Below are 52,503 nucleotides of genomic sequence, written 5' to 3'. Positions count from 1 at the left end.
TATTCAAACTACTCCGAACGATACGTTTTCACCCGACTGCTTACCACCCGCAGTCCAATGGACTAGTTGAACGTTTAACCGGCATCTCAAGGCCTCCCTTAAGGTGCATGAATCGCCCGAGAAGTGGGTTCTACATTTGCCTCTTGTCTTACTTGGCATCAGAGCCGCACTCAAGAGCGACCTAGGTTGCTCCTGTGCTGAGCTAGTCTACGGCACTCACCTACGCCTTCCGTGCGATTTCTTTGTCGCCACCACCAAGACACCTATGCCATCACCTGCCGACTACGTTGCCCAACTGCAAGCTTTCTTCAGCCAGATACGCCCCGTGCCTACACGTTCACAAGAAGCAAGGTCTCCCTACGTTTCTCCCGCACTCACCTCTGCCACGACGTTTTCGTGCGTAACTGTGCCGTGCGGAAGCCTTTGCAGCCACACTACTCCGGGCCATATTGTGTTCTCGAGCGTCGTCCAACGACTTTTGTCGTGAATGTCAACGACCACTCAGACACAATTGCCCTGGAACGTCTCCAACCCGCCTACATTGAAGCACCCGCGCCATCGGCCCCACCAATGCGCGACGCAACCCCGCGGCATCCTTCGCCGCCGCCTCCGTACGTGACTACCAAGACCAACGCCAGGACACGCGGTGTCACGTGTACTTTCCATCGTTCGTCGAATTTTCCTCCTCTCTGGGGGGGGGGGGGTTTCATAGCCACCGGCCTGCAGTTCCCAGAGGTCGGTCGGAAGCGAAGCATTCATCGGAATGGCCTAGATCCGAGGAAGCATTGAATGGGGCTCAAGAATGGCGTTCGTCAGGGGATGTTGTTGCAGGGTCGTCCATTGTTAGGGGGCCTTCAATCCAGCGTAACTCCAACATTTCTTCAACTTTATGAAAATAAAACAAAACAAAAAAGTTGGTGGAAAATATATGATGCCTTAGGCGGATATTTGTTAAGGAAATATTTACCTGGAGTCGCTGTCGCTACTGATTACGCGACGCGCTATGCCATCAATCGGGCACTTCCCACGAGCTGCGCAACCGACGTCGCAGATTTCCTACTCCGGGATATCATTTTAGTACATGGCGCCCCGCGACAGCTCCTTACTGACCGCGGCCGCACTTTCCTCTCCCAAGTCCTCGCCGATATCCTACGCTCACGTTCTAACAAGCACAAACTGACTACCTCCTATCATCCCCAGACCAACGGCCTTACTGAGCGACTTAATCGGACCATTACTGACATGCTATCGATATACGTTTCAACCGACCACATGGACTGGCACGTGGCTTTCCCTTATGTCACGTTCTGCTATAATTCATCACGCCAGGATACTGCTGGGTATTCATTCCCCCTTTTACTTACTCTTCAGTCGTGACCCTGTATTACCATTGGACACTTCACTCCCCTCGATACAGGATTCGAGGACCGAGTATGCCAGCGACGCCATCGCCCACGTTGACCATGCGCGCCAGCTTGCCCGTACTTGTCTGTTGGCATCGCAGGAATCTCAACGGCACGCTTACAATCGCCGCCATCGTGACACACATTTTTCGCCAGGCTCTCTCGTGCTACTTTGGTACCCTTGCCGCCGAATGGGGTTCTCCGAGAAACTCCTTCCGTGCTACAAAGGCCCTTACTGTATTCTACGTCAAGTGACCATTGTCACTTACGAGATAATCACCATGGCCTCCGCCATGTTACCCGGTTCCACATAACCTGACGTCGTACACGTCTCTCGGCTTAAGCCTTTCTGGGCCCTTACCGACGACCCCGTCTGAAGCACCGGGACGGCGCTTTTTCTGCCGGGGGTCGTGTTACGGTGGAAAAGAGGACAAGGTTGTCGACGGTGAAGTTTATACACGCATCGTGTAAATAGATCGTGTAAATAATTTTATACCCGTGACAATACTAATGGAGGCTTGGTTGTCTTGGCGCGCTTGACGACGCACAGGGTTGACGCAACCATGTGCTTCTGAAGGGTCGGCACAAGCAACTGTATACCCTGAACACGTATTTGTCTACGCAAGATTTATTTTTTTTTACTATCGGTTTCTGCTTCTGGTCTAACCGTGCGGCATAATCGCAGTACTCTGCCTAATTTCACGACAAAGATGTCTCTAATAAGGAGCGCGCAGAATCAGAAAAGCATTCCGACGCAGCAAGAAGAGGGAAAAAAAAAAAAAGGAAAACCGGTCTGCTTGTTTTCTTTCAGCCCAGAGAGCGCGCGTGCCACGTGCGCCGCTATAGCTCAGTGGTAGAGCACTGGTCTCGTAAACCAGGGGTCGTGAGTTCAAACCTCACTGGCGGCAGAGATTATTATTATTATTTTTTTAAATTTCAGCGCAGCCTGCGTGACTAGGGCATTTGTGTGTCTGCGAACAACCCGCGATCTAGCTCGCTGGCGCCCCCTCGGCGCAACCGATGGAACGAGCTCGTGCCACTGCTCTCGCGTTCGTCGTCTCACTGGACCTGAGTGTGAATTTTTTTTTTCTTTTTTTAAATAAAAGTTTTATACTACTACTACTACTTATTACAGAGCTGGCTCCATTGCCGCTCATCATTCCAGCGTAGAATTTCTCTTCTGTCGTCGTGATGGAGAGGCGGCGTTAAATTTCTTTTGTCATTTTTTTTTCGTTTACGGGGGTATGAACCATTGCTTAAAAGGGCATGAGCCATTCATTGTCTTACGTGACGGACGCATTTAATAGAGAGTTTTAGAATAGGGGCCCCAATAGTTTGGGGCCCCAAAGAGCGTTGCGGGTGTTCGCGTTGGGGCACGCAGGAGAGAAGAGCTTTACAATAAGGCTTTGAGCGTGTTGCGCTGACAGCGCGACTACGGCGTCAAAGAAAAGCTATTAGAAATAATTAAATAAAATATGCCATAAGATAGTAATTTTGACTTTCGTTTATTCGCGTTTAACTACAATTTAGAGGTTATTCTGTAAGCAGCAAACAATTAGTTGGGCTTACTTTTGAGTAACCAACTTTACGTGCCTTCACCAGCCAAGCTAAGCCGTGTCAGGCCTACGATCGAGCCATACTACAGTCAACGTTTTTAAATATCTACAGTGAACTAGAAGGCTTTAGCCATACAATCGAATTCGGAATCAGCGGCGTCTAATGAACCAATCTTCATAACAGACGCTAGTTAAGAGAAAGCGATAACCGCAGTCACTTCTCTTAGCTTGCTAACTTCACGCGTTACCACCAATCGAACCCGGTTTGGTGCTAGGTTAGAGCCGTCGCTTCGATGGTGCATGCCGCCATGTTTGCTGACGCAAAGCTTTTGGGGCCGCTATTTGCGCTCCCGCTAAATCGGTGAAATAGCGTTCCCAACGCAAAACCCAAACGCAGTTTGCGTCTCGCGAATGCGCAGTGGCTTCGACGCTATTTCTTTGGGGCCCCCAAACGTTTGGAGTCCCTATTCCAAAACTCTCTGATAACTGAGGTGATACGAGAATGTGTGTGCATACCCATCGTCACGATGATCACCCATCAGGGCAATAAATATGTTCGTACCTTCGTTCAAAATTCTGTGTCACCTCTGCGTCGTGTGCTAAACAGCTTCGCTGGTCATCCACCTTTACAGAGTGGAATGGCTGATGTTTTGTTTTTCCAGTAAGCATAGAATTTGCCGCGTTATGAAAGCGGATACTGAGGTGAGCAAGAAAACAGAAGCGTCCTGTTTGTTATAGCTATAGGGTTCAGCGTTTTCGCTTCAAACAAACAAACTACAAAAAACTAAAAAAAAGTACGGCGACTTCTTTTTTGCGAATTCGCTTTTAACCAAACGAATTTGGCAGTTTCGCCCTATGGCACAGCATTGAAAGTGAGAGCAAGCTGTTCAGCGGTGTGCTGAAGGCGTTTCAGAAAGCTGGCATGTCGGGGAGAACCACCAGTGGCCTTGCAAACGTCGAATCTCGATGGTGCACGAGATGAGACCGAAGGAAAAACCATCTAGCACCAAAATAGAGGATTAGCTATATTTATCTTGACCCTATAGGGATGGTCGGTTGTTTTTTTCATTCGAATAACGATTTATCATTCATCATTTTAGCCTCTAATCGATTAATCCGTTTAGATACAGGGTTTTTCATTGATTAATTGATTAATCGAAATTTTTGCCGGGCAGCTTAAAAAGGTTGAAACACAGTTACCTTCTTTTGTGGGACCCTATCTTAATGTTTGAGAGGTGGAACCAAGTTAGAAATAAGAGTGTATAAAGTTTGAGAAGGAATAATCTTTAATTTGTTGCAGACTAAATAGAGTTGGCAGTAGTAGCCTTTGAAAAGATAAACAATAGATGTTATAAAATGGCGCTTAGAGCAGAATTAAACAAGATACATGGCACTGGTGAATCCCTGTACAGTACAGTTAAACGAGAAATAAGAAGAACGGCAAAAGTGACAGGTGAAGTCCGACTAAAATATGCAATAAATTGCAATATGCACAGGGGAAAAGAAAATTACTGCTTCACTTCGCTTCACTTCGCTTCACTTTATTCACCTTAAAGACCCCCTGGGGGGTATTACATAAGGTGTGGGTAGGATTTAGGTAGGATTTAGGTAGGATTTATGACTGCTTTAGGATATTAAGCCACATGCTCTTTTCTACAGAGCGGAGGAATGTCAACTGACTGCCATGTTTGGGTGAAACCGTCAGCTTCATTGAATGGTCACACAACCAGCATGTGAGAATAGACACTCGGAAGCTACAGATTTGCTGGAATCGACATGCACTCCATCGCTATGTCAAATACATGCTCTAAACCGGCGAGAATGCTGTGCCACGTCTTTAGTGGACTGGGAGTGACACGACGATCAACGACTGGGATGCTATAGTATGCCTTGAATTGCTTCGGGCGGCGTGGTGGCGTGTGGACGAAGAGAGAGGAAGCGCTCGGCCCGGCATGACTCGGGTCTCGCAAAAACAGTCGACAGCTGCTCTACCAAAGCCGCAAAATCAGTGCTCGTGATCCGCCATTCTAGTGCGATTTCAAAATTTTCGCGCCACTCCTGTCAAACTCTAGAAAACAATTAATCGAACATGCCTAATCAATGAAGTCGATGAAATGAAAGGTGGACATAGATGAAGACTATTCATCTTGCGGGATACTTTTAATCGATTAATCCCCTAATCATTCATCAATATTACCAACCCTATTTTACCCTTACTGGTCCGTTCCGCTCAGACCTGTGTATGCGCCGCGGTGTAGTATATGCATAACGTAAACGTAAAACTATTCCAGTCTGTTTTTATTTCAAATTGGCCATTAGCTCAACGTGATAGGTCAAAATGGGTCGAGCTCTGCCCATGTGGGTGCGGCGCCCGCCTATGTGGGCTGGACCCGAACCATTCTGACCTATCGGGGAGGGCTAAAGGCCGATTTTGAATAAAAACAGATAAAAACCAAGCACATGGACGAATACGTCCAGTTGTAGGAATGAAGGAAAAAGGGTTTATTGGCTTAGTTACACGGCTTCAGTTACGGAAGCCTACTCCATGCAGGAACAAGTTAAACGTCCGAGTCACATAAGGACTCTCGGCCCCACTGCACGAAAAGTATCTGCTTTTAATACCGCCGTCTTCCCTAGGCGAGTTGACTGAGGAACCTGAGGACTGTATCGCAGCCAATCACAACCGTCGAATTGGTCGCGATACCACGCTCATGATATCGCATCGTTCCGTGGCACTCCCACCTCCGATGCACTCCTGCCGTAGCAGCAATCCTACCATAGCAGCACTCCCACCACCGATTGTATGGAATATGTGACAGGATAGCAACCTGCGAATTCAAGGTCGCCGTTGTTCTTCGATAGCATTTGATGTTGGTCCCCTCATCATTAGTCTAGGCTGTCAGGTAGTGGTGGGGGTAGTGACCTTTTGTGGACCCGTCAACAGTCGGTGTCCACGCTGCGCTGACGTCTGGATAGGCGCTGAGGGATGGGTGCGGGTTTGCCTCGTGGCAAACGTCTAACTGCGAATCCAAGGTTCCCGTCGTTCTTCGGTAGCACTTGATGTGTGCCGGCCCTTTTGATCATTGGTTCAAGCCGTCAGGTAGTGGAAGTGGCCTTTTGTGGAGCTGTTAGCCGTCGGTGTCAACGCTGCGTTGACTTCTTGGTAGGCGCTGATGGATGGGTGGAGGTTGTCTTGTGGCAAAACGTCTAATTAACGCCTCTGGCTGTGCTGAGACGTAACAAGACATATACAGGCGCCAAAAACTGTCCTTAAGGCCTACGTATAGGCTCAATTAATAACTTCCGCTGTGCATCTGAGAGTAATTTATAATTTTCTATGGAACCCAGCCCGCTGAACCTTGGTTTTGCGAAATTTGTTTTATTTTTTCAATAAAACGGAATGGAGGCGAGTTGTGTAGGTTACAAAATTTATGTGAAATCTAATGTGACTTGACACCGAGGGAGAAATTGTGAAAGATGTGACAAAGAAGCACCATCTCAAAATTTTCGGGTTTCATCTTGTGTGCCCTTTTCTTTCCCCCTCACTCAGTATATTACTTTGTATATGCAGAAAAGGAACACGCTCAATGTTCACCAAAGTTAGCGACACATACTTGTACTTCGTCGATCAGAACCTTTGACAGTTCTTTCAATAGCGAAAGCCCAGGATTGCTGTCCGAGACAGAATGAAGTTTCGAACTTACTCTGTGCAGCAGGTCCATTGCGGATGGTAGTGAACCTTTCCTGAACGTCCAAAATGAGCCCCAAATTCGAGGTCAGAGTTGAGCCCGAGTATTCAAGTATCTCGATGATGTCGGCTCAAAATGTGAAGTGAGCGTGCGCAAGTACGCAAGTAACCTTCACGAGTATCGTCGCGTAGAGCAGCTTGAGTCCTTCTCACAGCGATGCTCTCGTCTGCTGCAAAAGTGTTAATAACAGCCTTTGCACAAGCAAAGTGTTTGTTTAATAATCGGATCCTTTCGTTCCGGTTCCTCAGCGGGTGATAGCGTTATGAACAAGATGAGGCTATGTAGGGCGAAACACGGAAAATACATTTTTAGCCCCTGAAAATCCAACATAGGCACCAACATCGAAACAGGCATATATAGGCACGATAAAGGTGCCACTAAAATGTTTTTAGACCTATAGATTGTGCTTATGTAATAACTAGGCACGATAAGGACCTAAGAAAAACACAAATGGGCATATTGCCTAACTTTCTGGTCTCTATAGTTATCTCCTTGATACTAGCGACGGATGCTGACCACGTAAGTAACCGCAGATCACTGTAGGTGAGGCGGCTGTTAACAAGTGCACCATATGTGCTGTTTAAAATCGCACTCTTTATGCTAAATAGGCATTTACGCTTTATTCTTTGCGTATAACGATCTAAAACAATCGTTCACGCTAACAAGTGGTGCTGCTTTCGCGGCAACGAGTGCAACGGCAGAAACGTGGTGAGCCGTGGGGTCCCAGATTTCATAGCGGTGCACATGAGTGCTGTATTCTGGGGTGCTCCCTCCTGAGGCCTCCGTCTGCCGGTGTTTATATTCTTTTCGCATGATAAACGAATTCATAGGACCAAATCACACAGAAAACGTGAATTCGATCTTTCCAGTATAGAAAGAAGTGCGAAAGAAAGAAGGGCACGCAGAGAGAAGGAAGGGGGGGGCCCTTCTGGAACGTACTGTACGCCCCCCACCCCCGCCAAGAAAAAAGAAGAAAGAAAAGAAAGAAAAAACTGAAAAAGATAATAAAGAAAAACCGGCCTGCGTGTTTTCCTTCAGCCCGGAGAGCACGTGTCACGTGCGCCGCTATAGCTCAGTGGTAGAGCACTGGTCTCGTAAACCAGGGGTCGTGAGTTCAAACCTCACTGGCGGCAGGAATTTTTTTTTCCGACATTTTTATTTTAACGTGTATTCCAACATCGGTTTACAAATAAACTTTCTAAAAAAATTCGTAAACGCAAAATGTGTCGCACGATGAAAGCGAATAGTGAAAAAAAAAAAAAAAAAGGGAGGGTCCTGCTTACGTCCCGCGCGTCTTGTTCGCGGGTTATCTTGGATGTGACATTTACGTGGTGCTCTTCTGCGCTTGCCGTATTATCACTGTTATCGTGGTATCGCGCCGTTCCAAGGCGCTCTCGAAATGTTGCATTGTCTTTTGGAATCATGCACATTGCTCTACGCACCTGCTGCTCCGGTGCAAGGCGGTCCCGTTAGACATTAGCCTGTCGCAAACAAATATCAAGATCGCCACTCTTCGAACAAGCACAGAGCTCGTGGTCACTCGCCTGCAGTGAGGAATTATGGCTTGGATCCAACGAAGGCCCGCCACCGTAGCTCCTATATTACGTAAAACACAAGAGCGGCGTGCTTTGAACCGTCTCGTCACAGGGTAAGGCGGGCAGCCCACGCACTTCATAAACACGCTCACTTTTGTAAAAGCCCTAATTTTCTCATTTGAAAGATAACCGGCCGCCGTTTACTTAAATACGTTTCAATGTATTTCGTAGTCGACAGTTGCGCATCGTCCTTCCAATTCTGCAAAAATCCGGACATTTCGTGGCAGAATATTTTTAAAAAATGTTTTACGGAATTATTAAAAATCACCTGTGGCAGATGGCATAATTCCTTCCCTTGGGCTAGATTATTCGAAGAGGCGGACATTACTATAGCGCGATAAATCAAAACACATATTCAAGTAAATAAAAAAGTAACTAATTAACTTCCTAATTAATTGCTTTACGGCAAACCTTGCAATTTATTAAGCGTAGCCGGTGAGTTTGCGAGACGTATCCACTGGAAATGGACTTACAGGATGACATCAGCATCGACATATTATTTCCCAAAGTGTGGGGCGGAATACATTGGCGTTCCAGTTACTTTTGTGCTTCAGTGCATAAAAGAGCGTTTTGTTTAAAAAAAAAGTGAGTGGAACGACAGCGCATTTTTTACGGCGAGTTCAATGGCGCGTACCACCAAAGTGGTGTCATTCTGGAAATTCATTCCAAGTGAATACACCTTGCAAGCTCACCGGCCACAATTCGTAAATTGCAATATGCGCCTTATTATAACTTATTCAGGAAGTATTTAGCAAATGTTTGTTAATAATTGGATGTGTGTTTTGGTTTCTCGTACAAGTAGTGTCCGCTTCTCTGAATAATCCAGCTCAAGGACTAGAATTATGTTATCTCCAGCAGGCGATTTTTTAATATTCCATAATTGAAAATGATCACGCCTTATATGATGTAAAGAAGGCTTTGATAAACATCGCGCTAGACGCGCTTTCCCTTCTTCCTTCATTTCACAAAGAAATAAAGAAAATTAAACAAACAAGCAAGCAAACAAACAAACAAACAAACAAATGGCACTGGGACACAAAAACAAACCACTGCAGCTGCTCTTCTTTTGTGCGTATCACAAGTCAGGCTTCCAAAGTTTTTTTCCCCCCGGCAGCTACAACGGAACTGAGGTAAGATGCTCAAAGCTGCACAGCCGTTGATTGAGAAACAGCAATGTAGCACGAAAAGTGGTTGCAGGAAAGTGCGACGAATAAATGTGTAACAGGAGCGTGGATAATTTTTAACTCGCCCTTTAGAACGCAGATTTCAACCTGTCTGTTTTTATGTTAGGAGAGATTGAAAGTTGCTGCTCCCTACTCAAGCTTCTGCTTCGCGTTAGATATATATGCACGTATCAACAAGGCCATCAGGTCCGTTTTTGTTCGTTTCACCGGAAAGAAAATTGCAAGATGGATATATTTTTCTTACTCTCACGTGACCTCTAGCTAATAGTTTACAATGTGCAACCTTTTGATGAGCCGATATTTAGGGCTTGAAAGTGCATTAGTAATTTTAATGTGGTAACTCCGAACTTAAAAGCGATAATCTTTAATTATGAAGAAAAGCGCCTAAGGCAAGTTTCGTCCAACAAAACACTTGTCTTTTTTGAAGGCGAATCAGCCATTAGTGTCATCAAAATTACAAGCACGAGTTTGCTTCCTATCCCTAGGCAACATTTTACCAGAGAAGTACACTCTAAACATTTTGACACCCTTACGGGTGTAAAAAGTTGTTTGATTTGTCCCGCGGCCAACACCCTCGCCTTTATGGGGCAATATCGAATCGTTTATGGGGACAAATGAAGTTTAATTTGTTTGGCGACATTTTGGGCTCAGTAAATACAATGATAGCGGCGACAGAGGACCCATAAACTGCGCGATGTAAGCATTATTAGCTAATCGCTGGCAAACTCTCGTGTCGCTTATTTCCATGCGCACCAGGTGGTCTGAACTAATACACTATTAAATTGCGGCTTCTCTCACTGCAGGTGTAGTTTGAGCTCGCTGTCACGTAAAATACATTTTGTTATAGCCTTAAGGGTAAAGGTGGCAGCCTTGAGAAAAATCAGCACCCTAAAGGAGTAGAATATTTTAGGGTGTAACAAGCACAATCGTGAGGGTTTCTCCTAATGCTGCTGAGTAGAAGAAAAGCGATTGTTTGCTAATAGTTGGACCTACTGTTAAAGCGCAGCTGCACTAAAGGAAAAACATGCGCGGCACGCCGCCGGCGATAAGACGCAGATGCGGTACTGCGGCTAGTGCGGCTGCACCAACGGGTGTTAGCCGCTAAGGCAGACGCGTGACAGCACGAAGATATTTCCAGTATTTCTTTGTAGTTGGTTGTTAACGCGAGACTAGTCAGGCAATGACGACTTCGTGGCAAGCGCAACCCAGGGCAACATCACAGCGTGTGTGGCACTGAACAATTTCATAAAACTCCCCCTCCTCCTTTCCTACTTGAAGATCCACATAATCCCTCGCTCCGCCTATACGTAGACGGTAAAAAACAAGCACAAACCAGGACCAACGCGAGCGCGAAGAGAGCCGTTTGGCGGCTCCGAATGACACCGGCTGCCTCGTGCGCATGTCACTGAAGCGGTCGCTCTCATTGGTTTCCTCTGCCCGCGGCGTGCCGCGAAAAACAGCTCTCGCGCGACACGAGGATGCTGCTTGCCGCAGCGGCCGCGCCTTTTTCCTCGAGTGTGGACGTGCCTTTCACTCAGTGGATTGTCAATGCTGCCAAGATGAAAGAGCGCAGCAGGCAGTACTATATCAAAAGCACACATTGCGTTATCTTTGCAAACATGCACTGTGTTTCGACTGCTGCCTGTTGTTGCGTTTCGCCTGCGACACGTGGTTTTGCCGGCGCGACTGCGGCGGGGCGGCAGACATTTTGGCCCGATCGTCGTCGCCGCAACACTCATCGCCAGGTGTTTCCAGGCGCGACTGCGGCGATGCGACCGCCTAGGGATCATCCTCGCATTCCAGTCATTGTGCCCGAAACAGGCGATGCCAAAGCAGGGATCTCATTCCAGTCATTGTGCCCGAAACAGGCGATGCCAAAGCAGGGATCTCGTTCCAGTCATTGTGCCCGAAACAGGCGATGCCAAAGCAGGGACCATCCTCTCATTACAGTCATTGTGTCCGACCGGCAGCGCCACGACAGGGTGCTACGAGATCGTGCTCGACATGGTGCTACGGCATCGCTACGACAGTGTGCGTCACCATTAGCCCATTGTACATTCACGTGCTCGTCTTTTGAGGGGTTCCTTCTTGCCCTCAACTGCGAGAGTATAAAAACAGCTGCCCCCGGACGCCAAAAGGAGGGCTCCGTTTTCTGCTGTTGAGTGAAGTGCTCTCCCGTCTCTCTACTTCGGTCAACCTGACCGCCAACTCTTTGCGATGTTAAAATAAACAAGTTGTTTCGTTGTTACCAGTCGACTCATGCTTTGCCGGGACCTTCGGATGCTTCCAGTTGTACCCCAGGCCGCCAGGCCAACGCTACCCTTGGGGCTTGCGACCCAGGTACAACCACGGGCGTCAGCGCCGAGTTCCCAACAGATCGTACCAGCAGTCCGATCCCAAACATCTGGTGGCAGCGGTGGGATCGCCTCCGACTTCAAACAACTGTCTGCCAGCGGTGAGATCGCGACAACGGAGGCCAGCAGCGAAGAGATGCAGTTGACTGTATGCTGAGCAGCTCAACGACGATCCGGGAGCAGTGCAACGAGCCCTGTGTGACGACTGGTTGCCTGCAGCGGAACGACTGCGCGGAATTCCTGCCTGCGAGGTTTGGTGAGTGCGGGACTTTCTTCTTCTGAGCTTTGCCAGGCTTTTGTTAGTGTTAGAAACAGAGCTGGTAATTGTGGTTGTCGTTGCTGCCGGGTTAGTTTGCGGCAAGACAATAGTAAGCAGTAGAGAAAGCAGCATTCAGAGCAGCCATGGATTTGAAGTCGTTGCGCAAACCGAAATTGTTGGAGCTTGCAAGAGAGTTGGGTCTGGATGTCTCAGACAAACTCAGAAAACCAGAACTGCTAAAGGCTATTCTTGAGTTAGAAGCTGAGGATGACGAGCTGTCGGAATGCCTTGAGACTATTGAAGAGAGGGAGACTGCAAAAAGAGAAGAGCGTGAACGTAAAGAACAAAAAGAAAAAGAAGAGCGTGAACGTAAAGAACAGAAAGAGCGAGAGCAACAAGAGCGTGACCGTCAACACGCTTTGGAAATGAAGCGTCTTGAGGTAGAGATGGAACGCGCTCGTAATGGAAGTGAGGCACACGGTGCAGGAGAACGCGTATTGTTCAAAATGACTGACCTGATGCGGCCGTTTAAGCTTGGAGAGGACATTGGTTTGTTCCTGGTTAACTTTGAGCGAACGTGCGAGAAGCAGGGGTTCTCTCGGGAAACGTGGCTACAGCGCTTGCTCACTTTGTTACCCGGCGAGGCGGCCGACGTAGTCGCTCGCTTGGATAGAGAGGAGGCAGAGGATTTCGACAAAGTAAAATCGAGTCTGCTAAAAAAGTACCGGCTGTCTGCGGAGGCGTTCCGTCGGAAGTTTCGGGAAAATGAGAAAGGCAGAAGTGAGTCATATACAGAGTTTGCGTATAGGCTTATGTCGAACATGCAGGAGTGGCTCAAAGAAGAGAAAGCGTTTGGTGACCACGATAAAGTTCTGCAGTGTTTCGGGCTAGAACAGTTTTATAGTCGGTTACCGGAGAACGTGCGATACTGGGTCTTGGATAGGCCAGACGTTTGTACGGTGGCTAAAGCCGCTGAGCTAGCCGAGGAGTTTGTGACGCGTCGGGCTCGCGGAGCTAAGGACGGTCAAAAGGGTGAATTTGGCTCGAAGTTTGAGAGGCCGAAATTCACGCCCATGAGGTTAAAGGGGGACACGCGTAGTGAGGATGCGAGTGAAAGCAGTCCGACCAAACGTAAAGAGACGGCGGCAGCCAAACGCAGAAAGCGGTTCGAGATGAGGCGAGCGCTCTTGTGTTATACGTGCCAGAAGCCGGGTCACTTTTCGGCGCAGTGTCCGGAAACAACACCAAAAGTTGTGTTTTTTTCAATAGGCAGCACTGACGAGAACATGAAGCTTCTCGAGCCTTACATGCGAGACCTCCTCGTGAACGGGAAAGAGTGCCGAGTGCTTCGCGATTCCGCAGCTACGATGGATGTAGTTCACCCATCTTACGTAGAACCCCATATGTTCACGGGCGAGTGCGCGTGGATCAAGCAAGCCGTGGAAGCTCATAGCGTGTCTCTGCCAGTAGCAAAGGTGCTTATTGAAGGACCTTTCGGAGCGCTTGAGACAGAGGCGGCAGTGTCATCTATGCTGCCACCCCAGTACCCGTACCTATTTTCAAACAGGTCCGATCACCTCCTGCGCGAGAAGGGGCTTTTGTTTGGTGAAGCTAGTGTTCAGGCCTTAACCAGATCGAAGGTTCGGGAGCTCGCTGCAAAGGCGGTAGTTGCGGGGCCGACGTTATCAAACAACGAAAAAGGGTCAGAGGCGCAGCAAGCTGATATGCCGAGCACGCCCGAACTGAATAAACTAGAGTCTGTAACGTTAAAGGCGCCAGATACTGGAGAGGAAACGCCCGACGCGGGAAAGTTAGAAGAGCTATCTACTGATTTGCTCATCGCGCCTACGTCAGACGGACTTGATAGGTTGCTAAAAGTCAGCCGGACGGCTTTGATAGCCGAGCAAAAAAAGGATGGCAGCCTGGAAAACGTGCGCTGCAATGTCAAAGAAGGTATCGCCAGGAAAACTGCGCGTTTTGTGGAAAGGGGTGGAGTCCTGTACCGGAAGTATCTAGACCGCCGAGGAGTGGAGTTCGATCAGCTGGTCGTGCCTCAATGCTATCGTCAGGATCTGTTGCGCTTGTCACACGGGGGTTCGTGGTCCGGACACCTAGGAGTTAAGAAAACTAAGGACCGTCTCTTGCAAGAGTACTATTGGCCAGGGTGTTTTCGGGACGCAGACCATTTCGTGAGGACATGTGACACTTGTCAGCGGGTGGGCAAACCAGGGGACAAATCGAGGGCGCCGTTGAAATTGGTACCTATCATTACGGAGCCTTTTAGACGGCTCGTTATTGATACAGTGGGACCTCTGCCGGTAACAGCCACGGGGTACAGACACATTTTGACTGTGATCTGCCCAGCGACAAAGTTCCCTGAAGCAGTGCCGCTTAAAGAACTCAGCTCAGTTGAGATAGTTAATGCACTACTGTCCATATTTGCGCGAGTTGGTTTTCCTGCAGAAATTCAATCAGATCAGGGCACAGTGTTTACTAGCGCTTTGACGACAACTTTTCTCGAAAGGTGTGGGGTAAAGCTGTTACACAGCTCAGTGTACCACCCACAGTCGAATTCCGTTGAGAAGCTCCACTCCGTCATGAAGCGCGTGTTGAGAGCCTTGTGTTTTGAACATCAAACTGACTGGGAGCTGTGTCTGCCTGGGGTGATGTTTGCTTTAAGGACCGCGCCGCATGCGGCTACGGGGTTTTCGCCAGCTGAACTGGTGTACGGTCGCTCGCTTCGATCTCCGCTTCGCATGCTTCGAGAATCATGGGAAGGTAGGGGCGACGACCCAGTCGTGGTGGAGTACGTGCTTAAGCTCCTCGAACGCTTAAGAAGGGCACAGGAGTTGTCAGGTGAAGCAATGACAAAGGCCCAGCAGAGGGCCAAGGTTTATTATGATCGGACAGCCAGGGCCCGTCGTTTTGAGGTGGGCGATGAGGTCATGATATTGCGCACATCGCTAAACAACAAACTAGACGTACAGTGGGAGGGCCCAGCACGAATTGTTCAGAAACTGTCGGACGTTAACTACGTGGTAAGTCTGCCAGGAAAGCGGAAAGCACAGCAAGTTTACCACTGTAATCTGCTCAAACCTTATAGACAAAGGGAAGCAGTGGTGTGCATGATGGTAAACGTTCCTGAAGAGCTTCCGGTCGAGCTTCCGGGACTAGGCTCAGTGACGAACAGGGAAGACACCGGTCAAGTCATTAGTGACCTTATCAGTAAAGCACCGCTGTCGCCCGAGCAGAAAACCGAACTACACCAGCTATTACAAGAGTTTCAAGGTCTGTTCTCTGAGAGGCCTGGTAGGACTTCGGTACTTACTCATGATATAGAACTTACCTCCCCAGAGCCAGTACGATCCAAGGCGTATCGGGTGTCACCCCGCCAGCGCGATATTATGGAGGCTGAGGTAAAGAAAATGCTACAGCTCGGTGTTATTGAGGCATGTGAGAGTGATTATACCTCCCCTTTGATTTTAGTTGAGGTACCGGGCAAGGAACCTCGTCCTTGCGTCGACTACCGCAGGCTTAATTCCATCACTAAGGATCAAATTTATCCGATCCCTAACATCGAGGAGCGCCTTGAGAAAGTTAGTAGCGCTCAGTTTATTTCCACCCTAGATCTTGTCAGGGGTTATTGGCAGGTTCCACTTACAGAAGAGGCTAGTAGGTATGCGGCGTTCATTTCACCAATGGGAACATTCCGTCCTAAAGTGTTGAGTTTTGGTTTGAAGAACGCGCCATACTGTTTTTCAAGTCTCATGTATAAAGTGTTGCGGGGACAGCAAGAATTCGCTTTACCGTATCTAGACGACGTAGCGATATTCTCCGCATCCTGGTCTGAGCATATGGCACACTTGCGGGCAGTGCTAACCCGCCTTCGCGAAGCGGGCTTGACAGTCAAGGCTCCTAAGTGCCAGATAGCACAGGCCGAGGTTGTCTACCTCGGTCACGTGATTGGTCAGGGTCGTCGCCGCCCTTCTGAAATAAAAGTGGCCGCTGTGCGAGACTTTCCGCAACCGCGCACCAAGACCGATATTCGGTCGTTCTTGGGTGTCGCCGGCTACTATCAGAGGTACATCCCTAGGTACTCTGATATCGCGGCTCCCCTGACGGATGCTCTAAGAAAAACAGAGCCTCAAACAGTCGTCTGGGACGAGACAAAGGAAAGAGCTTTTAGCGCCCTAAAGAGTGCCCTAACAAACCAGCCTGTGCTACGATCGCCAGACTATACAAAAGGGTTCATTGTTCAGTGCGATGCTAGTGAGCGAGGCATGGGCGTTGTACTGTGCCAACGGGAAAATGGAGAAGTAGAACACCCCGTCCTGTATGCTAGTCGTAAGCTGACCAGTCGTGAGCAGGCGTATAGCGCCACCGAGAAAGAGTGTGCATGTCTCGTGTGGGCCGTTCAGAAATTGTCATGCTATCTAGCCGGCTCGAGGTTTATCATTGAGACGGATCACTGCCCTCTCCAATGGCTGCAGACCATCTCTCCCAAAAATGGCCGCCTCCTGCGCTGGAGCCTCGCTTTACAACAATATTCCTTTGAGGTGCGTTACAAAAAGGGGAGTCTCAACGGTAACGCCGATGGCTTAAGTCGAAGCCCCTAACGTAGGAATCAGCCTCAAAATTGTTTGTTACTGATGTTTTTCTTCCTGAGGCAGGATTTTTTTTTAACATATTGCTTTTGTTTAGTGTTTCAAAGTGATGATATGCTTTCTAGTGCAATTTTTCAATTTGTGGACGCGTTCTGAGTGATGCTAGACTACTGTAAGGAACTAGGCAGTGGTATAAAAAGGGGAAAGAGCCTGGCAGGGCTTAGTGAGGGTTGTGCCGTGCTTGCTGACTGAGCGGTTGAGTTTCAGCGTAGTTCTAACGCTTGCCGGGAACGAGAACAAAAATGTGAACTCTCCCGAAGTCACTTTGCAGTGTCCCGTGCGAACCTGAACAAGAGAACGAGGCCTTCTCTGTGCGCTGCGCTCAAGAAACGTCGAGGGACGCCCGACTTCGGTTATGAGCATCATCGAGCGACATCCCTCCGGACAGCGGATGCAGTCCCCTGTCCATCGGGATCTCCTTCCCCCGGCGGGGCGGTCTGTTGCGTTTCGCCTGCGACACGTGGTTTTGCCGGCGCGACTGCGGCGGGGCGGCAGACATTTTGGCCCGATCGTCGTCGCCGCAACACTCATCGCCAGGTGTTTCCAGGCGCGACTGCGGCGATGCGACCGCCTAGGGATCATCCTCGCATTCCAGTCATTGTGCCCGAAACAGGCGATGCCAAAGCAGGGATCTCATTCCAGTCATTGTGCCCGAAACAGGCGATGCCAAAGCAGGGATCTCGTTCCAGTCATTGTGCCCGAAACAGGCGATGCCAAAGCAGGGACCATCCTCTCATTACAGTCATTGTGTCCGACCGGCAGCGCCACGACAGGGTGCTACGAGATCGTGCTCGACATGGTGCTACGGCATCGCTACGACAGTGTGCGTCACCATTAGCCCATTGTACATTCACGTGCTCGTCTTTTGAGGGGTTCCTTCTTGCCCTCAACTGCGAGAGTATAAAAACAGCTGCCCCCGGACGCCAAAAGGAGGGCTCCGTTTTCTGCTGTTGAGTGAAGTGCTCTCCCGTCTCTCTACTTCGGTCAACCTGACCGCCAACTCTTTGCGATGTTAAAATAAACAAGTTGTTTCGTTGTTACCAGTCGACTCATGCTTTGCCGGGACCTTCGGATGCTTCCAGTTGTACCCCAGGCCGCCAGGCCAACGCTACCCTTGGGGCTTGCGACCCAGGTACAACCACGGGCGTCAGCGCCGAGTTCCCAACAGATCGTACCAGCAGTCCGATCCCAAACACTGTTCACTGAGAGATCTCGTTCGAAAAGGTGCGTATACAACCAGCTCTTGTCACTGCGTGCCGTGCGCCTGCCTAAAAGAAGTTCTCGGAATGCGGACACTGCTAAAAAGTCTCGCAGGGGCGGAATCTTATAACGCTTCGGAAAACGAACCGTTCACTTCGCCGCTTACGTCACTAAATGTGGCGTTCCCAAGCCGGAGATGGAGGAAGGGGAGGACGCCACCAATATACGAGAGGGTGCTACCTCTGAAGTGTACGTCATCACATGACGAGCTAATCGAGGAATTGCAGAATGTTCCTGCTTGCTAATTAAATATAAAACATAAATTCAATATTCTACGGCAAGTTCTAAAGTATAAACGTGTGGTGCCGGGCGTTTACGCAATGCTTGAAGTAATAATGTCATTCTTTTTCATTCTATGCCGACAGACGGTATCGCAAGCGTAAATGAGTTGGCAGAGCGCCGCGCTATGTCGTCTGCTACCAGGAGCTTGCACGATGCACGAGACAGGAATGCACTCCGAGCACTTCCTTCGTAGCGAGTGCGGCCAAACCGTGAACTGGTTCTTAGGTCCACCTTTACTAGCCGACTATATAAATTTTCCTTCTTTTTTCGCACTTCGTCATCGGCTTGGACATGATTCGCTCGCTGCCGCTATCCTTGCATGCGATCTGCCCCATGGCGTGTCGCGTGATACAAGCAATGGAACTTGAAATCGAACATTACGATATACGGGCCTTGCATTGCCTGCACGAAGTAACATCGAAGAGCATGGTGCTGACGGCGCGCTGTGCCGTTAAATTGAGGAACAAAGTGCAGCACTCCCGAACTAGAGAAAAAGGGGCAGACAAATAAGAGATCACAATGTCTTCCCGTCCTGACTGTATAGTTTTATCAGCCGAACGAAGGGAGGGCTGGACCAGCCTAGGCTGAACCTTTCTGATTGCTGAATGGCGATCTGCGAGCTATTCACGCTGGCGATAGCACTGGGAATTTGATATCACCAAGCAAATATCTCCTTGGTATTGGCTTTGAAGGGGAGGTCACGGGAAAGCTGACCGAGCCCTTCTACCGACCAACACAGCAATTGGGAGAGCAACTTCGTGGACAGTGTCGGCAGCAGAGATCTAGGCCATTCCGATGAGTGCTTCGCTTCCAACCGACCTCTGGGAACTGCAGGCCGGTGACTATGAACCGCAGCGCGCAAATCCTTCCTCTGCGTGGAATGACCACTGGTACACTTGCACCTGAGTCTCCTCCAGTTCGTAGCGTTGCGAAAGGTCTTCTTAGAAAGCCAGCATGGGGCGGTGCAAATCACTATCCATCATTTCTTCGAACGCGTATCGCACTTCCAGCCGTGGTCGACACCGAAAGAGCAACGCCAAGCAAACGACGAAGGCGAGTAATAGCCTCCGAAGCTACCAACGCACGCGCGAGCGACGCCCACGTGTCTCCGGGGTCTCGCCACCGGCGCGCGCGGCCAGGATCGCAAGCTAACAGCCAAGCCACAGCAATGGAAACCAAAGCGGACTACCGCTTCGCCGGCTCCACTCTTAGCCAAAGACGGGTTCGCTTTGGAAATGATTGACCGATGCGTGACGTGATCATAATTTTCGGTGCCGCCCCGCTGTTTCTGACGGCCTCTGACGCAAGCAAAATTTTGACCAATCAGATGATGCCAAGTGAACCGTTCCCCTTCCGAACCGTTATAAGATTCGGCCCCAGCGTTCATCTTGCGTCCGTGGTCTACGCAGTGAGCTTTTCAACTTCAGACGCATGCATGGGTGAACAAGTATTTCAGTTCACCGCAATATGCGGGCGCTTTTTGCATCCCATCCGTATACTTCCACGTGGCGGCTTTGTCAGAACTTGCGATGTTGTGTACAGTAGCAGACCTATACGTAATGTGACCAGATTCCTCAGATGCCAGAGTGGGACACGGGGGGGGGGGGGGGGTGCCGGAGATAGAACCAATTTTCAGCACTTATTCCAAGTTTCGTTTATGTAAAGGGAAGATATTTTTCAAGCTCTTAAGCTAATGTCCACTTGAATTTCTGCATTATTCCGAAAATATGAACGACTACGACGAACGACAAGGAAGGACGTTGCGTTTCGTCCTTGTCGTCGTTTGCCAGCTTGTTTCACTCCGGCTGCGAGACCTTGAGTTCCTCCATGGTGCCTCGCTCAGCCAAAAATCAACCTCACAATACCTGGCATCACGAAAAAAGCTGACCTATCGTCACCAGCCCTTAAACAGCTCACGCTACTATTTTTGTACGAGAACTATAGTTCTCGTACCAATTTACAAATGACAGCCGCGGTGTTCGCAAGGCGGATCCACGTGGAACGAATTTTCAATATGACACCAGTTTCAAGATATAAATTCCCGAACTTTGCGGAGAAATGCATTGGCGTTCCAGTTAATTTGCTAGCAAAACGTCGTTTCACGCACTGAAGCACACAAGTAACTGGAACGCCAATGCATTTCCCCGCAAAGTTCGGGAATGTATATCTCGAAACTGGTGTCGTCCTGAGAATTCGTTCCCAGTGGATCCGCCTTGCGAAGTCCACTGCTAGAATTTGTAAATTGCAATATGGGTCATAAGATAATTATCTAGAAATTTAATTAGTCAATTCTCGTTAATCAGACAATTTTGGAATTTAAATTTTTTGTGCAAGTAGTGTCCGCCGCTTCGAGTAGACCGGCTCATAAACTAGAATTGAGCTATCTGCCACAGGCAACCTTTAAAAAAATTTGAAAGTGTTCGCTGAAGCACCCTGTATTGCGTCGACCTATTCGCGTCGCTCCGTCGCTGGTCCGCGTGGTCACGTATACTGTACGCCTTTCAATTCCGTGATGACGCTGCGGCCTCTGCAGCCCTGCGAGCCGGCGCGCGACACGGCGTCAACGTAACCCTCAAGGCGCACCTCCACTGTGCGCCGAGTGACGAAATCTTTAATGCCCCAGCAAACGCCCTTTTCTGCGCATAGAATGAAACGGCAGCATCCAAATGACACAAGTAACTACACAATAAACGCAAGTACAAATTGCTGTTGCGACTCAGAGACCGAGAGCAAGCAGGTAATACACCAACCTGCTGCAGTTTCTTAGTGGCTATAGGGTGTTGGGCTGCTAAGCACGAGGTCGCGGGATCGTATCCCGGCCACGGTGGACACACTTCAATGGGGGCGAATTGCGGAAACACCTGTGTACTTAGATTTAGGTGCACGTTAAAGAATCCCAGGTGGTTCAAACTTTCGGAGTCCCTCACTACGGCGTGCCTCATAATGAAATCGCGGTTTTGGCACGTAAAACCCCATAATTTAAGCATGAGGACATACAAAGGAAACCCGCGCGGTTTCCTTAGAAGGTAAGCTTCGCGCAGTTGAAGAAGATTACTCATGTGCTGTCGAACAGTTTTCTCCTATAAGCTATAAAATGGGTCAGCTAGTTCCTTTTCGCATCGTGCTCTCCGCGTCTGAAATGTTCAAGAAGCGGGAGAAAAGAAGGAGCATGAGCTTACAGCTCAGAACTTCATTGTCTTAGCTTGCCTCGGAACATTATAGACGGCTATCGAGAAACAGGGGAGGACATAGTGAGGCGAGTCATACCTGTCACTATAGCATACTTGAAATTAGTGCGGAAAACTACAGCAGGAGGACACAGGACGAGCGCCACGTCCTCCCAGCACTCGGCTTGTCTTAATGTCCTTTCGTGTTGCCATCGTTTTCCCCACTGATTTCAAGTATGCAGCCATTCCAAGTAGCCGAACTCTCTACCTTGCTGTCGCTAGCGCATGGCTTTTCTTTGGAATTTGAACTTTCACCTTGTGTTGTTTGGAAAGTTAGCAGATTTTAAAGAAAGGTCGCACCGCCGAGCGTTGTGCAACCCGTTCTTTGTAGAGCGAGGAAGCGCCGATTGTGTGGCATGGTGTGAAAGCAGCGCCACACGATTCACAAAAAGGAAAATGTCTTCGTCTTTTGTCTTGCGCGTGTGGTTCTACCTCATGTGCAAGACACTGCTATTACACTAGTGCTTCTTATTACGTGTCAATCACTTATAAGCCAATACCTTCGGCAGAAAGTGACTGGTGACTGTGTAGTCACTCGTCACTTACACGGCCACGAATCCTTGTCACCTGCAGCTTCGATGTAGTTTTCAATGTGCATGTCTTTGTAAGTTTGCTGATCGGTGCGCGCGTATCCAGAGTTGCCGGTAAGCCGTGTTGGGCTGGAGGTCCGAAGTCGACTTGGATGAGTTCGGTCAGTTCTCTGCGCCCTCGAGTGCATAGCGGCCCTAAGGATACAGCGCGAGTCACGTGCTGCAGATGGCTGACCAATCGCACATTATTGGCCTTTCGATGAAGGCGACACATCCATATTGACTAACGCGAATGTTCCTTTGCTTATGTCACGCGCTACGGCAACGGTCTTCGTGTGCCATGTCTTCACAGTGCGACGGCGCAGGGTCACGTCAGTGGGACAGTTATTTGTCGACATGAGGTTGCCTCTACTTATAGTCGAATATATTCACTATGGATTCGTTGCTTGTGTGTTCTCGTCGATATACCTGTAGACTCGCAATTTTGAAGGGCAGGCTTCAGAGCAGGTGGACGGAGCTTGCCCTGGCTGAACGATGGCAGCGTTTCTCTCCTCATAATGGTGACCTCCCCCCCCCCCCCTCCCACACACACGCACCACACCATTTCCCTTGTCTCGCACTTCGCTGGGTGCACATGCTCGGTACGCGCGCCTCTTGCTAGCTGTATATCTGTCGCCCTGGCAACTATCTCTCGTGCCGAAGCGTATCCTTCTTTGTTATCTCTTCAGTCCTTCGATCGGCATATTGGGCATCTTGCTCTCTCGAAGCTTGCGGCACGGATTTGTTCCCCGCCAATAACACTGCTCTTTTGTGAAGAGCTTACCAGCAAATTAGGCTCCTGTGTCGTCCTAAAAAAAAGGTAATCCTTCTTGTTTGCTTTCTTCTTCCGTATGGGTTAACATATTTCCATCTAGACAGGTGCGGTCCAGGCAGTCCGATTTCCTTGCATTCGAAGCACTAGGCAATGAATTAAGCTGTTTGCGAAGATGTGCTCTTGCTTTGCCCCTCCACATGTGAAGCCTGTCAAGTGTGCGTTTGCTTCACAATCACCGAAGGCAAGAATGAAGACATGCTTCCCGTGCAGGCAATGGTTAACTAAAGTAGATATCGAGGCTATGGAGTCTCGGCGCGCTGTGACGCTGTGAACAGTTGGCTGTGCGCTGCGTACTAGCAGCTTCAACGTTCGCCAGATAAGCTCTACGAAAAGAAAAGTATGTCGTAGGCAGGTAGGCGATACTGTTGTGATATGTCGGGGCGTCACGGGCCAGGAAAATATGGAAACGTTACCGCCGCTGAGCTAGACTGAGATTTATGCTCTTGATTCAAGCGTGAGAACAGCTTGAAGTCAAGTATGAGTTTGACTTCGTTCACATGTGGTCACTTTGCAGCGGTTTTGTTCATGGCGCTAGCTGCGCTGCGTGCTACAGAATTCTGCACAAGACACGGAGACTCCATTCTCTTCATATCACTGCTTGATACGAGAATTATTCTTGCAAAAGTGAATGTCACAACCGTGGTCCCATCGATATGGACAAGCATGTTCGGTAACAATAGACCCGAATAAAATTATATATACAGCCAACCATCGTATAGAAACAATAACGGTGCATGAGGCGCTTGAACTGAAAGAACGGATGCTTGAATCTGTCGCGCCGAGGCGGTTAGTGCGGGCGTTTCTAGAAGGTATTTTGGTGGAGCGCTGCACAGACATTTACTGATTCATCTCTTGCATTCTTCACTTCGGTGCATGACGTCGGTGCATGACGTCGTAAATTGATAGAAAAGCTTTTCACTAATCTAAATTTGGCTGCACTATGACAGCTGTGCAGCCTATGCACTATGACAGCTGTGAGGTTGTGAGCTAGACCACTTTAAGTGTACATCGACCAAATTAATTGTACTTGCTATAACGAGCATGATGTATAAATATTGAAGGAAACAGAAAATAAGAACAGCGGTGCACGTTAAACTGACCGGCACTAGGCGGGACGATTGCACTTGTCTTAACGTCATTGCTATTTTCTCGCAGCAGCAAAATGCTTCTTCAGACTGAAGCAGTTCTGAAACGAACTGCTTAGACAGGTGGATAAAAGCTTTAAATTTTGTAATTTGTTATTTGCTCGTGCTCAGAAGTCATCGTGTCTATTCAATAATCCATGACTTGTTCGTCATGCTTCTCTTTAACCATTAAAGCGTGTATTCTTAATGATCACCCTACAAGATTTGCAGGAGACAGTCACTACATCAATTTGAAGGTAGTCGCAGTAGCGGTAAAATGGGTTTATTTTCAGCATTTTTATTCTGAAACACGCTATTATTTCCCATAATAGCCAGGCAGGCCATTATGGATTGGAAATTGCAATCCTGAGTTAAGCCAGACAGGCTAAACTCAGGATTGGAATTTTTTCTTTCATCGTTCTTAAGTTCGCAAGCGCATTTTTACTTACTTATTATGCTATCGTATACTATTTATTGCAATGATCGGTTGACAATAACTTCCGTGCCTTCCACATTGGAGTTCTGTTATTTGTTATGCCAATGTGTCTCGTCCTTTTGTGGCTTGTAAGACATTCTGGACTGCACTAACGCGTACAGCGCATGTTGTAATATACTAGATCACATATGTTTCTTCTATATACAACGTTTGGGTTCTTGCTTCTGTTACGTATGTCTTGCCTCTGTCACTGTTGTTTTGTCCGTGTGTCCTTAATTTTATTATGTGCAGCTTTGTATTGTCACGTCCGCTAGACAGGAACATTTGAGCCTCTGTATTCTGTACATCTGAAATCTTATTTGTGTGCTTTTCATTGGTGCTTTAAAGTTGTTAACTAGCCAAAAACGTGGAACATGTCTTATGCTTCATACTTATGCCGTACATGTTAAGATACTGTAGTTCACCTTTTGGTGCTTTTTTTCATTTATGTCTTGCTTATTTACCTACCGCGCAATTAATTGCAGCGTTCAGACCAGTTTCAACCCCCCCTCCCCCCCCCGCTAATTGTTATTTACGTGATCCACAGGGGATTCCATATCTCACTAATAATATTACGATTAAAATAAAATACTCAAAGAAAAAAGGCCTTATATTCTTGCTACAGAAATGAGAAAATCTTATGAAATGGACATTATCAGGTTAGGTAATTTTTTAAATTACTGGTACGGTACGCTCGCCCGTGCAAAATAATTTTACTGCTGCGGAAGCTTTTTTATTATTTATTTATTTATTTTTTTATTTATTTATTTATTTACATATACAGCAGCCCAATATAGGGCTATAGCAGGAGTGGGAACATTATACATTACTATACATTACACATTAAACACACATAAACACAAAAAGATGAATGATCAAAAAGAAACGCTTTACATGTTAGCGAAGTGCGCACCAGTGGTAGCTATGAAATATTTAAGTGATAGTGAACGAATGTTACCGGGTAGAGAATTCCGAAGCTCTATTTTACGTGGGAAAAGAAAACTGTACTTGAATGTGTTAGCATGGGCATAACTAGGTGTTATGTTTAAGGCGTGGGAGCTACGGGTACAACTTGCGTTAGTAAATGTGATACAGTTACAATCAGAAAGACCAGAGGTGAAGTTATTAGTTGTATATAAAAGTTTTAAGGCTTCAGTGTGGTAACGTGAAAGTCATGGCTCAATGTTCAAAGATTTTTGAGCCTGTGTTGGTGAGAAAGTGCGGCTGTTATTTTGGCAAGAGAAATTGATAGATTTTCGTTGAACATTATTGAGCGAGCTTATTTCACATTGTTTGTAGGGGAACCAAACGACATATACATATTCTAGAACAGGGCGAATTAACGTTTTATATAATAGCAGTTTAGTATCGCGGGGGGTTTTAGCTAAAGTGCGGCGCAAATAACCCCCTTTTTTAGGAACTTCCCGTTTACATATTCAATGTGTTTCGACCATGAAAAATGTTCGGTTAGAATTACACCTAAGTATTTATATTGAGACACTTAAGTTGGATGCCATCCACAGAATAATTGAACGAGAGGGGGCTCCGTTTATTGGAAAATGACATCACGACTGTTTTACTATATAGTTGATGTTCATTTGCCACGTTTTGCACCAAGCGCAGAAAAACATAAGGGATTGGGCAAGACTGTGGAGGTCATCAATCGGTTTAATGGATTCGTATAATACGCAGTCATCTGCATAACGTCTGATTTTAGTTGAGGTGCTACGAGGTAAATAACTGATCTATATTAGAAATAATAAAGTGCCTAATACGGATTTGCAATTTAGTTTGCAATTCGCAATTTGCAATTTGCAATTTTGCAATTTTAGTTGGCCGGCGATATCTTCGGATCTGAAAGGCCATATGCCTTCGTTGCTGCTATCTCCCGACTGTAGCGATAGGTGGCGCTGACATCTCAAATGTTTGTTTCGTTAGGCTTTGATTCATTCGAAACGGGAAGCGATCTAGAAAACACAACAAGGTTATCCATAATACTCTGTCGTCGAAGCGGCCTGAGACTAAGCGAAAGCCGTTTACACAGTCATTTGCTACGAACGAAGTGCATTTGACAAAGGCAACGCCAAGTTCAATTCGAAGCGGGCAGCCGGTACCGCTGCCATGTTTCCCGCCAACTCCGCAAACCACGCAAAAATGCTAACGCTAACCCGTTTGCGTTGCGTACGCCCGCTATACCCGCTATTTCGTTTAGCGTTAAGCGCATGCGCAGTGACGACCCGCTATTTTTTAGCGTACGCAATGGTATAGCGTACGCTATACTAAAATTGTCTACTAACGCTGAATCTGAGAAATAGCGTGTGTACGCTATACACTTTGGGTCGTTTAGCGTTCTGCGCATGCGCAGTGACGACCCACAATTTTACTTTAGCGTACGCTATACCATTGCGTACGTATGCTATAAAATAGCGGGTGCATGCGCAGAACGCTAAATAACCCATAGCGTTAAATACCCGTCTCAGGTTTAGGGTTAGCGTCTTTGCGTGGTTTGCGGAGTTTGCGTGAAACATGGCAGCGGTACCGGCGGCCCGCTTCGAATTGAACTTGGCGTTGCCTTTGTAAAATGCACTTCGTTCGTAGCAAATGACTGTGTAAACGGCTTTCGCTTAGTCTCAGGCCGCTTCGACGACAGAGTATTATGGATAACGTTGTGGTGTTTTCTAGATCGCTTCTCGTTTCGAATGAGTCAAAGGCTAACGAAACAAACGTTTGAGATGTCAGCGCCACCTATCGCTACAGTCGGGAGATAGCAGCAACGAAGGCATATGGCCTTTGAGATCCGATGATCTGGCAGGCCAACTAAAGCTGTAAAAAAACGTGCGCTGCTTTAAGGCGAGACCCTTGGCGTGCGGTACAGAAAGTCTCGCCTTGCGCTGACACGCCCTCGTGCCACTGCACGCGCGTTGGTCCTCTTTGGCTTCGTCCACAGCTGACTCCGATGCAGCTCATCATGAAAAAAAAAGGAAAAGGAGAAAAGGCAAGGTTAATTAATGTAGAGTTCATTAAGGCACTCGAACCTGCGACCTTCGGTGGGAGTCGAACCCTCCAGCTTATGTGGAAGTCAAACCCACGACCCTTGGTGTTTTAAGGCAAAGTTAATTAATATAGGGTTCATTAAGGCACTAGAACGTACGACCTTTGGCGGGAGTCGAACCCACTTGGAGATATGGGCGAACCGGCCATATCTCCAAGTTGGATTCCAATTGACATTGTGAAGGTCGAGAGTCGAACCCACAATCTTTGGTGACAGTCGAACCCGCGACATTTGGTGTTAATTAGGGCGAAGTTAATTAAGCCATAGTTATTTAGGTAGAATTAATTAAGGCAATCGAACCCGCGACATCTGGTGTTAAGTAGGATGGTGTTAATTAAGGCAGAGTTAATTAAGGTACTCAAACCCACGACCTTTGCTGGGAGTCAAACCCGCAACATGCGGTGCTAATTAGGGCGATGTTAATTAAGTCACAGTTAATTAAGGCAGATCGTACCCACGACCCAACATGGAGAATGGGCGAACCGGCCATGTCTCCAAGTTGAACTTCAAATGACATCGTGAAGGACGAGAGTCGAACCCACTACATTTGGTGTTTCTTAATTAGGGCGAAGTTGATTAAAGCACATTTAATTACGGTAGAGTTATCTGAGGCCCTAGGACCCACTGCCGTTGGTGTTTGTTAATTAGGGCGAAGTTAATTAAGGTACATTTAATTAATACATAGTCAATTAAGTCACTCGAACCCACGGTCTCTGGTGTTAAGACGAAATTAATTAAGACACGGTATTATTAGATTAAGATCGAGCTATTTAAGGCACTCGAACCCACGACCCAACATGGAGATATGGGGCAACCGGCCATATTTCAAAGTTGAACTTCAAATGACATCGTGAAGGACGAGAGTCGAACCAGCTACCTTTGGTATTTGTTAATTAGGGCGAAGTTGATTAAGGCCCAGTTAAGGCGCTCAAACCGACGACCTTTGGTGGGAGTCGAACCCGCGACATTTGGTGTTATTTATGGCGAAGTTAATTAGGGAGAGTTAATTAAGGCACTCGAGCCAACGACATTTAGTGTTCATTAGGGCAAAGATAATTAGGACCTGATTAATTAAGGTATAGTTAATTCAGATGCTCGAACCCGCGATATTTTATGTTAAGTCGAATATAATTAAGACAGTTAATTAAGGTAACGTTAGGACACTCGAACCCACTACCGGTGGTGTTAATTAAGGCGGTATAATTACGACACGGTTGAGTAAATAAATATCGAGTTAATTAAGACACCCGAACCCGCGACTTGTGGTGGGAGTCGAACCCGCGACATTTGGTCTTAATTAGGGCGAACTTAATTAAGGCACTGGAACCCACGACCTTTGGTGGGAGAAAACAATATGAAGTAACAACGCATTAGAATGAAAATTTCAATGTAAAGAAAGTCTCGTGAGCGGGCAGGCTAGCTTCGCCTCCATCCTTTTCAGCGTATACGCTAAAGTGACTGTCAACTTTTTGAGATCTTTCAGAATTTAAAGAAGCTTAACTGTAAAGTCAGTTACGAAGTACATATATATTTTTTGCATTTGACGTACTTTTTAACGATTTTGCAAGACAAAATATTTTATTAAACGAGATCCGCTTCATAGGGGTTGATTACGATGCTTCCACTTGACCCACCGTGGTTTTGTTTAGGGTTTACAGCGTTCTTAGGTTTCGGCACAAGGAAGCAAGACCCCTTCGTGGTGTCTTAGTGGCTTTGGTATTGCGCTGCTAAGCCGAAGGGCGTGGGATGAAATCCCGGCCGCGGCGGCCGCATTCTCGATGGGTGCGGAGTGCAAAAACACCTGTGTGCTGTTGTGCATGGGGTTAACATTAAATAGCTCCAGGTGGTAAAAATTATTCCATAGTTGCCGACTACGGCGTGCCTCAAATTATATCGTGGTTGTGGCACGCAAACCACAGGATTTAGTTTTAGTATTAAAGTAGAGAGGTGAGGGGGGGGACACGTTGGTAAGCATTCATAAAGGTAACAGCGCGAAAAAAAAAAAAAAAGAACGACGGACGGGGTCAAATACAGCACGAACGCTCGTCGTCTCGCGAACTTACTGGCTACAATTTGTAAACTGGAACATGTACCGTAAAGCAATTAGCTTTAAAATAATTTAGCGACTTATCTTTATAATTAGTTACGCATTTCGATTTCCCGGGCATATAATGTACGCCTCTTGGAATAATCCAACTCAAGGAGTGAAATTGTTCTTCATGCCACAGGGAATGTGTACACACACACACACACATATATATATATATATATATATATATATATATATATATATATATATATATATATATATATATATATATATATATATATATATATATATATATATATATATATATATAATCAATCTAGAAGCCGTTTTAGGTAATAGCCCAATTACCCGTTGGATCAAGGACTTTTTGCTTAATCGTAAACAGTTTGTATTCTTTGAACACGTTACATCATAAACTATTTCTGTGTCATCGGGTGTACCACAAGGACCAGTCCTTAGACCACTGTCAATCTACTATAATGATATCTCAACGAGAATCGATTCGAACATTTAACTTTTTGCCGATGACTGTGTTGTTTACCGGGAAATCAACAGTCATGCAGATCACTTTGCCCTGAGTGCATCCCTCAACACAATATCTGAGTGGTGCGGAATGTGGCAGATGACAATTAATGTAAAAAAATCCGCCGTCATTACCATCACTATAAAAAAAAGATCCTTCTAACTTCGCCTATGCACTCAATGACACCGTGCTAACTAATGTTATCAAACATAAATATTTAGGTGTGACACTTACCGCAGATCTTAAGTGGAACCCGCACGTCGATAACACTACCGCAGCAGCACTATACGTAAGTTATTTTTTCTTAAAAGGTGCCTAAAACTAGCGCCTACTCCAATTAAACTGCTCGCCTATAAGACATTCATAAGCCGATCTTAGAATATGCCAACGTGGTTTGGTTTCCGCATACAATGACTAACTCAAGAAAACTAGAAGCAGTGCAAAGAAAAAGCCATAATATTTGTACATAACAGGTACAGGCGCACAGATTCACTCTCTAGCCTTCCTACCACATCTAATCTAAAAACGCTAGCAGATAGAGCGAAAGAAGCTCGCCTCAAATTTTTATTCCAGATGCTTCATAACAATCTCAAGATAGACGCATCCAAATACACTTTGTTTTCCAACATTCGACCTACACGTCAAAGCCATGCAAACAAATTAATTTAATATTCCTATAGTAACGAAACATTTAAACATTCTTTCTTTCCGCTTGCCATAAGAGAATGGAACCAACTTCACCCATCTATCACAAACACTAAATCGTTCTGGAATTCGCTAATAAAATTGAAGGCAACAAAAACTAGATTTTTTTATTGTTTATAGTATCAATATTGTTAAACACTAGATTGATGTTCACTGTCTGTATTCATGTAACCAGGATATGTTATTGTAACGCGTTTCTGTAACCTCTTATTTCCTACATTTGTTTACATATTTGATTGTTTTGTAAACCTTTCACATATTGTATTGCCCTCCTGCTATGCTCTCAGTTGAGAGTAGCAGTATTGAATATATACATGCACATATATTGCAGTTTTAATTTTCAGTGCCAGAAGATGTCCATGGCTCTGAGCCCCACGCCGGTGACCATCACCGCCGGGCCAAGCGTTCCTCCGCCTTCTTCGGCTCTACGGTTTCACTTCAACACTGCCTTTGTCACTAGCCTGACTGGCATCCTCACAGCGTCCGAAATGGTGAGTCACATCGGCATGGCAGACAATGAGATCTATTAGGGCTGTCACGCTTGACCCGGATAAACATGGTCAGCAAACATTACTGAGTAGAAGATAGGGGGAGGGGGTAGTGGAGTGGTTGGTTCTCTGACTACTGGCAGGTTCCAGCAGTGGAGTTGAAGTCGAATAGTAGTATGACTGTAAACAAAACGAAAATAGCGAGCGATAATAGATTTCACGATCGTGAGTGCTCAGCTCTTTTGCAACGAATTCATTGAATTGCTTCGCGTGTTCAGGGTCAGCGGTAGAGTGGTCCTCTCCGACCGTGCCTATCGTGCGACGGTTAAGAACGGCCTCGCACCTCCTGCAGCGTGTGTGCTTGGCTGGTGTTCGCAGCTATAACTAAAGAAGCTATTTATGCGAAGCATTAGTAAAGCGAAACATTCTTCGCTTAATATTAGGCACCTTGCAGTAGATTCCTGTCTAGCCTCGTTTCGTTGCTCTTCAGCAAAAACAATGACGTATACTCGATGGTGGGTTTCGAATCAGGGTGCACAATAATGCGATGCTCTGGATGCATGCTTCTGGCCACGGCGGCCGCATTTCGATGGGGGCGAAATGCGGAAACACCCGTGGGTACTTAGATTTAGGTGCACTTTAAAGAACCCCAAGTGGTCCAAATTCTCGGAGTCCCCCACTACGGCGTGCCTCATATTCAGATCGTGGTTTTGGTACGTAAACCCCCATAATGTAATTTTTAATTGTCAACATTACTACTGTCCTTTCAAATGTGTCACGTCGCATAGCAACAAGTTGCTTATAAAAGCGAGAGCGCGCCAGTTTCCCCTGTTCTTGTCTCGTGGCAGCTAGTGCGGTTTGAGACGCTGTGTGACCCTGCATGGCGCCGCCTCCGGGAGCGGCCCGAATTCTCCAATGCTTTCCTCGTGGCAGCTATAGAGCGTTGAGACAATATACATGCGTGTGTACCGCTTTCGGGGTTGGCGCGAGTCGTAGTGGAATAGGTTGTAGCGTTTTCTTTTCTTTTTGCCGTAGTGTACGATAAATAAATCGTACCCTAGCTGTTGTTGTGCACGCGCTTGCGTCGCAAACGATTTCTCGCTGCGCGCTGTATACCTGTATAGATGGTTGGTAAAAAGCGGAAATTCACCGATTCTTCCAAGGCCGCATAGAAAGCACAAAAGCTCATATTTTTATTTTTGCACTTCCATATTTCTTTCATTTATTTTGTGTTGTCGTGTTTTCTCTCTCGCTCTTTTGGCACATGAGTGTCGCAAGTCCCTCGCGCTGCAGAATGTTCTTCGGTAAACTGATCACAACGCTACCCTAAACGGCCGCGTCGCCCGGCAGTGAGACCGCGGTGCGCCTCGCGCGTGTCCTTTTGAGCGTTTTTATTTAGGCTATGTACGGCACAAATGGACGCAGCGCGGAAGCAAACAAGCCTGTATGGATATGCAACGTGCCCCCGTTTGCGTACTCGAACAGCGACTCGCGTGAACGTGCCCAACCACGTGCCCGTTACAATACGCCGTTTAAACGGCCGATCGTCATATGTAGGCAACGAGTTGACCAGCTGGGCAGACGCTGCTAGATTCGACAGTGGCTTTCATCCTGCAGTAGACCCGAGTCCATTCCCACTCGCGTGTAACCCTGCGAGCACGAACGAAACGCGTCCAACGCGGACAGTGGGCCCACAAATCGCTCAGTGACGAGTCTTGCGCGACGCGACGTTGCCGCGATGGTCTTCCCGCGAACTGCCGATGTGGCGCGTCGTGAAGTGATGATTGGGGTCACATTCGTTTTGGCCGCTCGCGGAACCCTAAAATTACGTTCGCGGAAACATTACAAGTGCGGCATCCCATGCCCGTAGTCACTCAGTGAAAAGATCGGGTGCCGTCCACGCTTTTTTATGGAGCGCGCGCCAATAGGACAGGAAGTCCTTTTGTGCTCTTGAAGCAGGGTCATTCCACGCGAACCGTCTCTGACCCCAAAAAATGACCATCACCAATTCTCGTGGGAAAAAAAGTGGGCTAGCTGGTGATTGTGTGAATAAGGTTTCACCAAAGTATTTCCCGCGGAAAGAAATTTTTTTGGTTACATATATGCGCGCTCTTTGAAATTTTCGCCATGAAGCAAAAGTTGGTTGGAGAGAAATGTTTTTTTAATCAAGTGCGAAACTAGAGAGAATGACAAATCTTATATTAGAATATTCTACTGGCGTGGTTCTGTCATGTGACGTCATAGGTGATCACATTTATGAATTTTCCGCGTTTAATTGGCTCAGTAAAGAAAAAAAAATGGCGCTTTTAGGCCTTTTTTTTACATAAACCTTGTTGACGTTTCAGCCAGAATTTTTTGACTGTGTTCTTCCATTGCTACAGTTTAGTCTCAAAACAACGTTTGACTATGAAATGAAGTACTTTTCTAGAATATTACTTCCGAACTTGCCAAAAAGTAACTTTCTGACGATGTTCAGACCTTAATTAAACACTAGGGCCCTCCAGATAAAAATACACGACAAAGATTATTATACGCACCCCCCTTTCAGCCTGTGATTCAGAAATTTTAATTTGAGTAAATTTTGGTTGATGTCCATAACCAATCTCAACGGCAGGCACTCCCGAACAACATATATATATATATATATATATATATATATATATATATATATATATATATATATATATATATATATATATATATATATATGGCGGTGTGTGTGTGTGTTTGTATTAGGTGTTCCCTTCTTTTGCGGAACACTTCTTTCCTTCAAGACGCTTCATATTTAGGCTTCAGCCGTTCTTGCAGAAAGGCTACGTGGCTATAGGCGGACATTAGCAGCAAGAAAAGTTTCTAGGATAATTTCGCTGGTTAACCAAAATATGCTAGTTAACTTTTAAATGCGAAGCACTTCTTGGTGAACATTTGTGGTGTCTCAATAGTTTTCTTTCTTTCACTCAGATATTGTCGATCATCGTCTACGCCTTGTCAGTGTCTTCGGCTGGAGGCATTTCCTCTCTGCATCTCCTGATGGCGCTTAGCTTCAGCTACTGGCTCCAGTGTTTTTTCTTTCTACTGTCGGAGAGTACATCGACGAGGCCTGTCCTACCCGGGACGAGCTATGTAAGTTTTGCATATTCTTTTCCTACATTCAGTTCGCCTCCATTTCGCTCTCTGTGCATATATTTATTGATTTATGTGTGGAAGTGTGGTAATTACGCACATTTTTGTACCCGTACCTACGTGCTAGATTGTCTGATTATAAACTTTGAGCGCGTCAGACGAAAAACAGACAGCCTTTATCTTCTCGTTGGATTGTATAGATTTGGCCTTTGACTACAAGCGTCCACAGTTCTTACAAACGGCGCAGAGTAATGAACTGGTTGAGTCGAAAGAACTGCGTGGAAGTTACGTAACCATGCTCCAGCCTTTCAACCCGGTAGCTTTAATTGATGCCTACAGGTAGCTTGTGTGGGTTTATTGACCAGTTTTCTTCCCCAAAAAGTTCACGTAGACGTGACGCCTGCGCCAGAAAGGATGTGCCACATCCGCCACCAAGGTCATGAGTGGTGGCGTTGGCTAACACTCCCAGGGGGTTAGTTCATGGGTCCTAACCTAGCTCCCTCCCTGGCCTGGCCTCCCCCTTCCCCTTCTCCTATCTTTAATAAGATTGTTTCCTCCTCCTCCTCCTTCCAGCATATAAACGTAAGTACCTCAGAAAGCGTCAGGCAGCGGTGGCGTAGAGGTAGAACACCCGCCTCGCGTGCAAGAGGTCCGTGGTTCGAATCCCGGTGCCGCGCAATTTTCTACCGGATTAAAATAAAAGAAATCAGCGTGTTGATAAAATTGCATAAACAGGTATGGAGTGTGTCCTGATCCCGGTGACCAGAACCGGTAACGCACTCCCTCACCAGAGCAGGATTGGCCACCCTGGTGCAGTACTTGGCCACAACCTCCTATATGAACACAACAATCAAACCCCGGCCCTCAGTCCCCAGCAGCTGCGAAGCAACTGACCACGGCGGCGGTCAGACCTGCGACGCAGCAGAGGGTGCTAAGAATCCCTGGTTCCGGACAGGCCGCCATTGGAACATGAACCTGGCAACGTTTGACGCTACAACGTTATCTAGTGAAGCGAGTCTAGCAGTGCTGTTGGAGGAATTAGAGGGCAGTAAATGGGATATAATAGGGCTCAGTGAAGTTAGGAGGCCAAAAGAAGCATACACAGTACTAAAAAGCGGGCACGTCCTGTGCTACCGGGGCTTAGCGGAGAGGCGAGAACTAGGAGTCGGATTCCTGATTACCTGATAGCTGGTAGCATACAGGAATTCTATAGCATTAACGAGAGGGTGGCAGGTGTTGTTCTGAAACTTAATAAGAGGTACAAAATGAAGGTTGTACAGTTCTACGCCCCTACATCCAGTCATGATGACCAGGAAGTCGAAAGCTTCTATGAAGACGTGCAATCAGCGATGGGTAAAGTCAAAACAAAATACACTATACTGATGGGCGACTTCAATGCTAAGGTAGGCAAGAAGCAGGCTGGAGACAAGGCAGTGGGGGAATGTGGCATAGGCACTAGGAAATGCAGGGGAGAGTTATTAGTAGAGTTTGTGGAATATGCGGATAAGGAATACCTTCTTCCGCAAGCGGGATAGCCGAAAGTGGACGTGGAGGAGCCCGAACGGCGAGACTAGAAATGAAATAGACTTCATACTCTGCGCTAACCCTGGCATCGTACAAGATGTGGACGTGCTCAGCAAGGTACGCTGCAGTGACCATAGGATGGTAAGAACTCGAATTAGCCTAGACCTGAGGAGGGAACGGAAGAAACTGGTACATAAGAAGCCGATCAATGAGTTAGCGGTAAGAGGGAAAATAGAGGAATTCCAGATTAAGCTACAGAACAGGTACTCGGCTTTAACTCAGGAAGAGGACCTTAGTGTTGAAGCAATGAACGACAATCTTGTGGGCATCATTAAGGAGTGTGCAATAGAAGTCGGTGGTAACTCCGTTAGACAGGATACCAGTAAACTATCGCAGGAGACGAAAGATCTGATCAAGAAACGCCAATGTATGAAAGCCTCTAACCCTACAGCTAGAATAGAACTGGCAGAACTTTCGAAGTTAATCAACAAGCGTAAGACAGCTGACATAAGGAAGTATAATATGGATAGAATTGAACATGCTCTCAGGAACGGAGGAAGCCTAAAAGCAGTGAAGAAAAAACTAGGAATAGGCAAGAATCAGATGTATGCGTTAAGAGACAAAGCCGGCAATATCATTACTAATATGGATGAGATAGTTCAAGTGGCTGAGGAGTTCTGTAGAGATTTATACAGTACCAGTGGCACCCACGACGATAATGGAAGAGAGAATAGTCGAGAGGAATTCGAAATCCCACAGGTAACGCCGGAAAAAGTAAAGAAAGCCTTGGGAGCTATGCAAAGGGGGAAGGCAGCTGGGGAGGATCAGGTAACAGCAGATTTGTTGAAGGATGGTGGGCAGATTGTTCTAGAGAAACTGGCCACCCTGTATACGCAATGCCTCATGACTTCGAGCGTACCGGAATCTTGGAAAAACGCTAACATAATTCTAATCCATAAGAAAGGGGACGCCAAAGACTTGAAAAATTATAGACCAGTCAGCTTACTGTCCGTTGCCTACAAAGTATTTACTAAGGTAATCGCAAATAGAATCAGGAACACCTTAGACTTCTGTCAATCAAAGGACCAGGCAGGATTTCGTAAAGGCTGCTCAACAATAGACCATATTCACACTATCAATCAGGTGATAGAGAAATGTGTGGAATGTAACCAACCCTTATATATAGCTTTTATTGATTACGAGAAAGCGTTTGATTCAGTCGAAACCTCAGCAGTCATGGAGGCATTACGGAATCAGGGTGTAGACGAGCCGTATGTAAAAATACTGAAAGATCTCTATAGCAGCTCCACAGCCACTGTAGTCCTCCATAAAGAAAGCAACAAAATCCCAATATAGAAAGGCGTCAGGCAGGGAGATACGATCTCTCCAATGCTATTCTCAGCGTGTTTACAGGAGTTATTCAGAGACCTGGATTGTGAAGAATTAGGGATAAGAGTTAATGGAGAATACCTTAGTAACTTGCGATTCGCTGATGATATTGCCTTGCTTAGTACCCCAGGGGATCAATTGCAATGCATGCTCACTGACCTGGAGAGGCAAAGCGATGGGTGGGTCTAAAAATTAATTTGCTGAAAACTAAAGTAATGTTTAACAGTCTCGGAAGAGAACAGCAGTTTACGATAGGTAGTGAGGCACTAGAAGTGGCAAGGGAATACATCTACTTAGGACAGGTAGTGACTGCGGATCCGGATCATGAGACTGAAATAATCAGAAGAATTAGAATGGGCTGGGGCGCGTTTGGCAGGCATTCTCAGATCATGAACAGCAGGTTGCCATTATCCTTTAAGAGAAAAGTTTATAACAGCTCTGTCTTACCAGTACTCACGTACGGGGCAGAAACCTGGAGGCTTACGAAAAGGGTTCTACTTAAATTGAGGACGACGCAACGAGCTATGGAAAGATGAATGATAGGTGTAACGTTAAGGGATAAGAAAAGAGCTGATTGGGTGAGGGAACAAACGCGAGTTAATGATATCTTAGTCGAAATCAAGAAAACGAAATGGGCATGGGCAGGACACGTAATCAGGAGGGAAGATAACCGATGGTCATTAAGAGTTACGGAATGGATTCCAAGGGAAGGGAAGCGTAGCAGAGGGCGGCAGAAAGTTAGGTGGGCGGATGAGATTGAGGAGTTTGCAGGGACAACATGGCCACAATTAGTACATGACCGGGGTAGTTGGAGAAGTATGGGAGAGGCCTTTGCCCTGCAGTGGGCGTAACCAGGCTGATGATGATGATGATGATGATAATGATGACCTCAGAAAGCGGATGGGAAAACGGCGCAGCAGAAGCTAAATGGCAAGAGCATGGCACGCTTAATGCGAAGACGTGGGTTCGTATCTCACCTGCGGCCAGTTGTTTTTTCATCCACTTTCATTTTAATTGATTTATATTGACTTACAGCAGCTGCTTGGACTTGACATTAGTGCCGCATAGTTTAAGTTCGAAAGTTCAATGGTTCACAGACATTGAAGTCATGTCAGCGACCATATTCATACGTACGTGACTATCAAAGGCCTTGAGAGTTCTTTTTACCCTGTGCTCTCAAGACAGATAGACTGTCAAGCATACCGAATTTCGATTGAGGTAAAGTGCAGACATGACCATCCCGAGCCCCTCGAAGACATGGTCATACAAACTCTGCAGGCTTCTACGCAGACGTTTACAACATCTGCAAGACGCACAGATTTCGACCAGGAATTGGAGAGGCTTCGGGTGATCCGCTGGTGGGTCGAGAAACGATATAGGCGTACTAAGTCCATTTATGACCTGAGGGAAGCCCGACGCATTCAGGAGGAAGTTCAGCGTCAGATGAACAAACTTCAGGACCAACGATGGAAGAGCTTCTGCGCATCGCTGGACCCTCGCAAGCCGTTATCCCCCGTGTGGAGAACTCTTCAGGGTCTTCGCTCACCTCCAAAAAAACGTCGCCCTTTACAGCGCTGGCTCTAGATCAAAGTCGTCCAGCGCTTTAGGTCGCGGGAAAATTTTGTGCGAAAGTTACTGGCGACTTCGTTCTGCTGGCTGACTTCTCACTACACGACGTTCCCATCTGTAGAGATCAAATAATGGAAGTGCCTTTCTCTATGGAAGAACTGCAAGCGGCCTTGGCTGCTTGCAGGCGATCGTCATCACCCGGTCACGATGGGGTGACCTACGCTGCCAAGTGCACTACAGAGCGTACAAGCCCAAGCACTTCGGACACGTATTGGCCTCCCGAGATGTTCTTCGGCAGCTAGGTTCAACAGCACAATGTTGTCTTCTGGATATATACAATCAACCTTGGCGTGACGGCATAGTCCCCGACAGTTGGAAGTGTAGCCGACTGGTGCCTCTACTGAAGTCTGGGAAAAGTCTCCGCTAGACCTTGCATCGTACCGGCCGATTGCACTTGCGAGTTACGTCGGCGAGGTCATAGAGATGATGTTGCTGACACGTATGGAATGATACCTCGAATACTACAACATTCAGCCTGAGGCTATGGCTGGTTTTCGACGTGGACGGCCTTCAATTAACAGCGTCATTGATCTCGTGACCTCCGTGCAGCAACGAAAAGCCATGAAGCGTCTCTCTGTAGCACTCTTCTTAGATGTAAAAGGTGCCTACGATAACGTAACCCATGAAGCCATTTTACAAGCTCTTGAGGCTGCAGAACTTGGAGGCAACGTCTTTAGGTAGATTAGGAGCTATCTCTCACGGAGAGCTGTGCTTGTCCTTACAAAGGATGGCCCGACAAGTAGATATATCTCCAGTCATGGTGTCCCACAAGGCGGAGTGTTGAGCCCAACTCTTTTCAATCTTGTTCTAGTGAGGCTTGCCGAAACTCTACCACTGACTGCTAATGTCTCGCTCTGTACTGACGATATTTGTATCTGGGCGTCCGGCGTGACAAGGCCACAAGTGCGCGCCAGAATATAGAAAGAGGCAACTCTGACAGCGGCATCCCTTCGCCGACAAGGTCTGACGATTTCTACAGAAAAAATGTGCACTAGTGGCATTTACACGAAAAGCGATGTATTTCTACACGGTGTGTATCTAGGGCCAGTCCATCGCGTACTAGAAAGCTCACAAGTTCTTAGGTGTTATTGTGTATCGTGACCTCACCTGGAGTCCGCATGTCTCATACATGAAGAAAAAGCTCATTTGTATTGCGAATATGTTCAAATTTGTAGCTGGAAAATCGTGGGGACCGTCCGTTCACTCTATGTTGCAGCTATACACGGCACTTTTTCTTGGATTTTTGCGATACAGTGTTCTTGTTATGTCCAACGCATGCAAGACTAATTTCATTGCACTACAGAGCATACAAATCCAAGCACTTCGGACACGTCTTGCCTTCCGAGATGTTCTTCGGCAGCTGCAACGATTGTCATTGCACAAGAGCAGCCGATCAGCATTCATATCGTCGGTGAGGCACTAACATGCTACACGTTTCTCGGCTACTATCCCACCATTTAGCCGATTTGCCAGTGCGAAGACCACAGGCTACATTCTGTGGTATTGTGACCAGACACCATGACTCGATACCATTTGGCTTCAAGCCTGCGAAACGCCCAACATGTACATTGTGGTGTCTCCGGCAAATTCACGTGTGCCACTGAATTCCTGGGATTGCTAAGAAGGCAGACTTCTCACCACTAGTCTTGAAGCATTTGTCACTGCTTCTCCTCAACGAGTCTTATTTTGACCGCATACATATTTACACGGACGGTTCTACCAATTCCCACAGCTCTACCGGAGCAGTAGTTGTTCCATCGGACGCCGTCTCTTTGCAGTTTAAATATTCGGACAATACAATGTCGACAGCAGCAGAACTTGCGGCTCTTCAAGGTGCACTCAAGTACGTGCTCCAGCAGTCACCAAATCGCTGCGCCATTTTTTACGATTCCAAAGCAGCCCTACAAACTCTGCAGTTTGCATTACGTCATGGGTTACACGAGCAGATAGTCTACCAAATAAGGCACGCCCTAAGTCACGTGCTCGAGAAACGCCACTACATTGTATTTCAACGGTTGCCAAGCCATTGCGGGATTGTCGGCAACGACAGCGCAGATGAAGGTGCGCGTTCGGCTCATCAAAAACATCATCGGGTTCCTATACCACTTTCAGGAACTGATGCTGCGCCACAACTTCAATAACTTGCTCGCCGCATCCCACTTCTACGGTGGAATTCACCGGGTTTCACCAACTCACGCTTGCACTCTCTCGACCCTAATTTGAGACTTCGCCTGCCACTTGGACTCTCCCGTCACGAAACAACTTTACTGTGTCGCATGTGGTTGGGGATGACCAACAGTTGAGTTGAGTTGAGTTGTTCAACTCAACTCAACTGGCCAACAGTGCGGCGTGCAACTTGTGCGGGTGCGATGAGACTCTAGAGCACCTTCTGTGTCACTGCCCTTCCTTTGACACTCAACAACGTACTTTACAAGCGAAACTCAACCTGCTAGACAACAGAGGGCTCTCAGAAGAAAAGATCCTTGGACCATGGCCTATGCATTCTTGCAGGCAAAATGCCATAAAAGCCCTTCTGCGTTTCCTGAAGGACACTGGATTGTATGAACGCTTGTGACAGGGAGATTTCTCTCTCTATAGATATATATACTTCGCACCCCCCCCCCCCCCCCGTAAATACGCCTATTGTCGCCATTCAATCGTGATTATGCTGACATCATCGTCATTGCATCATCACACAAACGGTATCATGCTTCCGTTGTAATACTGTCGTCATGCTATCTTAGTCATGCCATCGTCATCATTTCCGCTTCTTCATCCGGTTGTCGTCATAACGTCGTCGTCACGCAACGTCGTCACACAGTCGTCAGTGCATGTTCTCATGTCGTTGTCACCACGTTGTCATCGTTATACCATCGTCATAATTTAAAAATCGACATCTCATTGTCGCCATGACGTCGTCGTTACACGCCTTTGTCGTCAGAACGATATAATTTTTTTTTCGTAGTTCAGTCGTCACTGCGTCGTCGTCATAGAGTCGTCGTCATTCCTCCATGCTCATGAGCGACCTTGACAAGCGAGTGCCATAGCAAAGTAGGGCGATATTGAACTATGTGGTATATAACAGAAACAACGAAAGTCTCAAAATTACCAGTATATGTGTTAAATAAGCGTCACTTCAGAAATATGGTCTGTGGCTACATTGCTCGATTGCTATTCGCATTACCGTCGACAGTCCATCGTGAGATGAGTTCTGCTGTAAATTTTTTGAAACTAGTGTCCCGCTAGAATGGCAGTGTCAGTGCTCCTGACAACGGAATATTGAAGATTAATTGCATATCGGAAATTTGGTCCCCACCACGCCACTTACGCATCGCACAACTGGCGCTTACTTATCTGCACATGGCGCACGGGCTTCTTTTCTTGCTGGTAGCGTTTGCTGTGCCGGGACCAGGTTTGCAGTCTGCGTAGCCATCCAACAGGCAAACAGATAGTTTGGAAAGTGTGACTTTTCTCGTCGGTTTTGTGGACAGTTTAGAAATCGGTTCCGCGAGAACATGGCGCACACTGTACATAATTACAATGCGTATTAGCTGAATGCTTTCGATGCAACCCTGAATGGCAGCTGGGAGCGCTGTGACAAAATGCGCGCGGTGAAACCCTGCATGGGCATCATCACGGTCGCCAGATGTACCTTCTCAGTAAACGCCACGAAGACCTCGTGAGCTCACATTATCGCAAGGAAAGTAGCCTGCTTTCTCTGTGAGCAGCGCGGCAAGACGAGGTTTGAAAAACCGTGACGTTTCTAGCACGGCTGGCACGACGTCACGGAACCCCTTGAAGTTGAACCTGACGGATCAGTCTATACGGGGCTGTTTATACATGGCTCGTCAAACGGCAGTGCACACATATGCGGAAGGTTAAGGGTGTACCCTGTAAGGTATACATGTAATACAGTTAATTTCAGTAAATTATAGAGGAAGCCTCTCCGATGGTGGTGCTGGTGTCTGCACTCAGTGTTGTGTACAACGCAAACATTTATTTGAAGTTGTTAGTATGCCTTTAATTGCGTTGTTTGCCTGTGTATGTGTTGTTCGCAGTTTCTTACATTTCACGCCCTCGGATCTCTTCTCTACATCTTCGTCTCCATCGCCCACCTGGCCAGCTTCAACTCCTCTGCTACCGTCGCCGGATTTTCGATAGCGGGACAGGTCCTTAACATTGATGTTTTCAACGCCGACGTGGTGAACGCAGCTGGGGTGAGATATGACTTCTGTAAGAAACCACTGTTTTATGCATCGAAGCACAAAAGTAACTGGAGCACCAGTGCATTTCGAGACACTTTGAAAATTAATATATCGGAACTGGCGCTGTCCAGTGAATTCGTTCCAAGTGGATACGGCCTGTGAACTCAGCGGTTATAATTCGTAGATTGAAATATGTGGCGTAAAGTAATTAATAAGTTAACTAGCGTAATTACGTTACATATTCAATTAAACATTTAGATTTCTCGTAGAAGTAGTGACCACCTCATCGAGTAATTTATATCAAGGGTTAGAATTGTGCCATCTGCCATAGTCAATCTTGAAAAAATTTGGTGCAGCTAAAAAAAAAAAACACACCCTGTATATATGCCACGATTCATTATACAGGTAATGTCCGGTGTGTGAGCTATTTGGCAAGGCAGCAGCAGCAACCACTATCAGCAAAGTCCGTGAGCCTTCCGCGAGATAGCTTTGCTTTAAAACAAACAATTAGTGCACCTTTGTTGAACAAACCACTTCGGCACAGCGTTCCTATCTGCACTAATATTATCAGTTTATCAGGGTTAGCGTTTCACAAGCCAATAAAATGAAACCTATAGAAACCAATAAAATATTCCTTCGAAATTTTTTTTAGGGCAGGGTGATATTCAGGTGGACAGGTGAAGTGATGTGCATGAATGAGTAACGCTCATTGGTTTGACGTCGCCGGGAAAGGTGCACCGCTTTGACGCGCTACAATAGGGCGGATAATATTTCATGACCTTGAGGACAAGGCAGACACGATGCTGCCAATACGGAACTGATTGCGTCCAGCTATGGTTACCTTTATTGGCGTTGCGAGTCGTGGGAACGTCGCACATACGAAATGGAAACGAGATCACTAAGAAGAGAGAGAGAGAGGCAGGGAAGGTGGTTATATAACCATGGGAAATCGTCGGTTGGCTATCATGTACTGGGCAGAAGAAAAACGAGTAAAAGAGATTCATTGTCGTTTCCATTTTCCGTTATTCCCCCTTTTTTGTGTGTGTCTGTGATTTCGTGCTAATCTACATCCGCTGCCCTCGACATAAGGTATTCGCTGTAATCGGACTTGACGATACAATCGCCCGCTTAAGCCCTGTTTGCCTTGATTCGAATCGGCTCAACAATTTTATGACTCAAATTACATTTTTAGAGTGTTAGTAAACAGGAATATAAAGTTTAGCTCTGTTTACAAGCAAACCAAGTTTCTGCAATAGTGAATCAGTAACTCATACCGTGAGAGGAGGCTTGGCGAACCAGAAAGTACAAGTGGCGACGTCGCTTTGAAGTTAATACACTATTTCTGACAGCATCTACGGAAGTGTAGTCAATTGTTTATATATAAAAAAAGACTACATTGCATTTTAATATAAATATACCCGCGCCAAAAATGGCTGCTTAGACGAAATCTTTTCAATCCGGGACCTAGCGGCGCTGAAATTTCACGCGAAATTGAAGAAAGGTCATCTTAACGTTCACTTTCTCCACAATAATCAACTGATTTATCAGTCTCCCTTAAAGCCCCTGTTTCTCTAAAGCTAGATATGAGATACTGCCAGGGGCCACCCATGTCTGACGAATAACACACTTTTTTTTTTTAGTAGGCACACTGCGTGCTGAAAATGTTGTTTCCTTCTGCGCAGCGTATTTCAATGGCGTGCATTTTTTTTCTGTTTCTTTCTCGCAGGCGATGGGACTTATCGCGGGAGCTGCGCACCTCTTCCACGTTGCATTAATAGTCAGGAAAATGATTTCGTAGGCTTGTACTATTTTCTAAGAGCAGCACTTGGAATTGTTGTTACCCCAACAAATAGGCCACGTTTTGCTTACAGGCCTTGCCAAGGTGACGGCTTTGTGGTTGTGACGTCAGTTCCACGCCTTTATAGCCGTACTTGTTTAATCGACGGAAATGGGCGTTTGTGTGGTGAGCAGTTGAAGCAGTTCCTGGTCGTAAGAACAACATTATGGAAGAGGACAATTATTTTTTCTTCACCCTTGCTCAGTACGGCCCGTGCAGGTGCACCCGGGAGCACAGGTTTACGGGCTGTGTAAAGTCCTATTATTATTTGGCAGGTGAAAACTGCACACCCTTACGCTTCAAGACATGGTCTGCTGTAGCCATTAAAAGCGGCCACGGGCCAGGAAAAGCGTCCCTGTGGCTGCAGCGAAACGCCCCTCTCGGAGGGCGCGACATCCTTGATGCATGCATGTCGTGCGTCTGTCAAAAGATGTCGCGAATCGTCCGCTTTGCTTTCGTACAGGACGTTCGCTTCCTCTTACGTCGCTGGAGTTCGTGCCCACGTGCGCTGTGTTTTTCATAGGCGATTCCGTCGGCAGCATGCACGTAGTGTCCCTGTAGCATGGACGTATTATTCCCGTATACGCTCCCCTATACGGGGAGTAGTAGGCCGAAAATGTGGCACAAGGTAGCTAGTGGCAAAAATGTTGGTTCACTCGATTCACCTGCACTTTGTGGACTATAGTTCAGGAGCTGCGGCATCTGCGTCTTCGGCACGTCGCCACGTGTAACTTTGTGTAGGACGAGTTGAGAGAATTCGGTACCGGCTTGCGCTTGCGGGAGAGTCAATGCAGGGCTCGTTCAGGGATGTGCCGGGCCGACTGTGCGCAGAACTGGCACTGAACTGCAGTGAACTAAGTGCAGGGCGAATCGGATAGCACTTAGCATTCAGGGAGATTGAACGGTGACAGGCCGAGCTTGGGCTATGTTTTCTTGAACTTGGCGCCAAAGCGACGCGCTGAAGGCGTCGCGTGACGTCGCAATTTTCGAGCTCTGCACGTGCATTTGGGTCGTATTTGCATTCGGAAAGCCTACGAAAATTGCCTGGTCGAGTTAATTTTCTGTGCAATGTAACTGCTGTCTTCTTTTTTTTTATACAAGCAACAATGACTTCGCCTCAGCCAGACGTTGGCAATACAGCACAATGTTTTTTTTTTCTTTTGCTTAGCAGGCAGCCGAATCAGTGGCTTCAGCCAGAAGTTGCCGCACTCTGACTGGTCGTAGAAAGCTGAGGCCAAATTGTAAAGCTTTTCGTTTTTAAGCTAGGACTTTGTAATGGGCCGACTGCCGTCGCTAATATTATTTGGCGCTACCACGATTGACCGCTGTTTCTTCTTACGAACAACCCTTTGCCGACTTCCAGCTTCTATCTGTCTAGCTTAATTTACTGTTTTCCTTTGGTATCAGTTTATGGACTAGTGAACTTGTGATCTTGATCACATCTGTGCCTCACTTTCTCCATTCATTCCGACTACTTTTCATTCGCGGCACAGACGCTACCCGGTCGGTTATCTGAGGCTGGAGTGTAAATAAGAGAAAGCACCTAAGCAAGTGCAAATTTATTCTTAGCATAGAAGGAATTAATAGCCTGATCAATTTCCGATCTGCTATTGTAGTTACGCGCCTGCGTACCACTAAGAAACCTGCATTAACTTTCCCAGAAATGCATATGTTACGCTTTTCTACGTTTCATTATTAATTGATTTCATGTGCATGTAAGAAAGAACAACAACAATAAATTTAAATGTCATCAACTGCGAGGTGAGTTCTCGCCGCCAAGTTCATATTAACAGTATGATTCGATCCACGGTCCGTATACAATTCGTATACAAAACGAATCCGTGGACGATGGACTGTGTACGACCGTTCATATACAAGATCCACGCTCCGTATACAAGAGAGAGTTTTAGCTGACGAGGTCACGGGCACACTGTCCGGCACCAACTCTCCAGCACAGACCAAGTTGCCTCAGCGCTCTGCGCATGCGTAGTCGGAAGTAGCTCGCAGAACGCTTCGTACACTGGAGCCAGCTTTCTGGGTTGGCTTGCACAAACATTTAATAACGAAAATAATAACGAATTTAGGAGCTCGTTCTAGTGCGGACTAGGAGACGTCTAGGCAACATTTAAGGATGTGTTCTTCGTCATTATTTTCGTTAATAAATGTTTGTGCAAGCTGCTCCTGGTCTACTCATTGATACTCTCTGTATGGCTGAGAAGTCCCGGTTTAGAGAGTATATGTCCATGACGCGTTTCTTCATGTCGCAACAGACCTATAGGTCAGGACTAGAGCACTGCACGGGTCGTTTTTTTCAGCCCGGGCCTGGCCTTAGCCCGAAAGTGTCATGCGTTGGGCCGCACGAGCGCGGCCTGGTGATTTCAAACGATGCCTGTGCCTATCCTGTGCCTGGCCGGCGCCCGAAAGAACTGGGCCCTGCCCGACACGGCCCGGCCCCGTTCGGTTTGTTCCATTAGCCATTGGGCCTAACCGGAGCATGACCTAGTTCTCGGTTATTGCGAAGGTACCAGCTGAACATACACAGATTATTATTCTATTACTTGATATGAAAACACACATATACAATGGACTGAGATGAAAATAGGCAGGGAGAAGGCTGGCAACTGCTACCGAGACGAGCACGATGCCTGCCTACACATTAAGAAGGAGGGGATAGAAAAAGAAGTTGAAGGCTATTCGCGAGAGGTAGATTCCACTCCGTCAGGTTTCCCACTGGAGTTGATTCTAAATAAATAAATAAATAAATAAATAAATAAATAGTTAAAAGACAAAAATTACATCCTCTGTTCACCATGCTTGTAAGTTAAACTAAGATATGAAGGACTGAACAACACTTTCTAAATAGTTGTGCGGCAATACGTAGCGAAGGCTTAGGTGAACACTCCTGTACTCACTGCTAGCCATTTCATATCACGTTTGAATCTCAATTCTCAAATAATAATTGCAAAGTATAATCATGTAACTCGAGCCAATAAACTTCCCGCGAATGTAAACATAAACACGCTGGTCTCTTGGCTTTCAGGAATAGCATAATACACTGCCACTAGAAGATATTTAACTCAATTAAATAGAAATTGGTGACACGCAAGAGTAAGGCTCATGTGCAATCATATTGTCGTACGGAACATGCCATTCTTATTGCTTTATCCGGGTTCTTTTTAAACCTGTCAATTTTTCAACTCACAAACTAGGCACCCGTGTTTCGTAATATAAATAAATTTGTACTTTCTCTACATTTGTTTCAGCACGCAGGGTGCTAAGCACTGTGCATGTACAGTGCAGGCAACGTGGTTTCATTTTTTCTCCATCAAGTTGGGATATGATATTGTCACGTGGTAGTGACCGTCACGAACACAGTAGCAAAACTGTAAATAGCGAAACTAACTCTTTATTGGGTGAAGATGTGCCACGAAAAACAGGGTATACACTCAAATAACAACGACAGCGGCGAACACAGTCGGCGATCATCGAAAATTTGATCAGCGGGTCAAGCGCGTCGGCTTTTATACATGAGTCATCGAAGGTTCCAGCTCTATGGTTCCAGAGTAATCGTGCGAAAGAAAACAGGCGTCTGTAGCAGCGAAACGGCACCGGAATCACACTGGCTGCGGTGCCACGTCACGAGCACGCCTCGACGGAGCAGTGCGGGGGAAAGGGTACACCTGCTGCTGCCATAGCGCGCCAGGTGTTGCGTGAGGGGAGATAGCATCGCCACGACGCCGCGTCACCCTCGCTCTCGCAAGCCGGCGCGTGGTCCGCATCTCTCTCTCTCTCTCTCTCACTCTCATTCCCACTGTGTCTAGCTGCTGCGCGCGCCTGCCGGCCTTGGTGGCCGCGGCTGTTTCTTCGGTCTCTATCCGCGCAGGGCGTCGGTGGCACGCGGCGTTGGCGCCGCAGGCTGCTGCTGCTTCTTGCTGGCTCGGGCAGCACGTGCCGCTATGGAGCCTGAAGCGTCTACTTCGGCGGCGGCCGCAACCTCGGTAGTAGGGAAACGTGGCCGCCCACGCCAGTGCCCGCAGATGAAGGGAGCGAAAGAACGCAGCAATACGCGCGAGCAGGCAGGCAGCGGACCAGCTGAATGGGAATGAAGACATCGTGCATGGCCATCGAAGAAGACATCGTCAGCTTGGCTCTCCCCGTAGACATTAGCGAACGCACTGCCGGAAGATAAAAGTACATGATTTATCAGCAATATATCCAATTTATTCCGGTGTACAGCTAATATGCTAAGGTAGAAACTGTAAAACAACAACAACAAGAAAACTAAATAACCCACCCCAATTTAATTGCAAATCTCGACAATATACCCCGCAGCGAAACTCCATATCATTACTCGCAGCACAAAAACTCGAAGTGGGCATTAATGCTTTCGCATTCACAACTCATAAGAAGCGCTTATTAGGTGTCCTAAGAATTTGTTCATGACTCTTAGGTGATCATTGTTACCGTTTTCCCAGTGACTAAAGAGCGTCGCTATTGAACGCTAATCTGTGCAGCGTATCGATGCTGTGTCGTGGCCTGCCTGCTCTGAGTTTTCCACAAACCCACAGATATATCGGCCGAAGATTTTCATAGGGCTGCAGTTTCTATAGTTTAGTTTTGCGGAGTTGCAAATAACATGCCCGGATCTATTACGGGCCCGACTGAGGCCCGGCACGAGCTCGAAGCTTCTATGGCCCGGCAACGGCCCGCGGCCTATCGGGCCAGCCCGTGCAGTGCTCTAGTCAGCACTGCATTGCTGGGCAAAGTTGGAAACAGTGCGGAAGGATGCGGGAACAACCACGAACGCTCGTGCTGCGTTGTCCTGTCTGTCTTACAACTTCTTTTTGACGAACTTCCCCAGTTGCTTTATTTTAACGTTCGATTTTTAACATTACTTTTAACAAGAAAAGCTCTGGTGACTGTTGGGAGCAGTTTTGTTTTGAAGCCAATTAATGGTTTACAATTATTGCGTGAAATTGAATATCTCCAGACCCCCCGCCCCCCCCCCCCCCCAAAAAAAAGAAAAACGAAAAAAGAAGCACAAAGTTTGCCCCTCCGCAATCCCGGTACACGAACAGTAGACGCAGTTTTGTAAAGTTTTCCTGCTTAAAGTGAATAAGTGAATAGAGTGCTTAAAGTGAATAAAGTTATATTTAAACTAACAGCGCGAGAGTACAACGTGGACATCAGAGAAGTGAAGGGACGAAACACGGCGCTCACTTCCAACTGGTTTATTCTTTCCGAAACACGCTTTTATACGATTCAACGACAACTATAGAACAAAAAACAAATAAGAAACAAAAAATAAAACAGAGCAATGTGAACGAAATCTACAGTAAAGGCACTAAAAAGAACCAATGCGATAATTATACGCATTCTATGTTATGGAACTTCCGTGTTACAAGTTGAAATACTTTATTTCATTTGAACATGTAGCAATAGTAGAAATGCGCTGACGCATTTGGTGTCGCCACGTGTCATCTCGGATGCTTCGATACTTCACTTGTTCTATCGTGGCACCCTGCGTAAAGTTATCGTATAATATTTACAGTTTACGATCCATATTTACTATAGATGTTTTTGTATCAAGTTACTGTTTTTGCGAAATATATTTTAACGCTCTGTTAAAAAAATTGGCGTATCATATGTATAGTCCCGTAGACGCTCCATACGACGTTCCTGGGATTGTGATATCTGTTTCTGTTGCAAAGTTGTGGAGTTGTAACTTTCATGTTTTAAGTTATTTTTGAAGCTTTTTTCCTTTTTTGCTACATTGCAAATATTAGCGATATTTGCCCAAATACATAATTGCTGACTGGTACCACCTGCGCTCCCGTTTATAGCTGTATACATACAATACAAGCCTACGCATAAGCTGTCCATTGCATTGCGCGATGCCTTGTTCATTTTTAGCGTATGTTCCTATCGGTGCGGAGTAGGCACCCGAGGCTTAATTATTCTTGATTTGGGAAATTATCGCAAGGAACACACGAGACGAAGAAAGGGACAGCACAAAACACCGCTTCGTGTTGTCCCTTTCTTGGTCTCGTGCGTTCTTTGCGGTAACTTCCTAAATCATGAATCATCAACTGGCCTACATCCATACTCTACTACTCTGCTATGCTTAATTATTCTTGCTATGTCCATGACCCGCCATGAATGATATAGTCTAATGAATATGAAAAACAAACTGTAATTCTTCCTTGTCATTACTTGCTCTGTTTCATAGAATAAAAGCGACCTAATCACGGAGATGGAAGCGGCGGCGCTCATGCATATCGGATATTCGCTACACTAATTGCTGATCATAATATTGCAGCGGCGCTATAGTGTCGGTTACTACGTTTCGAAGTTGGCAACTGAACCGCATTAATTACGGTTAGCATCTTTTCTAGTTAGTATATGTTCGGTACCATTACTAACGTGTTAGTAAAAAGTAGTATGCATGACACACAGTTCGTGACTTACAGTTAAAATAATTGCCTTTTTTTTCTTCTAGAATCGAGGGAGTTCTTCGTCTTCTTTTTTAGGAACGAGCGCGTTAGTTACCGCTCCACGCCACCCATTACCCGCCCGACCATTACATTCTGGGTGTACGGAGCCGGTGTACACAGAATGAGACAGAACTCGCGGCTCAATAAGGAGTTTCCCAAAAGCCGCGAGGAAGGATGGCCCAGATGCGGTTCTCTTCTTAGCTTGCACTGGATCAGTGCCATTCGTAATTTTGAGTACTTAATGGCGGGCGAACAATCACCGCATCACCGCTTCGCTACTTAGTAGCCTACATACGCCTACATGGACAACGCTCACTCACTACAGCATTGCAAGACAAGCGCATAGCTGGCTCCATCAGCCAAATATGTCTCGGAATTCGATTCACGACCGGTTGCCGTGGCTGTACTCTACTCATGGTTTTTGCGCGATCCTTGAAGTATAGAAGCTGATGCGTCACGCAAAGTCTTTAGGGTTCGAGTGAGCGGCGCACGCTGCAAAAAACGACAAAAAAAATTACCATATGACACCAAGATGACGGATCTCTGCATGTCTCCGACCGGTTTGGAGATTCCGCAAGGGTTTCGCAACGAGGAAACAAAAGAAGCAACAAAGGCTTAATCGGAGCGGAGGAATTGCGAGACACCGTCTGCCGTCCTATCGCGAGAACTTAACGGTGCTCGGCGCTGACTCCCTATGGGAATCCGCGTTGCACGGGAAAGCGCGAAAGATGAAAAGTACACGGTTGAAAGGCAGGGGAGAACTCGTCGCTTCTGACCTTATACGAAATGATGTGCTAGCCGGGGTCATTCAAATAAGGCTTGTATTTGGGTTGTATTAGGAATGATGAAGGGACATTAATGTGGAATGTTAAGCTGAATTAGCGTTTACACTTGTGCAATTGCAAAGCAGCTATTCTTACCGTGAGAGGTAGAGATGTGAGAGCTCGG

At 46.8% G+C, this 52,503-nt stretch overlaps 1 protein-coding gene and 2 non-coding genes across 3 annotated transcripts; all 3 read left to right on the top strand.

The window, feature by feature from the left end:
- The first annotated feature begins 2,239 nt into the window (after window positions 1-2,239).
- TRNAT-CGU (transfer RNA threonine (anticodon CGU)) lies at window positions 2,240-2,311 on the top strand. Its single transcript has one exon. It is a non-coding gene; the product is annotated as a tRNA-Thr (tRNA).
- A 5,458-nt stretch (window positions 2,312-7,769) lies between these two features.
- On the top strand, window positions 7,770-7,841 carry TRNAT-CGU (transfer RNA threonine (anticodon CGU)). Its single transcript has one exon. It is a non-coding gene; the product is annotated as a tRNA-Thr (tRNA).
- A 10,124-nt stretch (window positions 7,842-17,965) lies between these two features.
- LOC142592690 (uncharacterized) lies at window positions 17,966-46,818 on the top strand. The gene is made up of 5 exons (XM_075704264.1): window positions 17,966-17,988; window positions 31,198-31,357; window positions 34,316-34,477; window positions 43,078-43,236; window positions 44,951-46,818. Exons 2-5 carry the CDS (start codon window positions 31,220-31,222, stop codon window positions 45,020-45,022), a joined length of 531 nt encoding a protein of 176 aa, XP_075560379.1. The 5' UTR covers window positions 17,966-17,988; window positions 31,198-31,219; the 3' UTR covers window positions 45,023-46,818.
- Window positions 46,819-52,503: the final 5,685 nt, after the last annotated feature.

Source organism: Dermacentor variabilis, chromosome 1, assembly GCF_050947875.1.
Source record: "Dermacentor variabilis isolate Ectoservices chromosome 1, ASM5094787v1, whole genome shotgun sequence".
NCBI lineage: Eukaryota > Metazoa > Arthropoda > Arachnida > Ixodida > Ixodidae > Dermacentor > Dermacentor variabilis.
Note: the sequence above shows the minus strand (reverse complement) of the source record. Positions and strands in the feature narration are given on the sequence as shown.

Excerpts from the sequence above, each read along its gene's own strand:
- LOC142592690 (XM_075704264.1), top strand. The coding sequence starts at position 31,220 with ATGTCCATGGCTCTGAGCCCCACGCCGGTGACCATCACCGCCGGGCCA. Across the intron at positions 31,358-34,315 it reads TCCTCACAGCGTCCGAAATG|ATATTGTCGATCATCGTCTA; the intron begins GTGAGTCACATC and ends TCTTTCACTCAG. Across the intron at positions 34,478-43,077 it reads TCCTACCCGGGACGAGCTAT|TTTCTTACATTTCACGCCCT; the intron begins GTAAGTTTTGCA and ends TGTTGTTCGCAG.